At 37.4% G+C, this 72,089-nt stretch overlaps 3 protein-coding genes and 1 pseudogene across 14 annotated transcripts; 1 reads left to right on the top strand and 3 right to left on the bottom strand.

Moving 5' to 3' along the window:
* Positions 1 to 8,779: 8,779 nt before the first annotated feature.
* Positions 8,780 to 10,276, bottom strand: LOC137818981 (cytochrome P450 94B3). The gene has a single exon (XM_068622661.2). The coding sequence runs from the start codon at positions 10,274 to 10,276 to the stop codon at positions 8,780 to 8,782; it is 1,497 nt and encodes a 498-aa protein (XP_068478762.1).
* Positions 10,277 to 14,448: 4,172 nt separating this feature from the next.
* Positions 14,449 to 58,035, top strand: LOC150024664 (uncharacterized; annotated as a pseudogene).
* LOC137819067 (putative serine/threonine-protein kinase PBL10) lies at positions 49,409 to 52,862 on the bottom strand. 12 transcript variants are annotated; one of them, XR_011082228.2, is made up of 6 exons: positions 52,513 to 52,856; positions 51,361 to 51,419; positions 51,177 to 51,257; positions 50,531 to 50,676; positions 50,310 to 50,433; positions 49,409 to 49,891 (listed from the first exon to the last, which is right to left on the bottom strand). XR_011082228.2 is itself a non-coding variant. In XM_090296779.1 (6 exons), the coding sequence occupies exons 3-6, from the start codon at positions 51,224 to 51,226 to the stop codon at positions 49,848 to 49,850; spliced, it is 360 nt and encodes a 119-aa protein (XP_090152905.1). In that variant the 5' UTR covers positions 51,227 to 51,257; positions 51,361 to 51,419; positions 51,556 to 52,862; the 3' UTR covers positions 49,409 to 49,847. The 12 variants fall into 12 exon arrangements, 8 of the variants coding, with proteins under 8 accessions (XP_090152905.1, XP_068478901.1, XP_068478899.1 ...); XR_011082227.2 differs by having other exon boundaries at positions 50,506 to 50,676; positions 52,513 to 52,848; XR_011082229.2 differs by having other exon boundaries at positions 50,506 to 50,676; positions 51,177 to 51,252; positions 52,513 to 52,848.
* A 10,777-nt stretch (positions 58,036 to 68,812) lies between the features above and the next one.
* Positions 68,813 to 70,332, bottom strand: LOC137819288 (putative glutathione S-transferase). The gene is made up of 2 exons (XM_068623092.1): positions 69,822 to 70,332; positions 68,813 to 69,451 (listed from the first exon to the last, which is right to left on the bottom strand). Exons 1-2 carry the CDS (start codon positions 70,140 to 70,142, stop codon positions 69,098 to 69,100), a joined length of 675 nt encoding a protein of 224 aa, XP_068479193.1. The 5' UTR covers positions 70,143 to 70,332; the 3' UTR covers positions 68,813 to 69,097.
* Positions 70,333 to 72,089: the final 1,757 nt, after the last annotated feature.

Raw genomic sequence — 72,089 nt, 5'->3', positions numbered from 1 at the left:
CGCCACCCAACTTAGGGTTATTCCGTCGTGTGGGCCATCTTCTTAGCGAAATGCTTCTGTCACGCGGGTTGACTCCTCGGGCGATGTCTTACTTGGGCGACGCCTCGCTTGGGCGACGTCTTGCTTAGGCGATGTCCTTTTCTTGGGCGATGACTCATCTTGGCGGTGACACATCTCGGCGATAACCGATTATGTATACTGAAGAACGCCGCTTTCTACATACGGCGACTATGTTGACTTCTTGACCACCTACCTTTCTCTTGTCCACGTCATCACACCCGATGACCTGGTCGGTACAGTTTGAAAAACATTTTACTTTGATAAAGATTGAGATGCTAATTGCTTGAGATTTAATACAAGGGTGGATTACAACATATAAACTACCCCAGAACAAAGCTTAAACCAGCACAGCAACATCAAGCAAAGCTGAGGCTTCAACATCCTTCAAAGGATTTGGATTCTTCAAAACATTGAACACCACTTGGTTCAACAATCTCCCCCTATTTGATGAAGACAAATTCCTGGTGCTTGTGTTGTACCTGATTAAATCTGAAGCAGTTCCTGCGGAAAAAGCATTTATACTATCCAAAGCTTCTTACAGCAGCTAGTGAGATTTTAACTCATTTAAAGAATAAAACATGATAAACAATCGGTTGTTTACACGAAACAATCGGTTGTTTCTATCAGCAGCAGCAGAAAACACTTTTATATCACAGTTTTTAACATTTTGTGCAATATCAGACAAAGATATACAAGAACCAATAATACTCCCCCTATTTGTCTTCACAAATAGACTTTAACATGTACCACAAACAGATTTAAGAGAGATTATTAAGATCAAGAATATCTAACTCATTTCTTAAGAAGAAAAACCTCTCTTTTGGTAATGGTTTTATGAAGATGTCAGCTAGCTGCAGTTTGGTCTCCACAAACTTCACTTCACAATTCCCATTTTGCACATGATCTCTGATGAAATGATTTCTTATTTCAATATGTTTGGTCCTTGAGTGTTGAATCTGATTTTTGGTAAGATTGATTGCACTTGTGTTATCGCACATCAAGGGAACTTTGCTGATTTGTAAACCAAAATCTGCAAGTGGTTGCTTGAGCCATAGAATCTGTGCACAGCAGCTACCAGCTGCTATATATTCAGCCTCTGCAGTAGAGAGAGCAACACATGCTTGCTTCTTGCTATGCCATGAGATTAGGCTTGAGCCAAGAAGGTGACAAGTGCCACTAGTGCTCTTTCTATCTAGCTTGCAACCTGCAAAGTCAGAATCTGAATAACCAATTAAATGTATTGAAGAGTGAGAAGGATACCATAGTCCTACAGATGATGTTCCTTTGAGATATTTCAAAATTCTTTTTGCAGCTTTGAAGTGTGACTCTTTAGGATTGGCTTGATATCTTGCACATAGACACACCGCAAACATGATGTCCGGCCTACTAGCTGTTAGATAAAGCACAGATCCAATCAAACCTCTGTATTTTGTTTGATCTATACTCTTTCCAGCAGCATTCGCATCCATGTAGCAGCTTGATGGCATTGGAGTGCTTGCTTCTTTGCAATTCTCCATTTCAAAATTCTTGAGAATCTCCTTGCAATACTTTGATTGACTTAAGAAAATCCCATCCTTTGTTTGTTTAACTTGCAATCCAAGAAAGAAAGATAGTTCTCCCATCATAGATATTTCAAACTCACCTTTCATTGCAGCCACAAATTCTTCACACAATCTATCTTGTGTAGCACCAAAGATGATGTCATCAACATAGATTTGCACAAGAATTATTTCTGCATTTGACTTCTTGATGAAGAGTGTCTTGTCTACCATTCCTCTTTCATAACCATGAGATAGCAGAAAGTTGCTAAGCCTCTCATACCACTGCCTTGGAGCTTGTTTCAGTCCATACAAAGCTTTCTTCAACTTGAAGACATGGTTAGGATACTTGTGATCTTCAAAACCCGGTGGTTAATCTACATAGACTTCCTCATTGATGTAGCCATTCAAGAAGACACTATTTACATCCATTTGGAAGAGTTTAAAACCACTCATACAAGCAAAGGCCAGCAGCAGCCTCACAGCCTCCAATCTAGCCACAGGAGCAAAGGTTTCACCATAGTCTATGCCCTCTTCTTGATTGTAGCCTTTAGCAACTAGTCTTGCTTTGTTCCTAGTGATCACTCCATTCGCATCTAGCTTGTTCCTGAAAACCCATTTCGAACCAATAATATTCATTTCATTAGTTTTAGGGACAAGAAACCATACCTCATTCCTTTCAAACTGATTTAGCTCTTCATGCATAGCTTCAACCCACTTCTCATCCTTGAGAGCTTCCTCAATTGACTTTGGTTCAATTTGAGATACAAAAGTTGTGTGCCTGCAGTAGTTTGAGATGGAGCTACGTGTGGAGACACCTTCCTTTATCTGCCCTATGATGTTGTCCACTGACAGATCTCTAGGAATCCTCCATTCTTTGGGCAGCTCACTCTGTTGCAGAATTTCAATCGGTTGTTTCTGCGAATCAACCGGTTGTTTTTCTGCACAGATTTCCAGCTTCTCCAAACTGATGCTTTGTTCATCTTCCTCAGCCCTGATCTTTGGGATCTGACTGATTCTGCGATCTACCTCATCAAAGACAACGTGAACTGATTCTTCTACAGTCATCAACCTTTTGTTGTAGACTCTATATGCATGGCTTGTGAGTGAATAACCAATGAAAATACCAAGATCAGCTTTTTCATCAAACTTTCCCAAGCTTTCCTTTCCATTGTTGAGAACAAAACAGCTACAACCAAAGACTTAGAGGTGACTAATGTTGGGCTTCCTTCCATTGAAAAGTTCATATGGAGTTTTCTTCAAAATGGGCCTTATAAGTACCCTATTCATCACATAACAAGAGGTACTCACTGCATTTGCCCAAAAATACTTAGGAAGTGATGATTCACTAAGCATTGTTCTTGCAAGCTCTTCAAGAGACCTGTTCTTCCTCTCTACAACTCCATTTTGCTGTGATGTTCTTGGTGCAGAGAAATTGTGCAAAATCCCCAACTTCTCACAGAACTTGACAAACTTCTCATTCTGAAATTCTCCTCCATGGTCACTCCTTATAAAACCTATGTTGCTGTTCTTTGTGTTTTGTAGTCTTCTTGCTAGCTTTTTGAATGCAGCAAAGGCATCACTCTTTGATTCCAAGAACAAGGTCCAAGTGTACCTAGAGAAATCATCAACAATAACAAGAGCATAATAATTTCCACCAAGACTCATAGTTCTAGAGGGTCCAAAGAGATCCATGTGAAGGAGTTCAAGAGGTCTCAAAGAAAAGACAACATTTTTGGTTTTAAAAGAACTTTTCACTTGTTTCCCTTTTTGGCATGCTTCACAAATGTGATCCCTCTCAAACTTGAGTTTTGGCAGCCTAATCACAAGATCTTTTGATATTAGCTTGTTCAAATGATTCATGTGAATATGAGCAATTCTTCTATGCCAAAGCCAAAATTCATCTTGCTTGGATAAAAGACATCCAATTGAACATGGTGAAGAGATATCTAGAAGATACACATTATTAACTCTCTTACCTACCAACATTACCTCTTTGGTGTTGGGTAGACAGATTTCACATGTGTTTGTCTTGAACATCACTTGATATCCCTTGTCACAAAGTTGGCTAATGCTCAGAAGATTATGTTTTAGGCCTTCAACAAAGAGCACATCATGGATTACCAAGTTGTCCTCATCTCCTATGGATCCTCTTCCAAGAATTCTTCCTTTGTTGTTATCTCCATAGGTGACATGAACCTCTTCCTTGAAGAATATTCTCAGGAACTTTGATTTGTCCCTTGTCATATGCTTGGAGCATCCACTGTCCAAGTACCAAAGTTGCTTGCTCTCCTCCAAGATTTCCTACAAAAGAGATTTTCAAGTACAAAGGTTTGGTCCCCTTATGAATGTGGGTCCATCTGGTTTATACTCATCAATAAAAGCTTTATTTCCCTTGGGAATCCACTTCATAAGCCCTTTAGGAACAACACGTTTTCTGATTTTACAGAATCGCACAGAATGGCCTCTTTTCATGCAATAGAAGCATGTAACAATCGGTTGTTTCGATGGTCCAATCGATTGTTTTTCTGGCATTTTTTAAAATGATTTTGAAAATCTATCTTGTTTGTTTTGTGGATTAAAACCCAATCCAGATTTTCCAAAAACATAATTTTGAGATGCTAGCACACTCTCAAAGTTGGATTGGCCTTTAGAAAGCTTATCCACTGTTTTGACAAGATAATGGACCTTCTTTTCAAGATTTTCGCAATTTTCACAAACTAGAGTATCACACTTGCAAGAGGAATTTTTGTAAATGATTTCCAGATTTTCAAAATCTGTTTTTGAATGTTCTAAATCCTCTTCCAGTGCCTTTACTCTATTTTCAAGCCAGCTGTTCTTTTCTTTTAACCGATTGTTCAAGAGAGCCAATCGGTTGGCTTCTTCATGCGTTTCTTGAAAGGCTTGAAGTAATTGACCATAATTTTCAAAGTTTGAGGAGTTTGATGAACTTACACTACTTGAGTCATCCTCCCTTCTGACCATTAAGCACAGATTGAGGCTTTTCTTATTTTGCCTTCTCTTCCTTCTTGCTTGACTCTTTGTCATTGCTTCCTTTGGTTCATGAGCAACCTTGAGTGTCTCCCACATTTCCTTAGCAGTTTTGCACTTTGATATCCTGAAAAATTCATTAGTATCTAGTGCAGAAGCTATAATGTTTTGAGCAGACCTATCAAGCTGAGCCATCTTACATTCATCATTTGTCCATTTGGACAAAGGTTTTGCAATGAAAGAGTTATCCTTTTTGAACTTTGGAATGTAAGGACCATTCTCAATTGAGTCCAAAATTGTTTGATCAATAGATTCAATAAAGATTTTCATTCTTGCTTCCCAAAACTTATAATTCAATCCACAGAAAAAAGGTGGTTTGTAGATTGAAGCACCCTCCTCAAAAGATAGTTTTCCAGCCATAGAAATTTTTTTTAGATCAACTTGAATAACTTTCAAGAACCAAGCTTTGATACCAATTGTTAGAATATATGGCCTTAAACGAGAGGGGGGTGAATTGTTTAAGAAAGATTTTTGTAAACTTTTAACCTTAGAATGAAAATTCTTCAAAAGAACCTTGATTAAGGATTCAGTTTTTCAAAACAAACAGCAAAAGCACAAAGCTGGAAAAACAATCGGTTGTTTTAGCGAAACATCGGTTGTTTATACCAGTTACAAAATGACAAAACTGAATTTAAAGAGATAGGGATAGAGAAATTGTACACAGTTGTTTATACTGGTTCACTCCAAATCCAGAGCTACATCCAATCTTCTCAAAACCCTGAGGAAATACACTAAGTAATCACACCTTGATCACTTACACAGCAACCAAGAGAATGACCTTGAACACCTCAAGAAACACACTCTCCTTGGCCAACACTAAGATTGCTGATCTTGAACACCTCAAGAACACACAGCCAATCTCAGCAAACACAGAAACGAATTGTTCAACAGATTACAAATATTACACTTGTTACAGATGAATATCTGAAATCAATACACGTAGAATCCTATTCCAGCACCTTGATCAATCACAAACTCTTAAGCAATCTCAGCACTTTGAAAAACTCTTTAGAAAAACTTTGTCAAAAGATTCTTAATTCTCAAATCTGTTTTTCTTAATATATTCAAATATGTAGTTTGTTATCAAATCTTAACAAACTCTTAAATTGCATTAAAAGATTGGTCAAAGCATTTAATGACTGGAGCGTGTTCAATTAAAGCATTTAAAGCTCAGTCAAACACAAAACAGTTGTTCTGTTATGATTCCAAAACAAACAATCGGTTGTTTCCTCAAATCAATCGGTTGTTTTGGTACTTAACAGTTTCAACCTTTCAAAAACAGTTTTCAATCTTTCTCAAAACACCTAAGTATAAACAATTGGTTGTTTCGACAAAACAATCGGTTCATAACAGAACTTTCTGGGTGCCCTGGGAGCGTACCTACCCTCCTCTCGTACTACGCACATGGTTCGACCCCCGGGCGTGGCCCTCTCATGGGTCGTATCTATCCCGGGGGTCTCCCAGAGGTGGCGTGGGTACTTCACGAGTCAGGCTACTCCCTACTGGTACTAAACTATGGCCTTGAAGCCACCTTTCTCTTACTGCTCTGAGGTACTGAGGCCCCTCGTGGTGTCGCCCCCTCCACGGTCTTTCCTACCCGTGGGTATCGGGGGGTGACACCGTCGATGCCTTAACTTGGCGACGCCTCACCCTAGGACACCTCAACCTAGCGACGCCTTAACCTGGCGACGCCTTAAACGGTCAACCTATTGACTTTCCTCCATGGCCCCCTGATAGGTCCCACCATATGTTTGACTTTGGCTTTGACTTTGACTTTGATTTTGACTTTGGTCAACGCCCGGGGACGGGATGGTACAGTTATGTAAATAAATTGGGCCCACTTTAGGTGTCCAAATAGCAAAGATATGCTAGAATAAGGTGCCTTTAGCATAATAGGGGTGTAGATATCATTTTAGCTTGTTCCTTGCCCTTTAGGAAGACATTTTGACCTAGTTTCTAGAAAGACAAGCCTGGGATGCGGGATTGACTTAATAAAACCCTAGGGCAGCCCCTTTTTTCCCTTTTCTCATCCTACCCCTCTTGCTTGTTATCCAAGGCTCCTTCTCCTATAAATATGAGGCCTACCCGTTGTATTTTACAAGTTGAAATTAATAGAAGATGAGTTACTCTGCACAAATTGTGTGAGGTGTTAGTGAGGTTTGAATTCCTCTTAACATTTAGGTCTTATCTTGTGAGTATTGAGAGCTCTCAAGTGGCGGCTATCTTCACTTATCTTGGAGGCCAATCACACTTCAAGTGGCGTGTTCCACTTCTCAAATCGATCACATAATCTTTCTCCTTCCTTCATCTATTCTTCCATTGTCATTCCATTTTTACTATTTGTATCATGTTCTTGTTTGGTTTTCCTTGTTTCCATTCAACAATTCTATTTTGGTTTCTTTTCTTGTTCTTTAATTCCACTCCTTTGTTGAATCTAAAGCTAATGTGTTTTAAATCCTTTTTGAAATAAAGTGTTTTTTTCCAACTAAGTGAAAAACAACCTGTTGTTTTGTCGAATCAACCAGTTGTTTTACTCTTAGGAGTTTTTGAAAAGTTGAAAATTGTTTAAGTTTGGTTGACTTAACTGCCAAACCAAACAATCGGTTGTTTCGTGGTTTCAACCGATTTTTTCTTTGAAAATTCTAACAGAATTATGTTTTGGTGGTTCAATGTGCTTTAAATGATTTTCAACTGAATACGCTCCTTCATTTAATGCTTTGACCAATCTTTGGAAAATATAAATAGTTTGTTTATGTTTTCAAACAAGTAAGAAAAACAGATTTGAGTTTTTAAGTTGTGAAAGAGTTGATTCAAGTTTTGAACATTCACATCAAAGCTTTGGGTTTTCTAAGAGAGTGAAATAGGATTGCATTTGTATTGATTTCAGATTGTTCTGTAAACAAGTGTAATCTCTTCTCAACCTTCTGTATTTCTGGTGTTGTGTTGCCAAAGAGCGTTGTGTGCTCTTGAGGTGGTCAAGATCAATACTCTTGGTGTGTGAGTTGCCAAAGTGAGTGTGTTTCTTGAAGGGTTCAAGGTTACTGCTTTGGTGGATTGTGTGTTGTAATCTGGTTTGATTACTTAGTGGATTACCCAGTGGTGTTTTGGGGATTGGATCGATGTAGCTCTTGGTTTAAGAGTGAACCAGTATAAACTGTTGGTGTATCTTTCTCTTACCCTTAAACTCATTTAAATTCTGTTTTTAGTTTTACTGGTATAAACAACCGATTGTTTCGCAGAAACAACCGATTATTTTTCTGCTGCTTTGCTGTTTTATTGTTCTTGTTCTTGGCTAACCTGACTTCTGTTCTGGATTCATAAAAAGAATTTTGTTAAACTTCAAAAAAACCATTTCAAAAACCTCTCTTAAACAATTCACCCCTCTCGTTTAAGGTAATATATTCAAACAATTATAAGTATGAATTTTATTTATCCAAGTAAACTTGTGTGATACTGATATGTTGTATATTCAAAAGTTCATTCTTTATTCCACGTGAAGCGAATTAAAGAAGATATAATGTTAGTTTTCAAATGCAAGAGCAAAGTAATTGAAATATCAAATGTAACACTTTTTAGATTAAACTTAATTTTTCAATTTTTACGTATTTTCTTTATCATCTTTATATATCAAATTTCATCTTTACATATTTATATTAATTACTTAAGTCCTATCCTTATATATTCAACTTATTAAATTATTCAATCCAAAATAAAAACATAGAAATACTTTCTAGTGAAACTCCATATTCAACAATCAAACTATGATTGAAAATATTAAACACATAATTTGAATCACTAATACAAATTAGAGAAAACTAAATATGTTTAGATAATTCAATCTTTGGAATTGAAGTCGTTCTTTTAAAAACTACTTTTCTATTTTAAAATTATGGTGAGAGACACGATTCGTTCACTTATATAATTTCTTGAAAATAATTTTCTAGAAAATTGCTTTAATGAGGAAAAAACGACATTTTTTACTTTATTCATATAAGATATAATAAAGTATTTTTTTAATTTTTGATAAAATTGAAATGCTTAAATACATATAAAGATTGGTAGCCCGGTAAGGAGATGAGCTTAACCACTTAATTTCTTCTCTCGTTTGTAGCAGTACTCAAGGTTCAGTCTCACTTCTCACTTCTCAATTTGATCCTGACATTGAATCCTCCAGCCATGTGAGCTGTTAAAAGAGGAACAAAACGCGGGTGTTCATGAGAGACGGGTGAAATAACAAAATGATTAAGGATGGAAGCCACCACATACTCCATCTGAATAAAAGCCATTTCTCTCCCAAGACAAACTCTTGGACCCGCCTGAAAAACCGGAAACTTATAAGGATTCACACACTTCAGAACCCCCTTATCAACATTCTCTTCATCAAACCAACGTTGTGGTTTAAACTCACAGCAATCCTCCCCCCACAGACCCTCCATTCTCCCCATCCCGTATGGAAAATAAGTCACTCTATCCCCTTTCCTAACGTGGGTCCCATCAGGTAACACGTCAGCAAAACCCGCATGCTTCGAATCCCATGCCACCGGCGGATACAGCCTCATCGACTCACACAAACACGCCTTCAACAATTTCATCTCTTTCAAACACTCATAATCCAAACCCTCACTTCGCTCTTTTGCACAATAAACCTCTTTCACAAGCAACGCTTCTTCCACTCCATGCTTCGATAACAACCAGAACAGCCACGTCATCGCCGCGGATGTGGTGTCTCTCCCAGCCATTATCATACTTATAACCATATCCCTCACCACCGTCTCCTCTTGCCCTGCCTCCAACAACCGTACCAGCAAATCGGTGCCACCTTTTCCTCCATTAGATGTGATTTCATCTTTCTTTGCTTTTACGATCTTCATCACTGACTCATGCACCAGCTTCACGGCTTCCTTCAGAGCCTTCTCTGACCCCACGTTTAGCATTCTCTTCACCTTCCACACCAGAAACACTGGCGACGCGCCGCGTGCGGCGCTCACCTCCGACGCGGTGTCGAACGCCGTGAGAAGAGGCGGAAGCGGCTTGTTCAGGTCCAGGCAGCACGGGTCGTAGCCCAGCGACACCTTGCACACTGTGTCGAACGTAAGTCTCCGCAGCACGTCCTGCAGGTCGATCACGTGGTTCTCCCGTGATGCCTGCTCAAGTAGTGGAATAAGCCTGTGTTGGACCTCTTCCTTGAGCGTTTTCACGATGAAGTCCTTAAGGGAGCGCGTGCTGAACTCGTGGCTCGCTAGCTTGCGCTGCGCTTGCCAGAGCTCGCCGTCAACGTTGAAAATCCCGCACCCGAGAAGGTCGCCAAGGATTTCAGTGAAGGGTTTGCCTTTGGGGAAGTTACCGAAGTTGGCCTTCAGAATGTACTCTACGTTGTAGGGGTTCGCCGTCACCACTGTGCGACGGGCGCCAAGGCGTTGAACGACTATGGTGTGGGTTGGGGATTGGGCTATGTGTTCAGTGTACCAGTCGAGGAGACGGTGGCGGTTCTGGTAAAAAGAAACAAGGCATCCAATGATTGGGTGTGAAGGAGGTGCATGGTTATGGTGATAACAACCTTGTTTTCCGTTGAAGAAACGAAAGAGAAACCCTAAGGACAGTAGAAGAGTTAAGTAGAAAATAAACATGGCTTGAGGCTGGGAGTGTTTATTACACAAACTGTACTGTGATGATGATTCTTACGGTTGGAATGCAAGGTGACTGCTTAGATATATATATAGTCTCATCACCATCGTCCACAGTTGTATAAAATCTGGACTTCCTAAAACATTGTTTCTAGATTGCCGATATGCTACTTTGAAAAATAAATAAAAATAAACAGGTTTTTTTCGAAAACTAGTGTAATTTTTATTTTGATTTTCTCAAAATGGATAAAAAAATTAGTTTCAGAATAAATAAATCGCCAATAATTAAAAAAAATATGTCAATCGTACTCACGATTTAACAAAAATAAAAAATCATATATGTAAAATATGATTTCAAATAGAAATCGTTAAAAAAATTCACCAGTTTTTGGAAAAAACCAAATAAATAACATCTACTAATAATATTTTAAATTATAAAATAAATGAAATATAATTAAAATATTAATTTAAACCTATTATAATAATATAATGATATTCTAAATTAAAAAATAAATTAAATAGGATTAAAATATTAATTTATTGAGATATTAAGTACATATTTTTATTGAATCTATCACCACCCATGTTCAAAATGCTTGAAATAATTACTTCTAGTTTACAATTTAATATATTATTATTTTAATTATATTCCTTTTATATTTTGATAAATATTAATATATATTATTATATTCCTAGAATAGGTTGTAAAATGAGAGTATTTTCTCAGTGGAAAACTATAATTTTTCTTTCTTATAATCATAGAAAAATATTTCTTCGTCACTTTTCAAAAAAGTAACATACGGCCCACTTTAATAATATAATAATGTATATTAAAAAATTTAATTAAAAAATAAAAAAAATATTAAATATTATTATTTAGGGATGTCGAGTGAATATTTTTTATTTGGTAAATATAAAAGTATTATCACCCCTATAAATATAATATATACCCTTTTAATTAAATGAAGTAAAGGATGATCCGACCTTGTACGAAAAAAAAAGACTATGTGGCTCCAGTCCATACCAAAAAAACCAACAACATATCCCCCCCCCCAAAAAAAAACTATATAAATTATCACCACCGTGCCCAAGTAAAACTGAACGAAAGCTTTATAATCTCCAAACAATCCTTATTACCTACACCTTAAAAAAAGAAAAACTGCTGATGCAAATAATTAATATATACCATAATATGCATACTATGGAACTACAGGACGGTGAGGTCCTATTTTGAACTGCAGCTGATCCTAACTCATGGTGTAGTGTCTTAGAGTTACGGAGGGCACAAAAGAAATGCGCCGCAAATTAGTAAATGGTTGAGAAAGAGACAATAAAAGGTTGAGCACGTGATTTATATGTCAATATTGGAGATAGCAGTGACATGTTCTACTAGAAAGCTAAACAATTTAAAATGATTGATATTTTATATTTGGTTAACTAGAGTGAAGAGAATTAGATGAAACATATGAACATGACGTGTCGGTGTTAGATACTTGTATCGGATACCGACACTTATATAACACTGGTAGGACACGTTATGGTTCTAACACAATTATAATATGGTTCTAACTAAATTTTAAAAAAATATATATATATTAATTGTATAAATTTTTATTATGATTATAAAAATAAGAAACAAATCTTTTTGAACCAGTTATGAAAAATATCTTTCTGTTCAAAAAACAAACCTGAAACATACTTATGCACATAAATCTTTATTGTCAATTTATATAATTTATAATTATAATATATATATATATATATATTTTATCCTCGTATTCTATATTTTAAAAATTATACATATCCGTTTCTGTGTTGTATCAGTATCTATTCATAAGATAAAACACTTTTATAAACTTTTGAAATTGTATGAGTAATGATAGAGAAAAGAAAAATAAATTCAATTATTACCCTCTCTTCGCTACTGAATTGATAAGTATTTGAGTATCACATTCCGATCTTGAGTTCAAAATTGAACGGATAAGACCGTTAGAAATTGGACAATTTGATTTAAGTTGAACTTCATTAAATATATACTCTGGATCTAAATATTTAAGAACAGGAAATGTAATAAAATTACATAAAAATTAATTTTTGTTAAGGTATTTAGATTGTTTTAAATAAATAATTTAATTATATCACGAAGATAATGAGATGAAATTATTATTATTATTATTATTATTTTGGACATAATATGTTTTGATAAAATTTAACGATTTTTATTAAATATTTCTAAAAAAAAGATTTTTTTTATTTAATTTATATTTTAATTTGAAGTTTTAGGCATATTTTTTTTATTAGAATAAAATTGAATATTTATACGTATGATTTGTTATTAAAATTAAAGGAGAGAAAAAATTTCAGTAAAAGCAATATGTGATGTTAGCTGACAAACATTAATTATTAACAAAAGATGTGGAATATCTCCATCAATTAGAAAAAAGTATGAGAAAAAAATATATTAAAATAAACACGAGGATAATAGAGCTATGTTTTAAGCACATGTAGCATACCGACCACTTTTTCCATTTTGTTTTCGTCTCATGTGTATGATGGTGTATCCATAGCTTCTTCTTATAGCTTCTTAATTAGTTGTCAAGCGATTATGCTTGATTGAACATTGCATCTTTCTTAGTCCGTGGACTTTTTACACCACTATATTACGAACTTCGTTTTCGCAAAAAGAAAATATTGTGGACGGTCCTCCAATAATTAAATACATACATATTTTTTTCGTTATTCTTTTTATTTTAATCTTTTATTGCATCAACCGTGACGTCCATTATTCTCTCTCTACCTTTTCTTTCTTCCCCTATTTCGCCATAAAATAGAGGCAAGTTTTTCATTCTAAAAACATTTGTAGTTTTCCGTCAACGCCACATACGTCTACTTAGTGTTTCCAGTGGGTATATTATTTATTAATTCTCTGAAGTTTCGAAAAATTATTACTGTCGGCTAATAGCTGCAAAACTTTTAAAAAAATCTATTGTTAATTAGAAAATAATATCGGCTTTGTGTTTCAGAAGAGAATCACTATAAAGACACTAGTTAATACATTACATGTCTTTGACCCTACATAATTTTCATTTTGAATATTGATTAGTCTTAATGTGAACTTAGTTGACATTACAGTTAAAATATTATTTATATTTAATGTCGATTTAACTGACTTAAGGAAAATTAAATTTAATATTAATGTATGTGGATTTAGGTGAGGCTAACAAAGTTTTAAATATTTTTTAACATTTATTTTATTTGATTAAACATTAATTTGACTGTTTTTAACAAACATTAGCTAATTATTTTAAATTATTGTTGAATTATAAAATGTCATTTATTTTGTTTTTTTAATAATGAGGTAGTTCTCGCCGGTTGACTCAGCCGTCGTTGACTTCAAAGGTTGGTGGTGACTCCTATTTTTCGGTGGTTTCTGCTCTCTCCTTGGGTGGTCAAGAGTGGCTCCGCTGAAACAAAGGGGGCCCTACCTGTTGATGGCACTCCGATGATCAAGTCAGTACTGAGCTAAGAAACAGTAAGTATGTAAAGCAGTTTCAGTCTTAGAAACGACGTACCTTTGTAGGGTTCTTACCACCCTTTACATAGGTTGTATCTAGGTCAACTCCCTGTCCCACGAGGATCTTCCCATAAGTGAAATTAGGGTTACTGGTGAGGCATCTTGTGACGCGTTGTACAAGCTTAGCGCAGCCGCAACACAGGACTTGCCTCTTCTAGAGTGCATAATCTTAACAGTATGGCCGCCAGGGTACCAACTCATGCACCAGCGTTGTGGGGCCATCTGTTCTATGGGTGTCCTAATTATTCACGTGCCATGCATGCAGTCTATCATTGGAAACCCTAACCCTTATGGGCCTTAGCGCTTCTAAGGGATACTTACTTGTGCGAGACCTGAACGTACTATACACACCACATGCATGATCTCCCTCGTGACTTAGGTTATTCTTTCGTCTGGGTGATAACTCATTATTATTTCTGGGGCCCATTTACGTGGCATAATAATGCGACCGGACCACCGAGGTTTGATGTCAAAGTCTGACGCCGATGTCTGACGTCGATGTCCGAGGTCTAGCTAGTACAAAGGTAATTCAAAAATATGATGGTGTTGCTTTCATTATTTATTGGAATCCTTGGATTGTTGAGATGATTGGTGGAAGCTAATGGATGAAATAGACAAGGATGGCTCCAATGGAACTATGATTTTCTTAAAGGTGCATGAGAGGTAGGAGGAGTGATTCGTTGGGCCATATCACTTGGGGAGGTGAAGAAGAAGATCAAGGTATCTATTCTAGAGAGGTCTAGACAAGGGAGTGAGAATGCTTGCAAACTTGGCAGCAATTCACTTATATATTGATCTTAGAAAATGAGAGCCAAGCACCTAAATTTATAGGACAGAGGGCTGGACATTTTGGAGCCAAAATTTGAAAATTCAAAATAAAACTCTCCAATGAGAAAGTGTCATATGGAGTTATGCTTTCCATGTCTAGCTCACACCTTCCATGTTAAATCATTTCCACTCCTGGGCTACCATGTGGATGTCCATGTGCTCCATGCCAAGGTAATTTTCGTCCTCTAACATACCCTAGACGTCTTAGGGTTACATTGGGTCCAAAGAAACCTAATCGTTATCCTAACTAGTCACTTTTAGACCTATTTTTTTATTGGTCCAAATACAAGCCCAAAAACCTATGCTACTTGGCCCAAATATTTGGTCCATTTATTTTATGCTACTGGGCCCAATACATGGCCCATGAAATCCTAAAAAACTTTATACAATTTATTTTAGCTAAAGCTTGGCCCAAAATAATGTTGCCTAGTTAAACAAAACTCAGTCTTCTTGTATTCTTCTGACGAAAGCTCTAGTTTATGTTTTGATGAGTTGGAGGTATTCTTGGATATGTTTGTACATTCCTTCATCCTAGAGTTTTCCTCTTGATTGGGCCTACAAAAATAAACAAAATCCCAATTAGACCCATATTTGCGTATAAATCCATAAACAACCTCTAGGTATTCATCCTCCTTATATGTTGTTGTGTGTGGCAGGGCACTTTGCCATCATCCCCTCCTTCTTGAGAGGATTTGTCCTCAGATCTACAAGGTTGATCTCGAACAACAACCTTATTCTTGCTTTGAAAACTATGCTCTTCCTCGTGGATCAAATGACCATTTGTTGGAGTCGTCAAACAAATCAAATGAGTTAGTTTCAGCAGTTGTATAAAACTCAGTCTTATTAAGTTGCCATTCCTCTTGTTTTTGGTAACTTTTCACAAGATATCATTAGAGGGGAGTACATAATTTTATTTTCTATGTTTTTCCTCCATTGTTCTAGAATTTTATTACTAGACTCTTTAGACACTACCTTTTGTTCGAGAAGAGCTAGTGATTTTTTCAGTTTTTATTTTTTGTTTTAATCTTATTTGATCATCTAACACTTGAGAAGTTGTTAAAGCATAATTTTTTTTTCATGTGTGAAGGTAATCTCGTTGGTATGACCATTATGCATGGAGTTTTTAACAAATTTCCATGGTCGTCTCAATAAGACATGACAAGTTTCCATAGGCCCTACATCACATAAAATTTTATCTTTATAGATGCCTACAGATAACTCAACCTTCACCTGTTGGTTAACTATCAATTCCATTGTTAGCCACTGAAGCTTATAAAGTTTGGAATGGGGAATGACACGAAGATTTAACTTTTCAACCAGTCCAACACTTACAGCACGATCCGCTATCCACAATGAGATAACAAATATTTCTAAAATTTTACGTGTATGAAATACATTCTCTCTTTGTGAATCAGATAGAGGACTAGACTGATTGTTAGGGTTACACTAAATTATGAGCAATCCACCCTCACAAGGATAGGTTGTCTTACTTATTTTATCATCTGTACTTGGTCTTTTACCACTTGTGAAGGTGTTAAAGGACAGAGTACAAACTTTTTTTCCTTGTGGGTAAAAGTTATCTCGTTGGTAAGACCATCATGGGTAGTTTTCTTGTCAAATTGGCATGGTCTTCCCAATAAGATATTGTTAGAATGGATGGCTTTAAACTAGAGGGGGGGGTGAATTGTTTAAAGAGGGTTTTCGCAAACTTTTAAGCCAAGAATGAAATTACTTCGAGAAACAAATGATAAGAAATTCAGTTTGCCAAAACACAAAGCAAAAACAACAGCACCAGAAAAACAATCGGTTGTTTCGCAGAAACAATCGTTTGTTTATACCAGTTTGCAAAAATTAAAACTGAATTTAAAGAGATTAAGGATAGAGAGAATGCACAAAGATGTTTATACTGGTTCACTCTAAACCCAGAGCTACATCCAGTCTTCTCAGAAACCACTGAGGAATTCCACTAAACAATCAAACCTAGATCACTTACACCACAACCAAAGAAGTGACCTTGATCCCCCTCAAGACATACACTCCTCTTGGTCAACACACCAACACTAAGAAAGTTGATCTTGATCCCCTCAAGAACACACAACACTTCTCAGCAAACACACAAGGTTTCTTTCAACAGATACAAGGATTACACTTGTTACAAAACAAATCTGAAATCAATACAAGAGAAAATCCAATCTCACAAACTTTGATCAAACTCAATCTCTAAGCAATCTCAACTCTTTCAAAATCTGTTCAAATCTGAAAAACCCAAATATGCTTTTCTATTTGTAAAACAAAGTTGTTGTTTGTTATCAAATCTGAACAAAATATTAATTGCATTTAAAGATTGGTCAAAGCATTAAAAACTGGAAAGTAAACAGTTGGAAAATCATTTAATGCTCAGTCAAAGCACAAAACAGTTTTCTGTTATGGTACCAAACCAAACAATCGGTTGTTTCCACGAATCAATCGGTTGTTTTGGTTTTGACAGCAAGTCAACCATAAAAATAGTTTTCAACCTTTTCTAAAAACACCTAAGTATAAAACAATCGGCTGTTTCGACAAAACAACAGGTTGTTTTTCACTTAGCTTGAAAAACACTTTTTTTTAAAAGGATTGAGAGTGCTTATGCTTTGGATTCAATCAAGAGTGGATTACACATTAAATCTACCCCAGATCCTATCTAAAAGGACAACTCAGCAACAGCAAGCACAACCAACCTTCATCATCCTTCAAAGGGTTTGGATTCTTCAAAGCTTGAACACCACTTGGTTCAACAACTATGACAAGCTTACATGGGTACTACATCACATAAAACATCATCTTTGTAATTCGCCATAGGAAGGCTGACTTTTACCTGCTTATCTAAAGTTAAGTTCCCATCTTCATTAAGCCATCGAAGTTTATAAGGTTTTGGGTGGGGTAAAACTTGTAGATCAAGTTTTTCAACCAACCTAGTGCTACAACAGTTGCAGCAAGATCCATTATCCACAATGAGAGAACAAGTGTTTTCTAAAATTTTACATCTTGTATGAAATATGTTCTCTCTTTGTGTTTCATCTTTCATGTTAGGTTGATTGTTGAGGGTTCCTTTGATCATAAATAATTCTCCCTCACAAGGATATGCCCTCTCACTCTTTTCTTTTTCTTCTCCCCTACTAGACTCATCTTCTTGGCTATTATATTCATCTTTGCCCCTTAGGATCAGGGTTCTCCTATTTGGACATTGGGATTCTATATGACCTCTACGAAGACATTTGAAACATTGTATGTCTCTAGTGCGAGTTGTGGGGTAGACACATCCTTTCCTAGGCTCTTGGGAGTTTCTACTTTGGATTTATCTTTTGAAAAACTATCCTCCCTTTCCTTTTTGTATTCCTTCTTGGGATAAGAGTTAGAATAAGAACTTTCCTTGTGACTTGACCACTCTTATCTTTTATGCGTTTCAATCTGACATTTCTACTAAAAGTTATTATTATGTTATTCATTGCCTTATTTTGAACAACTTTCAGTTTTCATGCATTTCAATCCTACTTCTCTATCAAAAGTTAGGATTGTTTGCTTTTGCACTGGACAGAGCGCTCAGTGCTTGGTGCGCGGGTGTGGGTAGCTCGCCTCGGTGGTGGGACCATGGTATGGGCATGAGTTTTTGATGGAAGAGGCCTCAACACCAATCCATTGAAAGGCCACCAAAATGTCAAATTGAGGCAACCACTAGTGTTATCGTCAAAGAGGGGTTAAGAGGACGCATTCTTTAATTCTTTTGTCATAAACTCTAGTGTAGAATAGTTTTTACATTTTTTGTCAAAAGTAGCATAGTTTAATTCTTTTGTATTTTTTGTTGAAACATGAAAAGTGGTACCTAAAATGCTAACTTAAGTTTAATTAGAGTTTCCTACTCCTAATTAAACTTAGGTCCAGCCCACATTTAGCCTAAGCGTAAGGTTCTAGAACTCCTAGCACATGGAAGAATTCTAGAACCTACCTCACATGTGTTGAATTTAGGAGCCACCTTCCCATGTGCCAACATTTGAATTTCCCTCCAATTCTCTTTTCATATTCAGCCCACTCTTGCTATATATAGAGGAGTTTGGATCATGTAAATTGAAGATTAATACATGAGTGAAATTGCTGCCAAAATTGTGCCAATATCACTCTTTGCCCAAAACCTCTAGGTTATCCTTTTGATCTTCCTATACCATCACCTTCCAAGTAGAGTTGGCCTCACCACTCTCAAATCCTACCTATCATGCACCTTCAAGGTCACCAGCACTCCTAGGAGGACCTTATTCCATCTCCAATTCATGAAGCTTCCTTAAATCACCTTCAAAACCGAAAAAGGAGGACACAAATTCATCATTTGGTATCATGAGCTACGGTTCTACAAGAGCTAAGTGTCTTCTTGCATTTTAATTTTTGTGTTCTTCATTTTTCCGTGTTGTTCTTCAATTCTCCATGTTGTATTGCTGTTTTTTGCATTTTAATTTGATTTAGATGTTGTTTGAAGAAATGCAATCAGTGCATTGTGTTCAAATTGTTCTTAAGCTTCTAATTTTCACATTTGTGTAGGAATCCATATAGAATTGTGTTGGTGTTCTATTTTTAGTTTGTTTGAGTCTTGTTTGCAATTCTATTCAGTTCGTTATGTGTCTTTAGTCATTTTAATTTCTGAATCCAATTGTGTTTTGTCTAAGCCATGTTTCTCCTAATTTGTCATCAAATCCATGTAGTGCTGATTTTGTTGATAATTTTGGTTTCTTGATTTGATTTGAGTCCAAATCTATAATTCTGTGTTTGTTGATCCTTTGGTGCATTTTTTCTTTTAGTTTGAGTTCATATTTGTATGTTAGATCCATACAAATTCATATACATTCATTGCATTGTGATTTTGAAGTTCTTCATTCTGTTTTTAAATTCCAAAATTAGGATTACTCTATTTTTCAAATTTTGTGCTGGCTGTTTTTTGTTATGAAATTCAAATACGTTGAAGAAAAATTATGAAAATCTGGATCTATACAGTTTGATGTATTAGAAAATCAAGAAAAAAAATCAAAATACAAAATAGAAAAAAAATGATAAATAAAACAAAAAAGTGTGCATCCTGGCGCCAAAATATATGGTAGTTGGACAAGAATTTTGAAAAGTTTATCACAATTATTTGGTGCATAGTTTTGGTGTGATTCCAGCGCCAAAAGTTTTCTAAGACCTTGAATTGTTGTGGTTCAAATTTCAGAATCAAATTTCAAATAGCCAGCTCAGCATAAATTTTATAAGTCACGCTTTTTAGATCTAAAATTTCCAGTAGTGCTGTTTTGGTTTTTCTAGTAAATTCTAGTGCCATTCTCTAGGTTCAATTTCTGTGCTACCTTTTGTTGAGTGTCTATTTTTTATTGCTTGTCCAATATTATTCAATACTCCTTCTAGTTGTGTCATATAAATCAAATCCATTTGCTGTTGTCCTATTTTCTAAATTTGAATTGTTTCTTGCTTTCATTTCTTGACCTCTAAAATTGATTGGAGAACAAAATTCAAATTGGTGCTTGTTAAGTGGAATTAACCTTGTGGTGAGTCCATCCCTACTTAGTAGGTACTGTTTTGAAGATTTTAATTGGCTAACCATAAGAGGTTAAGGCAAGGAGCTGCAGCAAATACAAATACAAATACATACACTTTGTAGAACACATCAAGGAAGATCAACCACAAGCCAAGGAGTGCATAGTTTAGGAAATCTGATTTTTATTTTGTGTAATTCAATTTCTTTGTATTTCTTTGAGTTGTAATTACATTCAACCTTGATTAATTAGTGGATTAATTGTGTGTAGACGGTGAGTGTGTCTTAAATGGCTCCAAGTGTCTAGAAGCCTCACCTTAGGAATCGTCTAGTTTAAAGCTTTGTAGTTAGCAATCTTTAATTTGTGCTTAGCTAATTGCTTTACTTTAATTACTTGTTTTTTATTGTCAAACTTGATTTGCATTGTTTAATTGCTTTGCATAAAAATTGACTTTTCATTCCTAATTGTGATCTAAGTAAATTACTTAGAAAAAGAATTGTGTGAAGTCTTGAGGGATAGGTTTTGGCAAGGAAAGACTTGGTACTTAAGAGATCCTAGTGATCCACCTCTCTTTCCTGGAAAGCTACCTTCATTACTTTCCTTTTCTTTTTTGAGGTAAAATACTTATAAACACAAAGTTTTAGTCATGTCAACCCACTCTTCTAAATCTAGTGAAAGTGATATAAAGTCCATTAAAACTCTTTTAAAACAATTAGCCAAGGACTTTCAATCATTCTCATATAGACAATTGGAACATGAGGTACAAATCAAAGAGTTGAAAATGGCTAAAGAAAAGGATGAAAGCTCTAAAAAATCTAAAAAAATATATTCACATGCATCTAGTTCTCACAATCATGAATCTTTTGGGGAAGGAAGTCTTAGGATAAATGAATATTATCAACCACCCCCTAGGAGAACAAGAAGAGAAAGAAAAGAACAAGAGAGCCCAAGAGAGGTTAGGGTAGATCTACCTCATTTTCATGGAAAAGAAAACGTAGAAGTCTATTTAGATTGGGAAATGAAGGTAAAACAATTATTTGCTTGCCATAGAGTAAGTGAAGAGAGGAAAGTACCCTTAGCCACTCTAAGTTTCCAAGGCAACGCTATGTATTGGTGGATGACCCTTGAAAGAGAGAGACGCCTTCATAAGGACCCTCCCATAGAATATTGGAATGATCTTAGGGGAGCTTTAAGACGCCACCATATTCCCTCCTACCACAATAGGAAGTCAATGGACAAACTCCAAGGACTTCATCAAAAAAATCTAAGTGTAGAAGAATATTGGCGAAAGATGATGTTATATATAATAAGGGCAAGGGTTAATGAGGACAACCATACCACCATATCTAGGTTTTTAAGTGGTCTCAAACTTGAGATAAGAAACAAAGTTGAACTTTTACCCTATAAAGATTTAAATGACTTGATTCAACTTAGCATTAAAGTTGAAAAACAAATTTTGAGAAAACAATCAAGTCAAAAACAAAGTTCATACTGTGTATCTTATGACAAGGATGAGTTCCAAAGAGGGGAAGAACATATAAAAGAAACATCTCTAAAACTTTCCCAAAACCTAGCCGAGCATATCTCACACACTCAAGCTAAAGAAATTCAATGTTTAAAATGTCTTGGTAAGGGTCATTTAGCATCTAATTGTTCCAATGAAAGATCTATGATCTTAAGGAACAAAGATGAATATAGTAGCCAAGAAAAAGAAACTAGTGAGAGTGAAGAAAATGAGAAAAAGAATAAGAAAGAAATAGAAAAGCCAAGTGAGGGGTTGTGTGAATCTATAAAGAATGAGGAATATCTTACAACATCCCTTACAAGCATAGTAAAAATAGAATCTTTAAAGAGGGATTGCATAAGTAAATATATAGTAGTTTATGATTACCTAAACCACCTTAGGGAAGTTTTCTTAGTGTTTAGGGCTAATAGTTTGTTTACTAATAGTGATAAATGTATTTACTAATAGTGTTTAGGGCTAAATGTATTTGCAAAAACTTTGGATGTGTTACATGAACATTTCTTTTGGCCTCATATGCATAAACATGTTCATAGTTTGTGTGAAAAATGCATAGCTTGTCGTAAAGCTAAATCTAGATTGCATCCCCATGGTTTATATACTCCTCTTCCTATGCCTTCAATGCCTTGGGTTGACATTTCTATGGATTTCATCTTAGGATTACCCAAGACATCAAAGGGAAAGGATTCCATTTTTGTGGTAGTGGATCGTTTTTCAAAGATGGCTCACTTTATTCCTTGCCACAAAGTGGATGATGCATGTCATATTGCAAACCTCTTCTTTCAAGAAGTGGTTCGTTTACATGGTATTCCTAGAACTATTGTGTCCGATAGAGATTCCAAGTTCTTGAGTCACTTTTGGAAGACCTTGTGGGTTAAGCTTGGTACTAAACTTTTATTTTCTACCACTTGTCACCCACAAACCGATGGTCAAACCGAAGTGGTAAATAGAACTTTGGGACAAATGTTGCGATGCTTTATTTCCGGGAATACTAGAGTTTGGGAGAATTTACTACAACATGTTGAATTTTCTTATAATCGTGTAGTAAATTCTACCACCTCACATTCTCCCTTTGAGGTTGTCTATGGGTTTAATCCCTTAACACCTCTTGACCTTCTTCCTATTCCCATACTTGATGATGTCTTGTGCAAAGATGGGGATGAAAAAGCTTCTTTTGTGAAAAATTTGCATAAAGACATCAAGTTGAGAATTGAGAATAAGGTTGGCAAGTATGCTGAAATTGCCATCAAAAGGAGAAAAGCATTGTTATTTGATGAAGGTGATTGGGTTTGGCTTCATTTGAGGAAAGATCGTTTTCCTACTCAAAGGAAGTCCAAACTAATGCCTCGTGGAGATGGACCTTTCCAAGTCCTAAAGAGGATTAATGATAATGCTTATGAGTTAGATATGCCTGATACATACCTTGGTAGTCATACATTTAATATCAGTGATCTAACTCCTTTTTCTGTAGGTCTCCAGAATTCTTGGTCGAATTCTCTCCAACTCGGGGAGTATGATGGAGATCAAGATCAAGAAGAGGTAGAGGCCGAAGATCAAGATCAAGAGGAGGTAGAGGCCGAAGTTGAAGAGGCTCAAGAAGACATTAGCCTACCTCAAAGGCTTACAAGGAGCAAGTTTAAAGAATTAGGAAGTAGTGGTAGAATGTTTTCTCTTTTTATAGTGTCTTTTGTAGAATGTTTAAATATATAGTTTTTAGGAAGGTGCTTAGAGGTAAACATTAGATACCTCTTTTGTAAAGCATCTTTAGGCTTTAGTTTATAATTTTTTAGAAGGTGACTCTTCATGAATCACTATAGGCGTTAGGAGTGAGTGAAAGGGGACTTTTGGTTAGCTTGTAGTGCAAGCTTTGTAGCCTCATGACCGGCCCTTGCTCCTATAAAAGGAGGGCTTAGGTCCTTCAAATAATAGAATTGATTTTTTGAAGTAATGAAACTCTCCCAAATTGGTGATTGAGTGAGTGAGAACTTGCCTTCTCCTCTTCCTAGCCTCATCTTGAGTGCCTTGGTTCCTCAAGTGGCGGAAATTCACACTTATCTTGGAGCATTCACACTTCAAGTGGCGTGTTCATCAACCAAGTTCTTCAACCACATAAGTCTTCTCTCTTTTCCATCTATTTCTTTCATCTCCAAGTCCATATGAACTTCTAAAACATGTCTTAGGTCCTTTCTATTCGGTGTTTTAGCTTACTTTTATGTTTTGTTCGGTTCATCTTCTTCTTTGCTGAATATAATCGGTTCATCTTCCTTCTTCCTTGCTTTTGTTCGGTGCATTTCATTTGTGAAGCATTTTAATCGGTTCATTTGAATTCTTAAGCATTTTAATCGGTTCAATTGGCAAGAAATGGACTTCCATATGAGTTTTGGAGTGTTGGCTCAAGTTTTGGTGAGTTCTTGAAACATAGAACATTGATCCAATTCTAGAAAAGTGCCTATTACCTTTCCAACTCAAGTTGATTCCATAAAATGTCAAAGAATCATCTATATCTTGTTATTGGAATCATATCATGTGGTATCTAGTGTTTAGGTTTCTTCTTGTTTGTGTTTTGAGTTGTTTGTAGGCTCTTTAATTCAAGAACTCTATATTCTTGTTGTTTCCTTTCTGTTTTTAGGTTATTTTTGAGTTTTCTTGCTGTTTTCTTTTTGATATTACATTGTGTTTGTGTCATTTTAATTTTTGAATCCTTATAAGTTTTGTCATAGTCATGTTTTTCCAAGAATGTCATCAATTCTTTGTAGTCATTTTGTTGTAATTTTTGTTTCTTGATTTTGTGTTAAGAACAGTTTTATGTGTTTGTTTCTTGATCCTTTGGTGCATTTTATTTTTAGTATTGAGTTCATACTTGTATTTTAGATCTATACAAGTTCTTACACATCATTTCTATTATGTCTTTGCTAGTTCTTAATTCTGTTTTTCATTTCTGTTAGGATTCCTCTGTTTTCCTGCAAATGTGCTGACTGTTTCGCCTTATTGCAATTGATTTACTCACTGGAAATTTCTGAAATTCTGGATTTGTGTTCGTCAAAGTGTTATAGAAAATTAGAAAAAAGAAGTACTTCAAAATTCAAAGTACAAAAAAATTGATAAATAAAATACAAACAGTGTGTAATTCTGCCGAAAAAAAATACGGTAATCTGGCAGTGCTTTTAGAAAATTTATCACAATTAATTGGCTTACTGTTTTAGAGTAATTCCAGTGCCATTGTTGAGCTAAGATCTTGAACTTTCTGTGGTTACAATTTCATATTCCAGTTCGCTTTATATCTTTCCAGATAAATCTGTAAACATTACGCACAGTTTGCATAAAAATATTTTCCAGTAGTTCTGTTTTTGTTTTCTTCATCTACTCTAGTACTTTTCTCTAGGTCTCTTTTGTGTGCCTTCTTTTTCATTGAGTACCTTATTTTCTTGCTTGTCTTTTATTCACTAATCTTTGAGTTTGTCATATATCTTGTGTTCCTTTTGTTCTAGCCTTTTCTTGTTTATACCTTTTCTTGTTTGTCTTTCATTGATTCTTTGGTTTTGTGGTGTTTAGCTTTGAGATTGTGTGCTATTGCTTTGACATCTTTCATTTGAGGTTACTAAAGGCCTCAAGATCAGATTGGTAAAAGGAAGTATTCTTTCTTTGGAGTGATTTGAGAGACTCTTCCCTTCGGCATTTTGCTCTAATTGATTGTTGCTAACTTTGTTTTCTTAACATTGTTTGTTCTTGTGTTTGCTGTTTTTCTTTTCTAATGGATACCTATTCAAGTGTTGAATCTTCAAAGCCACGCTCTACTCATAGAGCTTATGTTCTTAATGAATTGAAAGAAGCCAGGAAGGCTCTTGCTCAAAAGGATGAAGAATTGCAAAGATTAGAAGCACGTTTGCCTAAGATTGAATTGCAACAAGGAGTTGTCCATTCTTTGCATGAGAGGCAACCTTCTCCTAGACATTCTTCAAAAGCTTCTGCATCTGCTCACGGCTCTAGAGATGATCATAGACGAAGGAGGCATCATCCTCATTCCAATGAAAGAAACCAACACCGTGACCAAAGACCTCATCAAGAGTCCAAGTCTCAAGTTCCTTTTGTCAAAGTTCCTAGTTTTAATGGGGATAGTTTTAATGGTGAGTTCTTGAAACATAGAACATTGATCCAATTCTAGAAAAGTGCCTATTACCTTTCCAACTCAAGTTGATTTAATAAAATGTCAAAGAATCATCTATATCTTGTTATTGGAATCATATCACATGTTGACCCCGAGAAAATCAAAGCCATCCAAGAATGGCCAACACAACAAAATGTAGGAGATGTTAGGAGTTTCATGGTCTAGCAAGTTATAAAAGGAAAATTGATCCTAACTTCTCAAGTCTAGCTTCACCACTCAATGAGTTAGTGAAGAAAGACAATCCATTTTGTTGGATGGAGAAGCATGAGCAAGCCTTTCAAAGGTTGAAAGCTCAACTCACCAATACACCCATTCTAGCTTTACCAAACTTTGTAAAAACTTTTGAGCTAGAGTGTGATGCATTGGGAGTAGGAATAGGTGTTGGGTTGTTGCAAGGTGGGCACCCAATTGCATATTTTATTGAAAAACTTCATGGTGCAACCCTTAACTACCCCATCTATAACAAAGAGCTCTATACACTTGTGAGGGCCCTGCATGAGTCTTTAAAATCTTTAAAGAGTTAACACAAGTTAAAAATACATGCAACATGGATGAGATTTATTGAGCAAATTCCATATGTTATCAAATACAAGAAGGAAAATACAAATATTGTGGTGGATGCTCTATCAAGGAAACATGCCCTATTTTTAAAACTTGGAGCCCAAATTCTTGGATTTGATAACATACCTAAACTTTATCAAGATTTTGAAACCACTTTTGCTAAGTATCAACATAGAGCACATGGAGGGTTTTATGTTTATGAGGGGTACTTATTTAAAGAAGAAAAACTTTGCATACCCCAAATAACACATAGAAAACTCCCTGTAAATGAGTCACATGAAGGAGGATTCATAAGTCATTTTGGAGTTGATCAAACTCTTGAGCTTTTGAAAGAAAAGAAAATTATGAACTCCTCCCTAAAGAAATATTGTAAAACGTTGCCAAAAACAATAGAAAAACAAAAAGAATGGCTACTTCATAAAATTGATTTTTATACAACTGCTCAAACTAACACATTTGCTTTGTTTGATGATTCCCATAGATGGACGTTTGATCCGGGAGGACGAGCATAGTTGTCAAAGCAAGAGGCTGCTATCCGAGATCGACCCTGTGAATCTGAGGATAGATTTTCTCAAGAAGGAGATGATGTACACCATCCAGCCACATACATCCCCCTACTAATGACGAGGACGAAGCCTTGGATTTGAGGACAAATTCTTGAAAGAGGGGATGATGGAAGAGGCCCCGACACCAATCAATTGAAAGGCCACCAAAATGTCAAATTGAGGCACCCACTAGATTTATGGTCAAAGACGGGTCAAGAGGACGCATTCTACATGTCATAAACTCTAGTGTAGAATAGTTTTTACATTTTTCGTCAAAATTAGCATAGTCTAATTCTTTTGTATTTTAGTTGAAACGTGCAAAGTGGTACCTAAAATGCTAACCTAAGTTTAATTAGAGTTTCCTACTCCTAATTAAACTTAGGTCCAACCCACATTTAGCCTAAGTGGAGCGTAAGGTTCTAAAACTCCTAGCACATGGAAGATTTTTAGAACCTACCTCACATGTGCTGAATTTAGGAGCCACCTTCCCATGTGCCAACATTTGAATTTCCCACCAATTCTCTTTTCATATTCAGCCCACTCTTGTTATATATAGAGGAGTTTGGGTCATGTAAATTGAAGATTAATACATGAGTGAAATTGCTGCCAAAATTGTGCCAATATCACTCTTTGCCCAAAACCTCTAGGTTAGGCTTTTGATGTTCCTAAACCGTCACCTTCCAAGTAGAGTTGGCCTCACCACTCTCAAATCCTACCTATCATGCACCTTCAAGGTCACCACCACTCCTAGGAGGACCTTGTTCCTGTTGAATCAAGTGTGTTCAAGCTTTGAAGAATCCAAACCCTTTGAAGGTTGATGAAAGGTTGGATGTGCTTGTTATTGTTGAGCTATCTTTAGATAGGATCTGGGGTAGAATTTATATGTAAATCCACTCTTGATTGAATCCAAAGCATAAGCACTCTCAAAACTTTTAATTGAAATGTGTTTTTCAAACTAAGTGAAAAAAACCTGTTGTTTTGTCGAAATAACCGATTGTTTTATACTTAGATGTTATGAGAAAGGTTGAAAACTGTTTTTGATGGTTGACTTGCTGTCAAACCAAAACAACCGATTGATTCGTGAAAACAACCGATTGTTTGTTTTGGGACCATAACAAAAAACTGTTTTGTGCTTTGAGTGAGCATTAAATGATTTTATAACTGAATACGCTCCAGTTTTATATGCTTTGACCAGTCTTTGAAAGCAATAAATAGTTTCTTAAGATTGTGTAACAAACAACTAAGTTTTAATCACAGAAAAACAGATTTGAGTTTTTCACTGATTTTGCTTTTGAAAGAGTTAGAGATTGCTGGATCAAAGAGAGTGTGATATAGGATTTTCATTTTGTATTGATTTCAGATCGGTTCTGTAACAAGTGTAATCCTATGTACTTTGAAAGAAACTCTGTGTGTATAGCTGAAAAGTGTTGTGTGTTCTTGAGGTTGTCAAGATCATCATTCTTAGTGGTGTTGTGCTGAAGCCAAAGGAAGTGTGTGTCTTGAGGGGATCAAGGTCACTTCTTTGGTGGTGTTATAAGTAATCTAGGGTTGATTGCTTAGTGGATTCCCTAGTGGTTTATGGGAAGACTGGATGTAGCTCTGGGTTAAGAGTGAACCAGTATAAACCTCTGTGTGCATTCTCTCTATCCTTAAACTCTTTAAATTCAGTTTTATATTTTGTGAACTGGTATAAACAACCATTGTTTTTCTGGTGCTGTGCTTATTTGCTTTGTGATTTTGGCAAACTGAATTCTGATTCAAGCTTTTCTCGAAGTGATTTCATTCTAGACTTAAAAGTTTGCGAAAACCCTCTTTAAACCATTCACCCCCCGTCTAGTTTAAAGCCATACATTCTAACAATTGGCATCAAGAGCTTGGTTCTTGAAATTTATTCAAGTGTGATCCTAAAATCTTTTTATGGCTAAAAAGTTTTCTTTTGGGGAAGGTGCATTTTTAAACAAACCACCTTTGTTTTGTGATATAAACTATGATCTGTGGTGCATAAGAATGAAATTCTTTGTTGAATCTATAGATAGAAAAATCTGGAATGCTATTACAAATAGCTATTTCATGCCTATATTTGAAAATGTTTCTTCTGAAAGAGAACATCTTGATTGTATAGCTATGAACATCATTGTATCTGCACTTGATTCTAATGAATTGCTCAAGGTTTCAGAATGTGAATCTGCTAAAGAGATGTGGGATACACTCAAAGAAACTCATGAAAGCACTACTAAATTAAAGAAATCGAAGACAAGAAGAAGAAGGAGGAAGAATAAAAAAGGTCTTGATCTCTACTTCATGGCCAAAAAGGAAGATGAAAAAGCAAACATATGCTTGGTTGCAGAAGGAGATGATGAGTCAAGTAGCTCAAGTGAAGTAAGTTCATGTGCTTCTTTAAATGAACAAAACTATAGTGAATTGCTTGAAGCCTTACAAGAAACACATGATGAAACTAATTAATTGGTTCTTTCAAACAACCGATTGAAAGATCTTAACAGCTGGCTTGAAAAGAGAGTGAAGACACTTGAAGAAGAGCTGGAAAAATCTAAAAGGGATTTTAAAAATCTTGAAACACATTTCAAAAACTTTTCTTGTAAGTGTACCACTCTCATTTGTGAAAATTGTGAAAACCTTGAAAAGAAAGTGCATTATCTTGTAAGTTGTGGATAAACTTTCTAAAGGAAAATCCAACTTTGAGAATGTCTTGGCATCTCAAAACTGTGTTTTTGGAAGAGCTGGATTAGGTTTTAATCCACAAAACAAGCAAGATAAGTTTTCAAAAAGTTTTTCAAGAAAGCTAGTAAAACAACCGATTGTTAAGTCAAAACAACCGGTTGTTACATGCTTTTATTGCATGATAAAAGGCCATTCTGTTAGATTATGCAAAATAAGAAAAATTTTGGTTCCCAAAGGCTTTATGAAATGGATTCCTAAAGGTTGTGAGGTTTCAAATGAAAACAGTAAACCATGTGGACCCAAATTTGTTAGGGGACCAAACCTTGTTGCTTGAATTCATGTTTATGCAGGGAATCTAGAGAAATATGTGGAACTGAGTCATTTGATCAGGTTCTTGGAAGAAAAAGACTAACATTGAAGCTAAATCAATTTTGTGTATCAGTCCAAGGCTCTAAATAGTCAAAAGAGGCTTCTTTATCAAAAGGCATATGACTCATTGAAGGAACATAAAAAAGAATAAGAACTTTCTTATCTCTATCTTTAATTCCTTTTTTAAATTCATATTCATGCTTAATTTCTCTCTTAGAATGATCAAATACATATGTTTTGAATTCTTTCTGCTCATGATTAAAATTTCAAAATTTGTTTTACTGCTGCAGAAAAACAACTGATTGTTTCCACGAAACAACCGATTGTTTTATGTCTGACAACACTGTGAAGAAATGGATTTAATTTCTTTTTGAATTCTGGCTGTTACAGATCACAATTATGAAAGAATCCTTGTTCAAAGAAGCAGTGTTGAAAGCTGATCACGCTCTGAAAGAAGTTACAACATGTCATAAAGGAATATATTCCAAAATCTTGAAAATGAAAGAGCTTTTATGACTAGTCAAAGATCACATGTGATGACCATGTGGTTTTCTGCTTTTTCTGACGTTTTCTGTGCAAGTCTTGGTCAAGTCTTTTCTCTCTGAAAATTTGTAACCCACTCACGTCACTGAATGCAGTATGGTTTTGTTTCTCCTTTAAAATCTGTTGCAGTTGTTCTCTCTCACAAGAACAACCAATTGAGCCATCTCTTGCAACATCTCTTGTTTTCCTTGTGTGAGTTCTCTTTGCCCCTTTTTTCTACTATTATGGAATCAACACCTCGTACATTAAAGAGGGTCAAAACCAGAGCAGTGAGGTTTGGAGGGAGATTAAAGGGCTAGTTTTCTGGAGACAATGAGCTCATTGAAAGGTATAGGTTTAAAACTAGCACAAAAGTGATAAACAACCCCAAAGTTGTTTCTTTTGATTGGATGAAAAGCCAAAAGCTAGATAATGTGAGGAAGCTGCTCAAAGATCAATCTCTAAGAAGGTTCTTGGAGATGAAGGGGAACATCTACCCTGATTTGATTAGAGTATTCTACACCAACCTCAAGTTTGAGGGAAACAACCTTGTTTCTCATGTAGAAGGGGTTGACATGGAGATCACCTATGATGTGTGGACTGTTGTTGCTGGTCTGAAGTATGCTGGCCTAAGAATCAACAAGGGAAATCTGGGAGTAGTGGAGGATTTCAACAAAGTCCAATACTACAAGAGTTGCTTGAAGAATCAAAATGCCCAAGTAAAAACTTGTTCAGTGGGAGGCCTAAAGCTAGATGAGAGATTGCTTGCTCTTATTGTGACTTGGATTCTTACTCCAAGGGGGAGCAATCATTCTATTCTTACAGAAGAGGACCTAGTGTACATCTACTGCATAATGAAGAAGATCATAATCAATTGGATCCACATCATCAAAGAGCACATGCAAAAAGCCATGAGGTTATGTGATTATCACTATCCCTAAGCTGTTTTGATCTCTAAATTTCTACTTTATTTTGAAGTGAATCTGGAAGATGAGACATCAGAGTTGGTTAAGTCAACTCAAGAGATGAACAATGGCTCTCTTAGCAAGATGGGATTCACCAAAATAGGTGGCAAATGGGTGAGCAAAGATGGTGATCATGGTGCCTCTTCAAGTGTTGTTGTTGCTGAGTTTGATGAAAAAGATCAAGCTGCTGACATGGATTTCCATCAAGAAGAGCAACCTGAAACCAATCTAGGTGTTGGAACCAGTGTAGGGAATCAAGGAGATGAAATGCCATCCATGTCTTCTTTTGAAAGATACATGGTCAATACGCTTGATGGATTTGTCGAGAATCAAAGAAATCTCAATGATTTGTGTGTAAGCAACTTCCAAAGCATAGATAACAGGTTCAACAGCATGGACACACGCCTTATGACCTTGGATGAACAGATAAAAGTTGTTCAGAATCAAATCTTTGAACTCCAGTATGGAAATGAAGATTATAAGAAAAACAACTGGTTGATTTCACGTAACTGTTGAACAAGGTGGTGTTCAAGCTTTGAAGAATCCAAACCCTTTGAATGATGTTGAAGCCTTAGCTGTGATTGTTGTTGCTGTGCTGTTTTAGTTAGGATCTGGGGTAGATTGTGTATGTAATCCACCTCTTGATTGAATCCAAAGCATAGGCGTTCTCAATCTTTTTAAAAGAATTTTTTTTTTTCAAACTAAGTTAAAAACAACCGATTGTTTATACTTAGATATTTTTAGAAAAGATTGAAAACTGTTTTTCAAATGGTTGAGTTGTTAAAACCAAAACAACCGATTGATTCGAGGAAACAACCGATTGTTTGTTTTGGTACCATAACAGAAAAACTGTTTTATCTTTGACTTTAAATGATTTAACTGCTTACGCTCCAGTCTTTAAATGCTTTGACCAATCTTTAAATGCAATTTAAGAGTTTGTTAAGATTTGATAACAAATAACATCTTTGAATAAATTCAGAAAAACAGAATTGAGTAACAAGTTTTTGAATACAGATTTTGAGTTTTTCAAAGAGCTGAGATTGCTTAGAGTTTGTGATTGATCAAAGTGTGTGGAATAGGATTCTGCTTGTATTGATTTTAGATTATCTTCTGTAACAAGTTTAATCCTTGTACTCTATTAAACAAGTTTCGTTTGTGTGTTTGCTGAGATTTGTTGTGTGTTCTTGAGGGGATCAAGATCAGCAATCTTAGTGTTGGTGTGTTGGCCAAGAGAAGTGTGTGTCTTGAGGGGATCAAGGTCACTTTCTTGGTTGTGGTGTAAGTGATCAAGGTGTGGTTGCTTAATGGATTTTCTCAGTGGTTTCTTGGAAGACTGGATGTAGCTTTGGGTTTAGAGTGAACCAGTATAAACATATGTGTGCAATCTCTCTATCCTTAATCTCTTTAAATTCAGTTTTGATATTTGTTTGCTGGTATAAACAACCGATTGTTTTTCTGGTACTACTATTTTTGCTTGCTGTTTTGGCAAACTAGATTCCTTATCAATTGTTTCTTGAGAGAATTTCATTCTTGACTTAAAATTTTGCGAAAACTCTCTTTAAACAATTCACCACCCCCCCCTCTAGTTTAAAGCCATCCATTCTAACAGTAACAACCTATTGTTTTTGGTCTTGTATCAGTTTTAATTGTTTCTGTTTTAAATTTCTGTATAATCTGGAACAATTATCTCTTTATCTCTTCTTTTTGTCTATTTGTGAAGACAAATAGGGGGAGATTTATGTTGTGTTCCTTTTATTATCTTTTAATTTCTGCAAAACTCTATGTGGTTTATGATTGTTTAAGTAAGCCTTATATTTCTGCTGGTTTTAATTCTACTCTGATATACTGTTTCTGTTTTCTGCTCTAACCCTATATCAGAAGTACTGTGCTTTGCTTAAACTTTGTCTTGCAGGAACTGCTTCAGATTCAATCAGATCCAACACAAGCAATCAGGGATTTGTCTTCATCAAATAGGGGGAGATTGTTGAATCAAGTGTGTTCAAGCTTTGAAGAATCCAAACCCTTTGAAGGTTGATGAAAGGTTGGATGTGCTTGCTGTTGCTGAGCTGTCTTTAGATAGGATCTGGGGTAGAATTTATATGTAAATCCACTCTTGATTGAATCCAAAGCATAAGCACTCTCAAACCTTTTAATTGAAATGTGTTTTTCAAACTAAGTGAAAAACAACCTGTTGATTTGTCAAAACAACCGATTGTTTTATACTTAGGTGTTTTGAGAAAGGTTGAAAACTGTTTTTGATGGTTGACTTGCTGTCAAACCAAAACAACCGATTGATTCGTGAAAACAACTGATTGTTTGTTTTGGGACCATAACAAAAAACTGTTTTGTGCTTTGAGTGAGCATTAAATGATTTTCTAACTGATTACACTCCAGTTTTAAATGCTTTGACCAGTCTTTGAAAGCAATAAATAGTTTCTTAAGATTGTGTAACAAATAACTAAGTTTTAATCACAGAAAAACAGATTTGAGTTTTTCACTGATTTTGCTTTTGAAAGAGTTAGAGATTGCTTTGAGATTGCTGGATCAAAGAGAGTGTGATATAGGATTTTCATCTTGTATTGATTTCAAACCAATTCTGTAACAAGAGTAATCCTCTATACTTTGAAAGAAACTATGTGTGTATAGTTGAGAAGTGTTGTGTGTTCTTGAGGTTGTCAAGATCAACATTCTTAGTGGTGTTGTGATGAAGCCAAAGGAAGTGTGTGCCTTGAGGGGATCAAGGTCACTTCTTTGGTGGTGTTGTAAGTAATCTATGGTTGATTGCTTAGTGGATTCCCCAGTGGTTTCTAGGAAGACTAGATGTAGCTCTGGGTTAAGAGTGAACCAGTATAAACCTCTATGTGCATTCTCTCTATCCTTAAACTCTTTAAATTCAGTTTTATATTTTGTGAACTGGTATAAACAACCGATTGTTTCTACGAAACAACCGATTGGTGTTGTGCTAAATTGCTTTGTGTTTTTGGCAAACTTAATTCTGAATCAAGTTTTCTCGAAGTAATTTCATTCTAGACTTAAAAGTTTGCGAAAACCCTCTTTAAACCATTCACCCCCCTCTAGATTAAAGCCATACTTTCTTACATTTTGGCATCAAGAGCTTGGTTCTTGAAATTTATTCAAGTGTGATCCTAAAACTATTTTTATATGGCTGATAGATTACCTTTTGGGGATGGTGCTTCAATCAACAGACCACCTCTGTTTTGTGGTTTGAACTACCAATTTTGGAAAGTCAGAATGAAAATCTTTGTGGAATCACTTGACAAAGGTATTTGGAATGCAATTGAAAATGGCCCCTTTGTTCCAAAATTTGAAAAAGATGGATCTTCCATTGAAAAACCTTTCTCTCAATGGATTGATTCTGAAAGCAAGAAGGCCAAATTTGATTGCATTGCTAAAAACATAATAACTTCTGCCTTGAATTCAGATGAATTTTTTAGGGTCTCTCAATGCAAATCAGCAAAGGAAATATGGGACACCTTGGAGGTAACTCATGAAGGTACCAATGAGGTGAAAAGAGCCAGAAAGCATACTCTAATCCAAGAGTATGAAATGTTCAGAATGCTCAAGGGTGAGACTATTGCTGAAGTTCAGAAAAGGTTCACTTACATCATCAAACACCTCATGAGCCTTGAGAAAACCTTTGAAAAAGAAGAGCTAAACATCAAGATCCTCAAATGTCTTGATAGGTCTTAAGTTAACTGCTATATCTGAACCAAAAGATCTAACATCATTGAGTATGGCTTCTTTGTTTGGCAAGCTTAGGGAACATGAGTTAGAAATGAATAGACTCAATGTTCAAGAAAGTGAAGATAAGCATGTGAGAAGCATTGCCTTAAAAGCTGTCAAACACAAAAGCAAGCAAGAATCCAATGATGAAAGTGATGAAGAGAACCTTAGTTTGCTATCTAGAAAGTTTAGCAAATTCTTGAAAAGGAACCGCAACAAAGACACCAACAAAGAAAGGTATGGAAACAAAACATCCAATGATTTTAATTCCAATAACTATACTTGTTTTGGTTGTGGTGAGCAAGGGCACATAAAGGCAGATTGCCCAAATAAAGAAAGCAAGGAGAAGAAGTCAAGCTACAAAGAAAAGAAGGGAAAGTAAAAAAGGGCCTACATAGCTTGGGATGAGAATGAAGTCTCCTCATCAAGCTCATCATCAAGTGAAGAAAAAAAGGCAAACATATGCTTGATTGTTGAAGGAGATGATGATTCATGTAGCTCAAGTGATGTAAGTTATTGTGCTTCTGTAAATTCTGAAAATTATAGTGAATTGCTTGAAGCTTTTCAAGAAACACATGATGAAGCTAATCGATTGGTTCTTTCAAACAACTGATTGAAAGAGCTTAATAGCTGGCTTGAAAAGAGAGTGAAGGCACTTGAAGAAGAGCTGGAAAAATCAAAAAAGTGATTTTGAAAATCTGAAAACTCATTACAAAAACTCCTCTTGCAAGTGTGACACTCTCATTTGTGAAAATTGTGAAAATCTTGAAAAGAAAGTGCATTATCTTGTGAGAACTGTGGATAAGCTTTCAAAAGGAAAATCCAACTTTGAGAATGTCTTGGCATCTCAAAACTGTGTTTTTGGAAGAGCTGGATTAGGTTTTAATCCTCAAAACAAGCAAGATAAGATTTCAAAGAATTTTTCAAAACAGCCAGTAAAACAACCGATTGTTAAGTCGAAACAACCGGTTGTTACATGCTTTTATTGCATGAAGAAAGGCCATTCTGTTAGATTCTGCAAAATAAGGAATTTTTCTTTTTCCCAGAGACTTTATGAAATGGATTCCCAAAGGTTGTGAGGTTTCAAATGATAAAAGTAAACCAAATGGACCCACATTTGTAAGGGGACCAAACCTTGTTGCTTGAATTCATGTCTATACAGGGAATCTAGAGGAACATGAGGCACTGAGTCATCTGATCAGGTTCTTGGAAGGAAAAGATTAACATTGAAGCTGAATCAATGTTGTGTATCAGTCTAAGGTTCTCAATAGTCAAAAGAAGCTTCTTGATCAAAGACATATGACTCATTATCTGCTCATTCTTAAAAATTCAAAATCTGTTTTGCTGCTGCAGAAAAACAACCGATTGTTTCCTCGAAACAACCGATTGTTTCCTCTCTGACAGCACTGTGATAGAATGGATTTAATTCTTTTTTGAATTATGTTTATTGCAGATCTCAATTATGAAAGAATCCTTAGTCAATAAAGCAGCGTTGAAAGCTGATCATGTTCATGAGGAAGTTACAACATGTCATAAAGGAATATATTCCAAAATCTTGAAAATTTAAGAGCTTTTATGACTAGTCAAAGATCACATGTGATGACCATGTGATTTTCTGCTTTTTCTGACGTTTTCTGTGCAGGTCTTGGTCAAGTCTTTTCTCTCTGAAAACTGAAACCCACTCACATCATTGAATGCAAAAAGCCATGAGGTTAAGTGATTATCACTATCCCTATGTTGTTTTAATCTCTAAATTCTTGCTCTATTTTGAAGTGAATCTTGAAGATGAGTCATCTGAGTTGGTTAAGTCAAACACAAGAGATGAAAAATGGCTCTCTTAGCAAGATGGGATTCACCAAAATAAATGGAAAATGGGTGAGCAAAGATGGTGATCATGGTGCTTCATCAAGTGCTGCAGCTGCTGATTCTGTTGAAGAAGATCAAGCTGCTGACATGGATTTTCACCATGAAGAACAACCTGAAACCAATCTAGGTGCTGGAACTAGTGCAAGGAATCAAGGAGATGAAATGCCATCCATGTCTTCTTTTGAAAAATACATGGTGAATAAGCTTGATGGCTTTGCCGAGAATCAAAGAAATCTTCATGATTTATGTCTGAGCAACTTCCAGAGTATAGACAACAGATTCAACAGCATGGATACACAGATTATGACCTTGGATGTATTGAAGATGGATGAAGCTCATCTTTATCTAGTCTTAGTGTGTTTGATGTATATGTTAGCTAGGTTGCTTTGTAGGTTGCTGTTTGTCTTAGATGATCTCGTCCTTTAAGGTTGTGTGTATTCAAGGTTGCCTTTTGTTGCATGACCCATCCTAGATGCCAAATCAAGGTAGTAAGATCAAGCTCATGATGTGGTTAAACGGTTTTGAAAAAGCTTATGAAAGTTTTCTTAAATGGTTTAATTCAGTACAAAAATAAATCTGTTTTATTGAAAAGCAATCGGTTTATTTCTTCTCTGTTAAAGGCTTTTCGAAATTCTGTTAGGGAACCAAAGGTACAGCACAGTCTGTTATTTCAGTTAAGCTGAGCTGGCAGCTTTATCATCGTTTAACCTATTGTTTTCCAAAATCAATCTGTTGTTTTGCTAACTGCTCTGTAACTGTTTTTTAAAAGTGGTTAGAAACTGCTCTCTATAAAATAAAATGCCCTTCTCACGTAAAGGGATGCTGAACAATCACAGTTTTAACAAAGATACAACATTTTGTGTGAGAGAAAGTGAGTTGGAAAGGTTTTGCAAAGGTTTTTCAAAAGTGAAATACATGTGAGCTTGTTCTTGAAGAACCTTGTGTTGGATGAAGGTGTTGGTACTGTCTTGGAGCAAATAGAACAACTGGTTTATGTTCTTGCAACATTGTTTCAGGTGTAATCTTTTCCTTATTCCTTCTTGTATTGGTTTTGAGCGTTAGTCACTCTAGATAGGGTTTCTTGGAGTGCAAGGTATGCTGGAATAGTGTTTTTCAGCCTTGATAGTTGAGGTTCTTGAAGGGTTCAAGAATTGTTGTGTGTTTGTAATTGATTGTATCAGTTTTTAGTGGATTACACCTTGGAGTGAGGTGAACTGGACGTAGCTCTTGATGAGTGAACCAGTATAAAGAGTCTTGTGTGGTTCTTCTCTCATCCCTGCACTTAATTCTGTAATTTCACATAATCTGTCAAGAAAGGAATCTGTTATATTGAAACTAAATCTGTTAATTCTGGACCTGGTTAGATCTGCTGTTCTAACTTGTTAATCGATCCTCCAATCATAAATCAAGCTGCTGTGTGAATCTGTAATAAGATAAGAAGAGTAAACTGGTTTCTTTAACTAAGCTGTGACATTTGGTTCATTACTCTAGATGGCTTATGTTAAGTAAAAATTGATTAATTTTGTACCTTAAACTACAACTTTATAAACAGTGAAGGGTAATCAATTTGGTTCTGATATTGCTGCTGGTTGATCTAAACTGTGCTGATCTTGTTTTAATTGTGCCAGATTCATCTGTAAAAACAATTTGTTCCTTTTAATATCAATCTGTTCTTTTCACCTCTGTTACATAGTAAATTAGATTGTTTGCGAAAATTTGATAAGCTCAATTCACCCCTCCCCTCTTGATCTTAGACACTGCTTAACTCTAACAGGATGAACATATAGAAGTTGTTCAAAATCAGATTTTTGAACTCCAGTATGGCAAGAATGATTAAAGGAAAAACAACTGGTTGAATTCAGGAAACAACCGATTGTTTTTGGCCTTGTATCAATTTAAGTGCTTCTGTTTTATATTTCTGTATAATCTGGAACAATTATCTTTTTTATCTCTTCTTTTTGTCTATTTGTGAAGACAAATAGGGGGAGCTTTTTATCCTGTGTTGTCTTTCATTATCTTTTATTATTTATGCAAAACTCTATGTTGTGTATGAGTGTTTAAGTAAGCCTTATTTCTGCTGGTTTTAATGCTGCTGATAAACTGTTTCTGTTTTTTTGCTCTAACCTTTTATCAGAGATATTGTGCTTTGCTTAAACTTTATGTTGCAGGAACTGCTTCAGATTCAATCAAATCCAACACAAGTAACCAGGGATTTGTCTTCATCAAATAGGGGGAGATTGTTGAAACAAGTGTGTTCAAGCTTTGAAGAATCCAAGTCCTTTGAAGTTTGATGGAAGGCTGGATGTGCTTGTTGTTGCTGAGTTGTTTTAGAATAGGATCTGGGGTAGATTATCTGTGTTAATCCACTCTTGATTAAATCCAAAGCATAAGCATTCTCAAACCTTTTAATCGAAAACCCTCTTTAAACCATTCACCCCCCCTCTAGTTTAAAGCCATACATTCTAACAAGAGAAACAAACTGGCTAAACTCGTTACCCTTCGCAATGCGGGCACCTCAGCCCCTGCCAGCCCTGCTTTTTTTGTTGTTGTTGCTCCAGTTTCATCTGAACCAACCCCCATTGACAATAGGCAGAAGGGGGTGGTGGTGGTGACCGCTGGCTCAAAAGACAAGGACACCTGCACGGGCCTCGTCTTTAAGAGATCGAGGGTGGGCAATGTTGAGGCACCGTCGCACTCCGCTTCTGATGGCCATGCGGCATCCTTCAAGGACAACCCATCTAGCGCCTCCTCCCCTCGCAACCTTAACATGCATAAAGGTGGGGGGTTGATGGAAACCAAGTAGAGGATGCTCAAGCCCATGAAGCACAAGCCCAACAAGGGGCCCAAGCCCAACAAGGGGTCCAAGCCCAACAAGGGGTCCAAGCCCAACGAATCACTAGGAGCATGGCAAGAGCTTTGGGACAAGAGTATAATAAGATGGCTCTTCTTATTTCTTTTATAGAATAGGGGTGCGGATGTAATAAATAGGTGTAAGTAGTAAGGGAGGCTAGGGGGGAGTGTAGATAGGAGTTAGGAGGTGCCAAACTAGGAAGGAAAGTCACACTTCCTTCATGCACTAGTTGGCACCGAATTTGACTCTCATTTGAGGCACATTTGGCTTTGCATTTCAGCACCTTATAGGCTATAAATAAAGGTGTTGCCCTTGTACAATTCAGATTCGGATTTTGAAGTAGAGAGACTATACTCAAATTTAGAGAGAAATTGTGAGTTTTGAGTCTTCTTCTTCCTTTGCCTTATCTTGTGAGCAATGGTGAGCTTCAAGTGGCGGCACTCCTTCACTTATCTTGGAACAAGGCTCCAAGTGGCGTGAATAGCTTCTCGAAGTCTCAAAATCCAGCAAGCTCCATTTCTATAAGTGTTCTTCTTTCATTTCTTCAATTTTCATTCGGTAGCTTTTTAGTTTCTAGTGTTTCCTTTCATTTATACCCTTTGAAATTGTGTTTCCAGCTTTGTTTCTTTTGTTAGGTTCATTCAGTAGCTTATCCTTACATTTCTGTTCGGTTTTCCTTTCTTGTTCTTCATCATTGTTGTTTGATTCCATTTGACAATATATGGACTTTCATATGAGCTTTGGTTTGGTGCAAAGTCTTGGTGAGTTCTTGAATTAGAACATTGATCCAATTCTAAGTAAAGTGTCATTTCATGACCAATTCAAGTTGCTCCTAAGAATGTCAAAGAATCATGTATTCTTGTTGTTGCATTCACATCATGTGGTATCTAGAGTCTAGGCTTGTTTCTTGCTTAAATTTTGAGTTTTATTGCACTTTACTTTCAAGAGCTCTTTAATTCAAGTTGTTTACCATTCTGTTTTAGGATTTATTTTGAGTTTTCTTGCTGTTTTCTTTTGTTACACTAAGTGTTTGTGAAAAGGATTATGGCACTCATTGTTCATATGAGTATGGCTGCTCTTTTGGAATGGCTTTCTCTTTCCTAGAGCTGACCTTAAGCTTCCTTTCACTTGTTGCTATATCTTGTTATATGTCTTTTAATTTTGTAATCATGTCAAGTTTTGTCTTAGTCATGTTATTCCATAATTGTCATTACTTCTTGTAGTACTTTTATTGCTTTGATTGTTTCTTGCTTTGGTTTACTTTCTGTTTTTGAGTTTATTGCTTGATCCTTTGTGCATTTTCATTTTTTAGATTTGAGTTCATGCTTGTATTCTCATTCTATACAAGTTCCTTTACATACTTTCCATTATGTCTTTGTTAGTTCATCATACTGTTTTTCATTCCTAAATAGGCTCCTCTGTTTTCTTACAAACGTGCTACTATTTTCAATTTACTGCAATTAATTGGCTCATAGGAAATTTGTGAAAATTTGGATTTACATTCTTCAAAGTGTTAAAAAAGCATAGAAAAAAGAATTACTCAAAAATTCCAAGTACACAAAAAATGATAAAAAAAATACGAAGGGTGTACAATACTGCCGAAAAGAATACGGTAATTGGGCAGCAATTTTAAAAAATTTATTTCTCTCAATTGGCTTACTGTTTTTACCTCATTCCAGTGCCATTTTTGAGTTAAGACATTGAAGTTTCTGTGGTTAAATTTTCACATGCCAGTTCGCTTTCAATCATTCCAGTTAAATCTGTAAACATAGAACAGTTTGCATTTAAAAAAAAAATTCCAGTAGCTGTTTTCCGTTTTCTTCAATCTACTCTAGCACTTTTCTTTGGGACTCTTTTTGTGTGTCTTCTTTATTCATTGAGTTCCTTATTTTCTTGCTTGTCTTTCATTCATATTCTTTCTAGTTTGTCATACATTGCTCTCTATTTTTGGTTTAGCTTTTCTTGTTTATACCTTTTCTTGTTTGTCTTTTTTGTTCTTCTTAAAGTTGTGTGGAGACTTGTTCTTAAGTAAGTTGGTTTGTTGTGACATTATTTCATTTGAAGCTCCTCCATTCTACAAGAAAGGCTTGGTTGAGGACAGCATACTTTCTTGGAGTGGCTTGAGTACTTTCTTGGGCATTTTCCAGCAACCTATATCTCACTTTTATTTGTCTAACAAGTTTCTTTCACTGTTAGTTTTCTGTTTTTTTGTATTTTCTGCTCATGGCTCATTTTTCTAGTGGAGAGTCTTCCAAACCGTGCTCACCCCAAAAGGCAGCCCTTTAAGAAGACTTAAAGAATGCCAAGCAATCCAATGCTCACTATCTTGAGGTGATACGGCAAATGGAGGCAAGGCTCCAAAGTTTGGAGTTAAATCGTGAAGAACTACATCAAAACCGTGAGACAAGACCTCCTCCTCTTCGGCATTCTTCAAGGCACTCTCATTCTTCTCATGATTATTATGAAGACAATGCAAGGCCAAGACATCATCACCATGAAGAGAGGCGCCAACATGTGGCTGGCCCTTGTTCTCCTAATGTAAAACTTCCTAGTTTTAGTGGTGAAAGTGATCCCAATGTATACTTAGGATGGGAGGCTAAGGTTGACCAAATTTTTGATGTAAATGGGGTTAGGGATGAGCATAGGGTTAGATTAGCTTCTTTAGAATTTTTGGACTATGCCATGCAATGGTGGCATCAATACCTCATGGGCATTGACCTACACAAGAGGCCGCCCGTGGTCTCTTGGAACGATTTGAGAGCATGTTTACGCGCTAGATTCGTACCCCCACACTTTAGGAAAGACCTTATGTTGAAACTCCAACGGTTTCATCAAGGCACGCTAAGTGTGGATGATTACTTTAAACAACTAGACACGCTTTTAATTCGAGTTAATATGGATGAGAGTGGAAAGCTAAGATAGCTAGGTTTGTGAGTGGCCTTCGAAGGGACATTCAAGACGTGGTAGAGTTACAAGAATATTCTTCTTTGGAAAATGTGGTGCACCTTTCTAGTAAAATTGAAAATCAACTTGCAAGGAAAAATGCTTTCAAAAATTCTTCTAAGGATAACTACTACCACTCTTCTTGGAAAAATAAAAATAACTCTTTTTCAAATATTCCTTCTAAGGACTCTACTTTCAAACCTAGAGAGTCTAAGCCTTCCACTTCCAATTCTAGGCCTAAGTCACCACAAAAATCGTCTAGTAAGAAATGTTTTAAATGCTTAAGCTATGGACATATTGCTTCTAATTGCCCTTCTAAATGAACTATGTATATGCATGATGGGGTAGATAGTAGTGAGCATGGGTCCGAATCTTCTAGACATTCCTCACCTTCTAGATCCCCAAGTGAGAGTGAGAGTGAAAGCCCACATGAGAGTGACCTATTAGTAATAAGACGCATGCTTGGACAAGTTTTAAAACCTTTTGATGAAACTCAAAGAGAAAATATTTTTCATTCAAGGTGTCTTATTAATGATAGGGTATGCTCTTTGATTGTGGATGGGGGGAGTTGTGCTAATGTGGCAAGCACAAGAGTGGTAGACAAACTTGGATTGCCTACCATCTCTCATGCCAAGCCCTACAAGTTACAATGGTTGAGTGAGGTGGGTGAGTTAGTGGTGAACAAGCAAGTCCTCATTACTTTTTCCATTGGTAAATATAAAGATGAGGTCTTGTGTGATGTTGTTCCAATGGAAGCTACTCGTATACTTTTAGGTAGGCCATGGCAATTTGATCAAAAAGTTTTTCATGATGGCTTTACCAACAAAATTTCTTTTAACTTCCATGGGCACAAAGTCATTCTTAAGTCTCTCTTTCCAAAGGAAGTCCATGAGGACCAAGTCAAAATGAGAGAAAAGAGAGAGAAAGAAAAAGATATAAAAAATTCCAAGAGAAGCCTTCTCATATCTTCCCAACAAGTTAAAAAGGTAATAGTTACTCACAAGCCTATTTTTTTAGCTATTCCTAGACCTATTGAATATGAGTCGGCTAAGGATAGTCCCACATGTTTGGACCATTTGGTAAAGGAATATGAAGATGTGTTTCAAGATCCTCCTAAAGGCTTACCACCTCTAAGAGGGATTGAACACCAAATAGACTTCATGCCCGGGGTTTCTTTACCAAATCGCCCTGCATATAGGACCAATCCCCAAGAGACCAAAGAAATTCAAAGACAAGTTGAGGATTTATTAGCTAAGGGGTGGGTACAAGATAGCATGAGCCCATGTGCTATGCCTGTCATACTTGTCCCAAAAAAGGATGGGACATGGAGGATGTGTACGGATTGTCGCGCTATAAATAACATTACCATCAAATATAGGCATCCCATTCCTAGGTTAGATGACTTGTTGGATGAATTACATGGGTCTAAAATATTTTCCAAAATTGATCTTAAGAGTGGTTACAATCAAATTCGAATTAAACATGGTGATGAATGGAAAACCGCTTTTAAGACCAAATTTGGTTTATATGAGTGGTTGGTCATGCCTTTTGGCTTGACTAATGCTCCTAGTACCTTCATGCAACTCATGCATCATGTTTTAATAGCATTCATTGGCAAGTTTGTTGTGGTTTACTTTGATGATATTCTTATATATAGCTTGTCTTTAGAAGATCATGAGTCACATGTTAGACAAGTTTTAGAAAATCTTAGGAAGGCAAAATTGTATGCTAATCATGCTAAATGTTTTTTTGCATTATATCATATAGACTTCCTAGGGTTTGTGGTTAGTCATAAAGGGGTGCATGTCGATAAAACAAAAGTTGCAGCAATTCAACATTGGCCTACACCCACCAATGTCAATGAAGTACGAAGTTTTCATGGACTTGCTAGTTTTTATAGGCGGCTTGTGAAAGACTTTAGTACAATTGTCGCACCTTTAAATGCCATAGTAAAGAAGGATGTGGTTTTTAAGTGGGGACAAGAGCAAGAAAACGCTTTTCAAACTTTGAAGGATAAATTAACTAAAGCCCCCATTTTAGCTCTTCCTAACTTTGCTAAGACATTTGAAATAGAGTGTGATGCCTCTAATATAGGCATTGGGGTCGTCCTCCTTCAAGAAGGACACCCCATAGCTTATTTTAGTGAGAAACTCAAAGGAAGTCATCTCAATTACTCCACTTATGATAAAGAACTTTATGCTCTTGTTAGAGCTTTGCAAAATTGGCAACATTATCTTTTTCCAAAGGAATTTGTGATCCATAGTTATCATTAGTCCCTTAAATATTTGAAAAGCCAAAGCAAGCTTAATAAGAGACATGCTAAGTGGGTGGAGTTTATTGAGCAATTTCCTTATGTGATCAAACATAAACAAGGTAAAATAAATGTGGTTGCCGATGCTCTTTCAAGAAGATATACCTTGTTAAATGTTTTGAATGTTCAATATTTAGGATTTGATCACATAAAGGAACTTTATCATGATGACTTAGATTTCTCTCTAATCTATCAAGAGTGTTCCAAGGGCGGTCACAAAGACTTTTTCTTACATAATGGTTTTCTTTTCAAAGGCAAAAGACTTTGTGTTCCCCAAGGATCCATAAGACAATCTCTTATTAGAGAGGCTCATGAGGGTGGGCTTATGGGACATTTTGGGGTAGCTAAAACCTTAGAAACATTGCATGAACATTTCTTTTGGCCTCACATGTGCAAATCCGCACATACCTTCTGTGATCGATGTATAGCATGTAGGAAGGCTAAATCTAAGGTCCAACCCCATGGTTTATATACCCCTCTTCCTATCCCTACAATGCCTTGGGTTGATATTTCTATGGATTTTATCTTAGGACTGCCCAAGACATCGAAGTGTAAGGATTCCATCTTTGTGGTAGTGGACCGTTTTTCTAAAATGACTCATTTTATTCCATGCCACAAAGTGGATGATGCGTGCCATATTGCAAATCTCTTATTCAAGGAAGTTGTTCGTTTACATGGACTTCCTAGAAGTATAGTATCCGATAGGGATTCTAAGTTCTTAAGTCACTTTTGGAGGACCTTATGGGGGAAACTTGGCACAAAACTTCTGTTTTCTACTACTTGCCACCCCCAAACTAATGGTCAAACCGAAGTGGTTAATAGAACTTTGGGTCAATTATTGAGATGCTTTATTTCCGGGAATCCAAGGGCTTGGGAGGATTTACTACCTCATGTTGAATTTGCTTATAATAGGGTAGTAAATTCCACCACTAACCATTCTCCTTTTGAGGTTGTTTATGGGTTTAATCCCCTCACACCTCTAGATCTTCTTCCCATTCCTGTACTTGATGAGGTTCTATGCAAAGACGGTTTTGAAAAGGCTTCTTTTGTTAAGGATTTGCATAACCGCATCAAGTTACAAATTCAGAAGAAAGTTGGTCAGTATGCTGACACTGCCAACCAAAGGAGAAAGGCATTAATCTTTGAGCCCGGTGATTGGGTTTGGCTTCATTTGAGAAAGGATAGATTTCCTTCTCTAAGGAAGTCCAAACTTATGCCTCGTGGTGATGGGCCTTTCCAAGTCATCAAGAGGATTAATGATAATGCCTATGAGTTAGATATGCCCACTACTTATCTTGGTAGTAATTCTTTCAATATTACTGATCTCACTCCTTTTGCTGCAGGTTTCCCAAATTCGTGGACGAATTCTCTCCAACCCGGGGAGTATGATGTAAACCAAGTAGAGGATGCTCAAGCCCATGAAGCTCAAGCCCAACAAGGGGCCCAAGCCCAACGAATCACTAGGAGCATGGCAAGAGCTTTGGGACAAGAGTATAATAAGATGGCTCTTCTTATTTCTTTTATAGAATAGGGGTGCGGATGTAATAAATAGGTGTAAGTAGTAAGGGAGGCTAGGGGGGAGTGTAGATAGGAGTTAGGAGGTGCCAAACTAGGAAGGAAAGTCACACTTCCTTCATGCACTAGTTGGCGCCGAATTTGACTCTCATTTGAGGCACATTTGGCTTTGCATTTCAGCACCTTATAGGCTATAAATAAAGGTGCTGCCCTTGTACAATTCAGATTTGGATTTTGGAGTAGAGAGACTATACTCAAATTTAGAGAGAAATTGTGAGTTTTGAGTCTTCTTCTTCCTTTGCCTTATCTTGTGAGCAATGGTGAGCTTCAAGTGGCGGCACTCCTTCACTTATCTTGGAACAAGGCTCCAAGTGGCGTGAATAGCTTCTCGAAGTCTCAAAATCCAGCAAGCTCCATTTCTATAAGTGTTCTTCTTTCATTTCTTCAATTTTCATTCGGTAGCTTCTTAGTTTCTAGTGTTTCCTTTCATTTGTACCGTTTGAAATTGTGTTTCCAGCTTTGTTTCTTTTGTTAGGTTCATTCAGTAGCTTATCCTTACATTTCTGTTCGGTTTTCCTTTCTTGTTCTTCATCATTGTTGTTTGATTCCATTTGACAATATATGGACTTCCATATGAGCTTTGGTTTGGTGCAAAGTCTTGGTGAGTTCTTGAATTAGAACATTGATCCAATTCTAAGTAAAGTGTCATTTCATGACCAATTCAAGTTGCTCCTAAGAATGTCAAAGAATCATGTATTCTTGTTGTTGCATTCACATCAGGGGGAAAATGCTCCTGAAGGCCACCAGGCGCCTCCTGCTGCTGAGCTCCCAACCATCCTCCAACAAGCTCTCAAATGCTTCCAGAATAAAGAGGTGGTGGATAGCCTGAGCGAGGACCCCGCCCAAAGTCGCGTGGCTCAAAGCCTCGGGGAGTATCTCATCGCATCCAGCCTCTCCCTGTCCAAGGTGAAAGACTTGCAGGCCGGGATGGCGAAGCTGAGGGGAGAGTTAGCTCTCCAGGCCAGGGTATCCTCCACACGCGAAGCCGCCTTGAACAAGGAGCTGATGAGCCTTCGACAATCTGAGAAGGAAACCAAGAGGCTTCTCTTTGAGAAGTCTCGGGAGGCCCTTCAGTCTGCGTCAAAGATCCTACCTCTCTGCAACAAAGTGATTGATTTGGAGGAGAAGGTAGAAGAGGCGCAGGCCAGGATGGCCAAGTTGGAGGAGAGGGCCACTCAACGTGAGGTCCAACTGGGTCAGGTGGAGGGGGAGCTTGCCTAGAAAATCGAGCTCTTCAAGCAAACAAAAGAGGAACTCACCAACGATGTTGTCGATGCCTATGGTGCAGATGCCATGGCTCAGGTTGCCTGTGTGCATCCTAAGATGGATCTTTCCCCATTCATGGAGTCGAAACAGGTCGTTGATGGGCAGCTCGTGCCCAAGGAGTAGCCTTTATGTGTTGTAACTTAACCCTTTGATGAACGATTTGTAATTTTGCACATATTTATTGATGGAAGAGGCCCCGACACCAATCCTTTCAAAGGCCACCAAAATATCAAATTAAGGCAATCACTAGAGTTATGGTCAAAGAGGGGTAAGAGGACACATTCTACATGTCATAAACTCTAGTGTAGAATAGTTTTTACATTTTTTTGTCAAAAGTAGCATAGTTTATTTCTTTTGTATTTTTGTTGAAACATGCAAAGTGGTATCTAAAATGCTAACCTAAGTTTAATTAGAGTTTCCTACTCCTAATTGAACTTAGGTCCAGCCCACATTTAGCCTAAGTGGAGCGTAAGGTTCTAGAACTCCTAGCACATGGAAGAATTCTAAAACCTACCTCTTGTGTGCTGAATTTAGGAGCCACCTTCCCATGTACCAACATTTGAATTTCCCTCCAATTCACTTTTCATTTTCAGCCACTCTTGCTATATATAGAGGAGTTTGGTTCATGTAAATTCAAGATTAATTGAATAATGAAATGCTGCTAAAATTGTGTCATTCTCACTCCTTGCCTAAACACTCACTACAAAAAAAATGTTTATTAGAGTGGGCCAAAAATGGACCCTAACTATGAAAAACCTACACAAAATGGTATTTATCGTGAGCATAGCGTTTATGAAAATTTCGAAGCTAATATACTCGACGTAAAGATATTGACGGGTGCGGGCGACACATGACAGGTGTTTTTTTGCGTAGGTCAAGCGTGGGCTTAACCTTCAAAATATATTTATATTATTTATTTGAAGAAGTATAGGCTTAGCCTACAAGTTTGGCACACAGAGAAGACGTGAAATTTTTTTATTAAAAAATATTTTTTATTGAAATAAATCAATTTTAAAATTAACTAATGTTAAATCAATTTTAGAATTATTCTTTTTCTCTCTTTCTTATTGCATTTATCCTATTTTTTACCTGTTTCATTTTTTTCAATATTATTACTAAAGATACAATTATTTTAAGGAGCAATCTGATGAAGATATATTTTTCTTACTAAAAAAGTTGTTTATAACTTTTTCTTTATACTTCTTGTTTTTTTTTCTATGAGCAAGAAAAAATATTTTTTTTATAGGAACAAGGAAAAGCATATATTAATTAGGATAAGTGAGTTGTCCCAACCAATAGATAGTTTGTCTCCAAGTTAAATAGACTCTCTTACTAAATCATGATAACATATGACTTTAGTTTTCACTTTGCTAGTATTATACATTCATATGAAGTGGTCTCTTGTTAAACTTCCTCCCCACATTGAATTCATTCTACTGCAGATTTTTATCCCTATTGCCTTCCTTTGGTTTTCCTTATTGATAGAACCTGCAAAATGTTCACAGCCAAGTTCCACACACCAGTTCAAATTCATGATTTCCCAGTCCCTTATTACTTGACGCTATTACTCAGCCTTACAAGAAAATCTGTGACGAAAATAGAATTGCAACACTTATGCAACTGAATAATATGCCCATATACCAATCTCTAAGGCCATATAAGTGTTGTCATTCTTACTTCTAATTCCCCTGTTTACTTCCATCTTTACATAGTGTCACCCTGTTGTCGCTCCATGAACGTTATTTTATCCTCCAACATTGCACACTTTTGGGAGTAAGGTGACCTAGTAAACAATGTAAAAGGGTTAGTTAGATATCAAGATTTGGTATGCATCATCATCTCCTTGTTTGTATATTATGTCAAACACTTTGTATGACTAAGATATTGTCATTTCACAAATTTATAAACAAAGACCAACATAATAGTTTTGTGCACAAAGTGTATTGGTTACATCTCAAGAAAAGTGGCCTTCGGATAAAGCTTGAAAGAATGTACATGTAATGTTAGAGTGTTTGTAACCATTCCTATGCAAGCAATAATGTGTAGAGGCCACTCCAAAGAGTAGTAATGAACAGAGAAAATGACCTGAATTTGATCTATATGGTCCATCAACAACGAAAGTGTAATATTTTTATGGAAAATTGTGGCATGGAAAGCTAAAAGCAAGTAGGGAACTCAATTTGAGAAACCAGATATTGTACCTGTTGCTAGATACTCAAGTGTTGCATATCCATGTGTTCCCATGACCCTTGTAGAAACATGGCTCTTATCACCAGTTGGTCCATCTCTGGCAAGCCCAAAATCAGAAAGTTTGGCATTGTAGTTCTGCAAAACATACGTGAATTAACTAGCTTATTCATTGAATCCTAAATCCATCATATACATATTCAACTATACCAAGACATTCCCAAGTTTTCAGTACATGCCGTATCAAGCAGGATATTAGAAGTCTTGAAGTCTCGGTATATGACTTTAGTTTCTGTGTTATGGAGAAAAGCAAGAACCCTAGTAGCCCCAAGGGATATTTTCAATCTTAATGTCCAAGAAAGCTGCTGAAAATGAGACCCCCTACATTGATGATGATATCTTTAACGTTAGTATTGAAACTTTGGGAGATTAAGCAAAAATTACAATCTCTTCTGAAGGAGGAATAGCATAGCATTGCTACTACAAAGCCTAAGCCTATAAGGAAAGAAATAAGGTAATGTAGCAAACAATTCCTAAGATTGTTTCGCAATTACACAATTAATTGATTCAACTATATATTGAGATATTCTAGGATACCCTAAGTGTATTGGTATAAACTACATGGTACTGACTCCTGAATAGATGATTCTCCACACTTGATAAGTTGATACCCAGTGCAGATTTACAGTTAAACATGGAGTCCTTTGATTCAGATGTAAATAACTAATTATAGAACAAGTAACGTAGAAATAAAACCTACTTGTTAAGTGGGGTATGATATGTTATGTGAGTTGTGAACAAGTAATACAATGAACTTCCAAATGTAGTAAAAGGCTAAGTGACTACAAACATAATGGATAACTGGTATAAAGGCCACTCACCCAAAGTGCTGGTAATGCACACAACCTTCTCCAAGGCCCTCCATCAGCATCTCTCATCTTCAAATACCTCTTCAGCCTGACCTGGAAAGAAAAATGGTTTGTAATAACACAACTAGGAAAATGAAGAAAATCAATTGAAAAGAAATATTTTACCAACTAAAATGTCAAATCAACAGAAACTAACCTCAGGAAATATAGTTGTCAAGTGATCATGTCTGCTTCTGAACTAAAGTCCAGATTGACCTATAAAATTAAAAGCAAAAATATATTACTATCCAGTATCAGAGAAGCTTATATTGTGTCAAAAGATACTGTTTTCACCACATTTAAATTAGGATGGCTTTGTTAAAAGCCAGCTTGCAAATCATCGCATCTATACCTGTACAGTGCATGTCCTAAACATCATGTAAGGCACCAGAGAACCAACTTTAGGCAACACATGGTCAGAAAGCAAGTAATTGAACCATAAAGGTCAAGAATGAACTGTCTCGTTTTCAGTTACTACAAAGAATAGGAACTGCTGACAAAACAACCCATATAATAAAGAAATTATAAAAGAAAAACACCATCAGAGACATGATCTTTGGTATAGAAATATTTCTGGTGTAGAAGTACTAATGATTACAGTAGTAAATCTACAAAGTAACTATAAGTACATTAATAAAAATAGAAAAAACAGAAATTTGTAATTTTCAGTCGAAAGCAACTACGGATAAAGATAGCACATGTTAATGCGTTTCCAACATTGTGACTTAGCATAGAGGAAATATTTACTAGTATAGATTATCATTGTGTATTGTTCTGTGGACCAAGTATAAGCAGTATACACTAGTAATAACCAAATCCCATACGGTTGGGCTCGAGTCCAGCAAACAAATGTTTGCTGCAATAATCTTTAATCATAATAGTTAATAATGGTAAAAGAAAATCTGAAAAATGAGAAAAAAAAGGTGACAATAACTTACAAAAATAGAAGAAAAACAAGAATAAGAGATACGAAATTTAAAAAAAAAATGAAAAATGAGGTAAAGAATAAGAGATACGAAATTTTAAAAAAAAATGAAAGATGAGGTGCCATAGCAGATGGTACAGGGAGAATAGCTACAATCGGCCAAGGACAGAGTAGGAGAAGATAAAATATAATATTCACAAAACAATGAAGAAAGGTTTTAAAAACCTTATTTGAAACTATTCAAAAAAACAATTTGACCACAATGAAGATAAAATTATCCGTGGAGATATCAATGTGGAGATAGATACCGGAAATTCAAGGATCATAAGTTATCACAGAATCGAGAGATATCTAAGGTGAAAAGCGAAGGTGGGAGAGTGAAACCTGGTCGTGCAACATCTTCTTCACCAAGAACTGTGAAGCCTCCGCCTCCTCACCAAGACGACGAAGCCTCCGCCTCCTCACCAAGAACGGCGAAGCCTCCACCTCCTCATCAATAACGGCGAAGCCTCCGCCTCCTCACCAAGGGCGTCTTACTTTCACCTTCGAACCCTCACCGATTCAAACATGCAAGGTTTATGTTAGGGTTTCCAAAATTTGAGATAAATTGGGAAGAGAAGAAGGAAGATGCGAATTAGGGATTGTGGAAAGCAATGTTAGGGTTTCAGAGGGATTCAGAGGAGAATAAGGAAAGGAAGATGAGCCTTAGATTGTGGATGTGAGAAAAAAACATTGAAAAACCCAACTAATATAAATAAAATATAACTTCTTTGTGTAACAGTTAATTAAGCCTACATAAATTTATTTATTTTTTATACTAATTTTTATTATTATTATGTTATTTTTATTTATAATTTTATAAAAATGGTAGTGTGGGTTGGACCTATGTTTAATATTTATTTTTATAATTATTATTGTTGGTATATTGTTTCTTTGACCGACATTATATTTAGAATTTATTTTTGTTCTTTCTTTGTGTGGGTTAAGCCTACGATAATAACATCTATTATGAGTCTGTCACTTTTTTTTTGCAGCTAAATATCCTTTTTTTTTTCGTAGTGTCTCTTAGGAATAGACTTTTAATCTTCAAATCTTCACCTACAAAGGGAGTTGGTCGAACCAGTCCTACTCTTCCTACTTCTCATGCACCTCCAAGGCTATCACAACTCTTAGGAGAGCCTTGTTCCACCATCAATCCATGGAGCTTCCGCATTCATCAACAAAAACCGCAAGAAAGGAGACACAAATCCATCACTTGGTATCAGAGCTATGGTCTTCAAGAGATAAATGTCTCTTTTCATTTTTTATGTTTGAGTTCTTCTTATTTTCGTGTTGTTCATCACTTGTTCATGTTGTCTTGCTGTTTTTACATTTTTAATTTGATTTAGATGTTGTTATAAGCATTTCAATCGGTACAAATTGTTCAAATTGTTCTTGAGCTTCTTATTTTCATTTTTTGTGTAGGAATCTATGTTGAATTGAGTTGCTGTTTTGTTTTAGGTTTATTTGAGTTCTTATTGCAATTCTGTTCGGTTCATATGATGTATTTTGTGTTCTTTTATTTTATGAATCCTATTATGTTTTGTCTAAGTCATGTTTTTCCTAATTTGTCATCAAATCCTTGTAGTGCTGAATTTGTTGATAATTTTGGTTTCTTGATTTGATTTGAGTCCAGATTTATATTTCTGTGTTTAATTGATCCTTTGGTGTATTTTTCTTTTAGTTTGAGTTCATATTTGTATGCTAGTTCCATACAAATTCATATACATCTACTCCATTGTGTTTTTGAAGTTTCTTATTCTGTTTTTAAATTCCAAAATTAGGACTCCTCTGTTTTTCAAATTCTGCACTGGCTGTTTTTTGTTATGAAATTTAAATACGTTGAAGAAAAATTCTGAAAAACTAGATTAATACAGTTTGATGTGTTAGAAAATCAAGAAAAAGAAATCAGATGAAAAGACAAAATAGAAAAAAAAATGATAAATAAAATAAGAAAAGAGTGCATTCTGGCACCAAAATATATGGTAGTTGGACAGTGATTTTGAAAAATTTATCACAATTATTTGGTGCATATTTTTGGTGTGATTCCAGCGCCAAAAGCTTGCTAAGACATTGAATCGTTTGTGGTTAAATTTTCAGAAGCAAATTTAAAATAGCCAGCTCAGCATAAATATTTTAAGTCACGCTTTTTGAACCTAAATTTTTCCAGTAGTGCTGTTTTGGATTTTTAAATCAATTCTAACGCCTTTCTTTAGGTTCCTTTTGTGTGCCATCCTTTATTGAGTGCCTATTTTTATTTGCTTGTCCAGTATCATTCTAAACTCTTTCTAAGTTGTGTCACATAATTCAAATCCATTTGTTGTGGTACTGTTCTAAAATTTAATTTGTTTCTTGCTTTCTTTTCTTGACCTCTAAATTGTTGGTGGATAAATTCAATTGGTGCTTGTTAAGTGGAATTGACTTTGTGGTGAGTCTAGCTCTACTTAGTAGGTACTGTTTTGGAGAATTTAATTTTCTATTCATAAGAGGTTAAGGCAAGGAGCAGCAACAAACACAAATACAAATACCAAACACATACACTTTGAAGGACACAACAAAGAAGAGCAATTACAAGCCAAGCAGTGCATAGTATAGAAATCTGAAATTTAATTTGTGTAATTCAATTTCTTTATATTTCTTTGAGTTGTAATTACATTCAACCTTGGTTTAATTAGTGGATTAATCACGTGTAGACGGTGAGTGTGTCTTCATAGGCTCAAAGTGTTTAGAAGCCTCACCTAGGAAACGTCTAGTTTAAAGCTTTGTAGTTAGCAATCTTTAATTGTGCTTAGCTAGTTTACTTTAAGGTAATTACTTGTTTAGCATTTTTTAATTGCTTTGTTTCTTAATGGCTTTGCATTGTTTTTCTTTGCATAAAATTTGACTTTTCATTCCTCATTATGGTTTAAGTAATTTACTTAGAAAAAGAATTGTGTGAAGTTTTTGAGGGATAGGTTTTGGCAAGGAAAGACTTGGTACTTAAGAAGTCCTAGTGACTCACCTCTCTTTCCTGGAAAGCTACCTTCACTATTTTCCTTTTCTTTCTTGAAGTAAAATACTTTTAAACACAAATCTTTAGTCATGTCAACTCACTCTTCTAAATCTAATAAAAGTGATATAAAGTCCATCAAATCTCTTTTAAAACAATTAGCCAAGGAATTTCAATCATTCTCATATAGACAATTGGAAAATGAGGTACAAATCAAAGAGTTGAAAATGACTAGAGAAAATGGTGAAAACTCTCAAAAATCTAAAAAAATATTTTCACATGCATCTAGTTCTCAAAACCATGATTCTTTTAGGGAAGAAAGCCTTAGGATAAATAATATTATCAACCACCCCCTAGGAGAACTGTTGAACCAAGTGGTGTTTAAGTTTTGAAGAATCCAAAACCTTTGAAGGATGTTGAAGCCTTGGTTGTGCTTGAAGTTGTTGTGCTGGTTTAGCTTAGTTCTGGGGTAGTTTATATGTTGTAATCCACCCTTTGATTAAATCTAAAGCATTAGCATTCTCAATCTTTGTGAAAGTAAAATGTTTTCAAACTAAGTTAAAACAACCGATTGTTTTGTCGAAACAACCGATTGTTTATACTTAGGTGTTTTGAGAAAAAGATTGAAAACTGTTTTTAAAATGGTTGAACTGTTAAGTACCAAAACAACCGATTGATTCGAGGAAACAACCGATTGTTTGTTTTGGGACCATAACAGAAAAACTGTTTTCTGTTTGACTGAGCTTTAAATGATTTAACTGCTTACGCTCCAGTCATTAAATGCTTTGACCAATCTTTTAATGCAATTTAAGAGTTTGTTAAGATTTGATAACAAACTACATCTTTGAATATATTCAGAAAAACAGATTTGAGAATTAAGAATCTTTGACAAGTTTTTCCTAAGAGTTTTGAGTTTTTCAAAGAACTGAGATTGCTAAGAGTTTGTGATTGATCAAAGTGTATGGAATAGGATTCTGCTTGTATTGATTTCAGATTATCTTCTGTAACAAGTGTAATCCTTGTACTCTGTTGAACAAGTATTCGTTTCTGTGTTTTGCTGAGATTGGTTGTGTGTTCTTGAGGGGATCAAGATCAACAATCTTAGTGTTGGTGTGTTGACCAAGGAGAGTGTGTTTCTTGAGGTGTTCAAGGTCATTCTCTTGGTTGTTGTGTAAGTGATCAAGGTGTGATTGCTTAGTGGATTTCCTTAGGGTTCTGAGAAGACTGGATGTAGCTCTGGGTTTGGAGTGAACCAGTATAAACAACTGTGTACATTTTCTCTATCACTATCTCTTTAAATTCAGTTTTGTCAATTGATAACTGGTATAAACAACCGATTGTTTCGGTAAAACAACCGATTGTTTTCCAATATTGTGCTTTTGCTTTATGTTTTGAAAAACTGAATTCTTAATCAAGGTTTTCTTGAAGTATTTTCATTCTAAGCTTAAAATTGTACGAAAATCTTCCTTAAACTATTCACCCCCCCTCTCGTTTAAGGCCATATATTCTAACAAGAACTAGAAGAGATAGAAGAGAACAAGAGAGCCCAAGAGAGGTTAGGGTAGACCTACCCCATTTCCATGGAAAAGAAAACGTAGAAGTCTATTTAGATTGGGAAATGAAGGTAGAACAATTATTTGCTTGCCATAGAGTGAGTGAAGAGAGAAACGTACCCCTAGCCACTCTTAGTTTCCAAAGGAACGCTATGTATTGGTGGACGACTTTAGAAAGAGATAGGCGTCTTCATAGGGAGCCTCCCATAGAGTATTGGAATGACCTTAGGGGAGCCCTAAGGCGCCACCATATTCCCTCCTATTATAATAGGGAGTTGATGGACAAGCTCCAAAGACTCCAACAAAGATCCATGAGTGTAGAGGAGTATAGGCAAAAGATGGAACTCTATATGATGAGAGCCTCCATTAGGGAGAATGAGTCCACCACCATAGCTAGATTCTTAAGTGGGCTAAATCTTGAGATAAGAGATAGAGTTGAACTTCTACCTTACCAAAACTTGAATGATTTGGTTCAACTATGTATCAAAGTTGAACAACAAAATTTAAGGGAAACTTCAAGTTGTAAGGAAGGTTCATACTCCAACTCTTATCCAAGAAGAGAATTTAAAGGGGAGGAGAGTACATTTAAGGAAACATCAAAAGAGACTCCCAAAAATATAAGTAAAGATATGCTCACTCCACCCATTCGCACTAGGGATGTTAAATGCTTTGGAAGAGGACATGTGCAAGCTCAATGCCCAAACCAAAGAACCTTGTTCTTAAAAGGTATAGATGAGTATACAAGTGGTGATGAAACACCTAGTGGGAAAGAAGAGGGGGAGGATAATGAGAGAGTATATCCTTTAGAGGGGGAGCTAATGATGATCCAAAGATTCCTCAACAACCAATCTAGTGTGAACCAAGAGACACAAAGAGAGAACATATTTTATACAAGATGCAAAGTTTTTGGAAATGTTTGTTCTCTCATTGTGGATAGTGGCTCTTGCTGCAATTGTTGTAGCACTAGAATGGTTGAAAAGCTAAATCTACAATTAATACCTCATCCTAAACCTTATAGACTTCGATGGATTAATGAAGATGGGAAATTAGTTGTACATAAGCAAGTGAAAGTCAAGTTGTCCATTGGAAACTATAAAGACAAAGTTTTATGTGATATAGTTTCCATGGAAGCTTGTCATATTTTGTTGGGTAGACCTTAGCAATTTGATAAAAAAAACTATGCACAATGGTCTTACCAACGAGATTACTTTCACTCACAAAGAAAAGAAGTTTATACTTCATCCTTTATCACCTTCACAAGTGGTAGAGGATCAAGTGCAAATGAAAAAAAAGAGAGGAAGAAAAAATAGTAGAAAAAGCCCTTAGGGAGAAAAAGGAGTGGGATAAGAGTGTTCTTTCCCACAAGGTTAGTCAACAAGAAGAAACAATTAAAAACACATTTGAAAATATGAGTCTTGTTGAACAACCTTCAAGTCTTATAAAAGGAACACATAGAAAAATTCTTAAAGAGGTTAACTTAGGACAAGGGAGGCAAAATTTAGAAAAGAAAATTATGAACTCCTCTCTAAAGAAACCATGTGATAAGTTGCCAAAAACAAAAGAAAAACAAGAAGGGCAACTTAAATTTGATTTTTATACAACTGCTCAAACTAACACATTTGCCTTGTTTGATAATTCCCATAGATGGTCGTTTGATCTGGGAGGACGAGCATAGTTGTCAAAGCAAGAGGCTGCTATTCGAGATCGACCCTGTGAATCTGAGGATAGATTTTCTCAAGAAAGAGGAGATGATGGACACCATCCAGCCATATACATCCCCCTTTTAATGACGAGGACGAAGCCTTGGATTTGAGGACAAATCCTTTTCAAGAGGGAGGGGATGATGGAAGAGGCCCCGACACCAATCCTTTCAAAGGCCACCAAAATATCAAATTAAGGCAATCACTAGAGTTATGGTCAAAGAGGGGTCAAGAGGACACATTCTACATGTCATAAACTCTAGTGTAGAATAGTTTTTACATTTTTTTGTCAAAAGTAACATAGTTTATTTCTTTTGTATTTTTGTTGAAACATGCAAAGTGGTATCTAAAATGCTAACCTAAGTTTAATTAGAGTTTCCTACTCCTAATTAAACTTAGGTCCAACCCACATTTAGCCTAAGTGAAGCGTAAGGTTCTAGAACTCCTAGCACATGGAAGAATTCTAGAACCTACCTCACATGTGCTGAATTTAGGAGCCACCTTCCCATGTGCCAACATTTGAATTTCCCTCCAATTCTCTTTTCATTTTCAGCCCACTCTTGCTATATATAGAGGAGTTTGAGTCATGTAAATTCAAGATTAATTGAATAGTGAAATGCTGCCAAAATCGTGCCATTCTCACTCCTTGCCTAAACTCTCTTAGGAATAGGCTTTTAATCTTCAAACCTTCACCTACAAAGGGAGTTGGCCGAACCACTCCTACTCTTCCTACTTCTCATGCACCTCCAAGGCTATCACAACTCTTAGGAGAGCCTTGTTCCACCATCAATCCATGGAGCTTCCTTATTCATCAACAAAAATCGTAAGAAAGGAGACACAAATCCATCATTTATGCTTTATTTATATAATTTCCTTTCTTCGCATTACTTCCACGTCTGAGTTGCTATCTGTATGTCTTGCCAAACTTGCTAACAACATCTTCGACATAGATTTACCCCTTAGGTAGCGCAATTCATTCCACCTGCTTTAACTTCTCACGGCCTTTATCGTCTTTAAGGTACTGGCAGTGTGTGCACGTACCCTTAACCGGCCTCACCTTTGTCGTACTAAGGACAATCCTCACTCGCTGTTTCCAATCTTCGTCTTGCAAGATAAGGGAAAGGTCTTCCTGACGATTCCACCCTTGCCTTTGAGGACGACAGAGATGTCTTAGTAGTGATACTGATGAACCGGGTTGTTCTCTACCTTGACTTACAAGCAAGGAGGAAGTTGGCTTTCTGACCTCGACCTTGCTTTAGGTGGGCAAGAGAGGATTTAACTGTTGAACCATGCTGTTCAACCTTGGTGTCCTTACTCATGAGGGAGGCATTCTCTGTGAACCATCCTCTCCCACCCTTGAGATCTCTAACTCGGGTGAACACTGACCTCGTCCTCACCCATGGGGCAAGGGAGGATTTAATGTCAAACCATATTGTTCGACCTTGGCGTTCCCACGCAAGAGGGATGCTCACTGAGGAACCATACTATTCCCAGTCTTGGTGTTTCTAACCCAAGTGAACGGTTCATAACTAACCTCGTCCTCGCCCATAGGGCAAGGGAGGATTTAACTGCCGAACCATACTGTTCGACCTCGGTGTTCCCACGCAAGAGGGAGGCTCACTGAGGAACCATACTATTCCCAGTCTTGGTGTTTCTAACCTAAGTGATCGGTTCGTAACTGACCTCATCCTTGTTGTATGAAGTCAACGGACATGTCTTAATAACTAACCGCAACCTTGTTGTATGAAGTCAAGGGACATGTTTTTAATAGCTAACTGCAACCTTGCTGTATGAAGTCAAGGGACAGGTTTTTAACGATTGAACCATACTATTCTCAGCCTTGGTGAACTCACACAAGAGGGAGGTTCACTAAGAACCATACTATTCCCAATCTTGGTGTATCAATCTAAGGGATAGGTTCATTAATTGCACTGCACAATATACTTCTTAACTGAATAACTGAAATTTTATTGGGTGACCTCGTTAAAAAACCCTTATAAGGGAAAAAAAGTGTCCCCTAAAACTATGTACAATGCAAACAACTTACCTGAAATAAAACTTAAGGTTGGTCGCGTTCCAAGTACGAGGGATCGCCCCACCTTCTAATGTTTCGAGCCTTTATGCTCCCAAGGGCCTCTGTCACTCTGAAAGGACCAGTCCACTTGGGGGACAACTTGTTCTCTAGCTGGTATGGGTGGGCCTTCCGCATCACCAGGTCGGCGACTTGAAACTGCCGAGGTCTCTGCTTGGAGTTGTATTTCTACTCCACCCTTCTTTTCAAGGCTTCAGCCTTAATCCTTGCTTCCTCCCTTACTTCGTTCAGCATGTCCAGGTTCACCTTTCTTTCTTTATTGGACTCTTCGGCCACGAAGTTCTAGAAACGTGGTGAGTTCTTCTGGATTTCTACTGGAATCATTGCATCGGAACCGTAAACCAGGCTAAAGGGTGTTTCTCTGGTTGTGGACTGGGGAGTAGTGTGGTAAGCCCACACAATTCTAGGAACTTCGTCTGCCCAGGCCCCTTTGGCTTTATTTAGCCTTCTCTTCAGACCTTTGAGCATAACTCGGTTGGCAGACTCGACCTGCCCGTTCGTTTGGGGGTGTTCGACCGATGCAAACACCTACTTTATTCCCAACTCCGTACATAGTTTTCCTAACTGTTGGCTTGCAAACAGGGTACCATTATTAGACACCAATCGTTTTAGGATTCCAAAGTGACATACTATGTTTTTTCACACAAAGTGTTAAATCTTGTGGGTTGTGATCTGCGCTACTGGCTCAACCTCTATCCACTTTGTGAAGTACTCTATGGCAACCACGAGGTACTTCATCTGTCGTAGTGCCAAAGGAAAAGACCCCAGAATGTCGATCCCCCAAGTTTGAAACGACCATGGGCTATAGATCGACCTAAGCTCTTCTAGAGGTGCCTCGTGCCAGTCAGCGTGTTGCTGGCACTGCTTGCACCGCTGTGCATACCCCGTGCAATCTTCCCTCATGGTTGGCCAGTAAAATCCTGCACGAATGGCCTTTTATGAGAGAGATCGGCCGCCGATGTGGCTAACGCATATCCCTTCATGCAGTTCTGCCATAATACGCGTGCATTGCTTACCAATTACACACACCAGGATAGGGTGGGTGAACCCATGCCTGAATAACTTTCCATCAATCAAGGTGTACTTGCTCAAATTTTTCTTGATTTTTCTAGCCCCTGTAGGCTCTAGCAGGAGTATCTCATAAGCCAAATAGCGTTGGTAGGGTGTCATCTAAGTTTCTACTGTTTCGACTTGGTAAACCTGCGACGACCTTTCCCCAACAACTGGGTACACGCTTATTTTGGGCATTTTTAACGTCTCATGCGTTAACGACCGATGACTCCTCCTCGCCCCTTCCGAGGTGCTGATCTGCTAGACTTCTGCCATATTGTCTGTGGTAGTTCGAGGTGTCCTCAGGGTCTCCTGAATGACGGTCCTCTGTATGCCTCTCTTGCCCGAACTGGCAAGCTTTGCTAGCAAGTCAGCTCGGACATTCTGTTCTCTGAGTACGTGGACTAACTCGTACCCCTCAAGCGTCTCCCTCAGAACCTGAACGTACTCTAGATATGCGACCATCTGAGGGTCTTTAGCCTGGTATTCCCCCGTGACCTGACCTGTGACTAATAAGGAGTCACTCTTCGCCAGCAAACCTTTCGCACCCATCTCCTTAGCTAACAACATTCCAGCGATCAGGGCCTCATACTCTGCCTGGTTGTTACTGGCCTTGAAAGTGAACCACAGGGCCTGCTCAATTAGCAACACATTTGGCCCTTCCAAGATGACACCGGCCCCACTACCCTATTGGTTGTAGGAACCATCCACAAAGAGTACCCATCTGAATCTGACTCCTTCTTGGTGTGTGGCTGCCGAGGAGAGCTCTACCACGAAGTCAGCATAAACCTGCCCTTTAATAGGGCCTCTGGGCTCATACTGCACATTAAACTCTGATAGGTCTACTACCCACCACACCATCATTCCTGCCACATCTGGTTTCTATAAGACCTTGCGAATAGGAAGGTTTGTCATCACTATTACAGTGAAGCTCTAGAAGTAGTGGCGAAGTCTTCACGCTGAGAACAGTACTGCCAGAGTCGCTTTCTCTATGGTTTGGTATCTTACCTCTGGCCCCTGCAACACTTTGCTCACAAAGTAAATTGGCTTTTGTACCTAGTCATGTTCTTGTACTAGGATTGAATTAATCGCCTTTTCTGTTACAACGAAGTACAGGCGAAGTGGAGTACCCAGTTGTGGCTTGCACAACACTGGTGGACTGGCCAGGTACTCATTCAGCTTTAAGAACGCCTCTTCGCACTCTCTGGTCCATATGAACCTGTTATTCCTCTTCAGGCACTAGAAATAAGGGTGCCCCTTATCTCCTCCTACCGATACGAATCTGGACAGAGCGGCCATGCGCCCTGTTAACTGTTGCACCTCCTTTACTGAGATTGGGCTCCTCATTGCTATTATCGCAGCGCACTTCTCGAGATTCGCCTTTATCCCATGTTCAGTGAGTAGGAACCCCAAGAACTTGCCTGCTTCTACTCCGAACATACGTTTCTCTAGGTTCAGCTTCAACTTGTACTTAACTATCATGGTGAATAACTCTTCTAGATCTGCTACATGTTGCTCCCTCTGCTGGGAGGTGACCAACATGTCATCTACACACGCTTGGACATTCCGCCCTAACATGGGCGCTAACACTCTGTCCATCAGCCTTTGGTACGTCACCCCTGCATTCTTAAGCCCAAAGGGCATCACCTTATAACAGTAACAAGACAACTCTGTCATGAATGTTGTCTTGCACTCATCCCTGGGGTGCATCATGATCTGGTTGTAACCAGAAAAAGCATCCAGGAAGCTGAGTAGTCTTTAACTGGACACATTGTCCACCAAAGCGTCAATGTTGGGCAGCGGGTAGAAGTCCTTTGGACAGGCCTTGAAGAGGTCTGTGAAGTCGACACACATCCTCCTGGCCTTCTTCACTAGCACCACATTCACCAGCCCTTAGTAGTTTCTCTATCTCTTCTTGAACGACCTGACGCCTCTCCTCATTGAATTTTCGTCTTCTCTGGCGAACAGGTCAGACCTGGGGGTCCATGGTGAGACGATGACACAGGAAGTCAGGATCTATGGCAGGCATGTCAGAGGCTGACCATGCAAAAGCGTCAAGGTGTCGTGCTATGACTTCGGCGATCTGATCCTATGTCTCTTGGCCTAAGGATTTCCAAGCTTGGACATCTTCCCTCCGATCTCCTTCTCTAACACGTCTTCGGCAGGTTCGGGCCGTCTCTCCCGGGCGATCTCTGCACGGGTGACCCCTTCTTCCCTTGCAGGCTGAGTGGTAACAGCGAACACTCCTTTCTTCGTCTTGAGGCTATTTTCCTAACACTTCTGAGCCTCTTTCTAATCAGACTTGATGGTGATCACCATACCCTCGAGGGAAGGAAGCTTCATCTTCATGTACCTTGTGGAGGCCACCTCTCTAATCATATTCAAAGCAGGTCTGCCCAAAAGTATATTATAGCCTGATGGAGCGTTAACAACAAGGTATCTGATGTTTGCAGTATGCGAGGTTGTGCCATTCGTGAAGGTCGTCCTCAGCTCTATGTGTCCATGCATCTCCATCTAGTCTCCAGCGAAGCCATACAAACAACCGGTATAAGGCCTCAACTGGTCTGGAGACAATTGTAACTTGTTGAAGGTCGACCAAAACATCACATCGGCCGAGCTTCCCTGGTCCACGAGGACGCAATGCACCCTTCTCTATGCCGTTACTACTGAAATCATCAGTGGGTCGTTGTCATGTGGGACGACGTCCTGGCGGTCGGCCTTGGTGAAGACGAGGTCGACATCGGGAGTGTTATCTGCCTCTTGCACTTCTACTGCCATCACCTCTCGTGCGTACTGCTTCCGCTGGGAGGTGGTGCATCCTCCTCCTGAGAATCCTCTAGAGTTGATGTTGATTTCACCATGAATGGGCACCTCGTGCCCCTGATCTATTCCTGTGGCCACTAACGCTTGATCCTCCTGCGACTCCTGGAGGTAGTCCTTCAAGAAGCCGCTTTTCACTTGCTCGTCCAATTGGTGTGCTAGGGCCAGGCAGTTGCGTATGGGGTGGCGATATGTTTGGTGGAATTCACACCAAGCGTTCTTGTTGGGCCCCAGCTTTTTGTCTGTCTTCGAGGGCATCTTCAATCTTGCCGCTATGTTAGGAATAGCGATCAACTCCTTGAGCTCAACACAAAAATTATTCTTGGGGGGCGACTCTCCGCGTGCGCGTTCCAGTCTGGGGCTTCTTATAAGGTTGCTGCTTCCAGTCTGTGGTCGCCTCGTGCACCCTCATGGGTTGAGGTCGACCTGCTGCTCAAGGTAGGACAGGACCGACGAAGCAACGTTCCTTTGTGACTCGATCGTCCGCAGCGCTGTGCGCCAAAGCCCGACGTCTGATCTCGCAAAAGGTCTTTGGGTAGAACCTGAGCAGTAATTCACAGAAGGGTCCTAGTAGCATTCCTGTACCGACTCGTCCTCGGGCGTTGACCGGCTTCGGATGTTGACCGGCCTCGGGCGTTGACTGGTTACGGACCAATAATGTGCACGTACTTGAGTGGTGCCACCCCCGATACCCACGAATAGGAACGATCATGGAGGAGGCGGCACAGTAGGAGGCGACATAGTAGGGGCATGGAGGCCTCGTGCCTCGGTACCCCAAACAGTGATAACAGGCGCGAAAGGTGGTTTCCAAGCCACACCCCCAGTTCCAGCAGGGAGAGACCCAACTCATGAAGGATCTGTGCATGAGGCGTGGGGACGCGACAGTACGCGCCACCGTTAGAGATCCAGTAGGACAGAAACGACCCATGAGAGGGCCACGTCCCAGAGGGTCATCTATATGCATGGTGCATGAGGAAGGCAAAAACACTCCTAGGGGGATGACGAGGAGCTTGGGCGCATGAGTTGGCGCTCAAGCAGTCATCCCCCGCACGGGGTGCACTTGGAGAGGGGAACCTTACACACTGGGATTTCCCTAAGTTTGGGTTACAGTGTCGTGAGGCGACACCCACAGATACGCTTAAGTCAGAGGAAGACACATGGCAGAAGCGCATGAAAAGGTATATAAGGTCTCGCTGCTAACAGAATAAGGTACGTTTTCACACTTTACACACAAGTGATCTGAGAACAAGAGAGAATTCAGTTATGCGCTTCCCTGAGCACGGTGTTAGTTGTGTTCTGTTACGGAGGTGCAACGATGTTTTCTGCCATAACTGACTAGAGTGTCGAAGTGCAAACGGCCGCAAAGGCGCCCATTTGTCTCTCTGTTTTAGGTATTCACGGCAACGAAGGGTGAAGATTGGAACGAAGGCAAAGGAGTCCTTAAAACGCAATTCATAGCTACGCACGAAGGTGGTCAAGTCTACCGGCGGGAACAATTCCCTTCGTGAAGGCGTGCACCGTCATGTTCTCATCTGTGGGTTTTAACCTCACCACCTGGACTCCAAACCTATTCAAAAACTCCTTTAAGAACTCTCCCTAGTACTGTTTGATATCAAAAACATTGTAGGAGATTCAACGGGGAGCCCTGTTGACGAGGTATTACTCTCTGAACAGCGTCACGAACTGGTCGAAGGTAGTGATGTGTTCGTCAGGGAGACTGACGAACCATTCCAACACCACGTTTGCCAACATGCTCATCAGCAGCTTGCAGTACATAGCGTTAGATTCCCCTGTGAGCATCATATGGGTGTGGAACGCTGTGAGGTGAGACTCTGGGTCTTCTACACATGTGAAGGTGACTTTCGTGCCGAGAGACGTGGTTGCCAATGCAGTATCCATTTATCGCCTGAGAGAACGACATGGGGTGTGCTCTAAGTGGGATCCTTGCCTCGTACTCCTCATATCATCGACAAAAACTCTTAACACAATTGCGAGTGGGATCTTATTTTATCGGGCCCCACTGTGGGCATCAAATGTTCTCGCCGGTTGACTCGCTCGTCGTTGACTTGAACGGAAATCTCTGTCCCTCTTATCTCCGCCTGAGAATCGAACTTCCTGGGTTGAAGAATCTCTCACCTGCAAAGACAAAGGGCGCCTTGACGGCCGTTTGCACTTTGACACTAAAGTCAGTATTAGGGCAAAGAAACACTGAGTGTATAAATTAGTTTTAGTCTTAGAAACTGTGTACCTTGCTAGGGTTCTTAGCACCCTTTATATAGGTTGAAACTAGGGTTTACCTCTGTTCTGTTACCCATGTCTAGGGTGTTCCTTGGAGAATGTCCTTGCGTCGCTACTACATAATCTTAGTGTAATCTGGCACATAGAACTTCCCTCAACTAGAGTGCAACGACTAACAAAGTGGCCTCCTGGGTACCAACTTGTGTCATGCATGCAGCTTCCTTCAGAAACTCTAACCCCAATGGGCCTTAGCACCCCCAAAGACTGTTTACTCGTGTCGTGCTTGTATGCGCTATACACACCACGTGCATGGATCCCTTATGTCTTAGGGTTTCCTCTAAATGTTCTGGTGCTTTAACTGGTAAGTAGTATAATTCTGGGACCCACCTTACATGTCCCAATATAACTGTTCAGGCCACCGACGTTCGATCTCTCTCCTCTATTGGCGAGGTTTGATGTCGGTCCCTGACGTCGATGTCCGAGGACTGGTCAGTACACGTATCAATTTGACATCTCTATCAAAAGTTATTAATTTTTTCTTTGTTGCCTAATTTTGAGGAACTTCCATGCTTTATGCATCTCAATCTGACTTCTCTATAAAAAAGTTATTTTTTTTTCTTTGTTGCTTAATTTTGAGCAAGTTTCATTTTTTATGCATCTCAATCCTACTTCTCTATCTAAAGTTATTATTGTTGTCTTTGTTGCCTAATTTAGACCATCTTTCAGCTTTTACACATTTCAATCTGACTTCCCTATCAAAAGTTATTACTATTTTCTTCATTTTCTAATTTCTAGCAACTTTCATTTTTTATGCATCAAAATACGTCTTCTCTATAAAAAGTTTTATTGTTTTCTTCATTGCTTAATTTCGAACAAGTGTCATTCTTTATGCGTCTCAATATGATTTCTCTTTCAAAACTTATGATTGTTTGCTTTGTTGCCTTATTTCAAGTCACTTTCAATTTTTATGCGTACGAGCAAAGTCAATTCTTATCGAATTCACATTTTCAAAAGTCCAGCTTCAATGGAGAAAGCCTAACTCACACGGACACAAGCTCTGCTTTTTTTTTTTTTCAAAAACATCTTTGTCCTTTATAACTACGCAAATCTTGATTTTCATTGTGAATGAAAATAAGTAAGAGCAAAGTGAATTCTTGTTAGATCCAAATAAAAATTCCAAAAATATTTTTTTTACATTCTAAAAAACCATATATTCATTTTCCACATTTAATTAAAGGTACATTCTTAGAATGAACGTTGTAGAGTGCTCACACTTTCCTACACGTATCTAACTCCCGAACACTAAATCTGATTTCATATACTTTTTTGGTTTTCCAAAATTTTAAGTTTTTTCATCGTCCCATCGTGATCGTGGTTGCGATAAATAATGGCTCCATTGGATGTCTTTTCTTTTGGTATATATGCATGCTTGTTTATTGTAATTTTTATTATTATTGGATCATAGGATAGAAAACATGTGCTATATCTATCTCGAAATCTACTGGATGTTTTGCAGATGAGGGGTTGGGTATGCATTTCATCCTCCCTTCATACACATATTTATGCATATAATGAGTGGGACTTATACCCGGGTTTGAGTAAGCTTAGAATTATAAGGAGTTAGTGTATCAGTGTCATTTGCATTTGGATGTACTTCCCTTTTGGCTTTTGTGAGAACCCTATCTAGAATTTGTTTCTTTCATTTGTATTCGTATATTAAGTTGATTCCCAAATGTTGTGGGAAATGTGGTGAAGCGAGCCATAACTCTAGTGGCCTTATACCTTAAGGGATTAGGAGCTACCATGTGTGAGTGTGCATCTATTTCATGGTATGTTGATGACTAAAAAATAATGAAAAATAAAAATAAAAACAAAATGAAAAATCATCACACACAAGATCATTTGTCTTCTTTGACACAAACATTTTGACAATTGAATTTTTAAACGATGAAAAGTAGATATTTTCTTTTGAAACAATCATATACATTATGTTTGAAGTCTCCAACTTGCATTCCAAAAAGAAAACTGAAAAGGATTGTGGTAGCAACTGCTATCACTAAAGAACGTCACATTGGGGCAGATTTGTTGAGTTTAAGGCAAATAAAAATAATTTTCAAAAATAAAGTTGCTGCTATCTTTTTCCCCAAGAGTCACAAAGCAGCCTAGTGTTTCGATACTTTAAATTTTTTTAGACAATTTAGAATTTAATGAAGCCAACAGAATACTTTGTAATAGAAGAAGCCAATACAAGAACTTAAATTTCAAAGGTAATACACCACACTACAATTTTACACGAAATTTCAGCATGAAGACCTTTAATGAAGCCACCCAAAGTAGAATGCTAACAACTTTTTATTTAAAACCTTTGGGTGAATTGAGGTTAAAGTAGACGCAAAAAGAAGTGTTGTAGAAGTAAAAAAAAAGTGTTGCTAGCTTCTTTTTATCCGTAAACCATGACTCATGAGTCTCAGTGAGACTTATAAATACCCTATTTGGAAGCAATGATGGATGCATATCGAGCTTTGAAAAAGCCCACAACTCTCTCTCTTTGGGGCAGGCTCTCTTTGACAACAGGATGGTTGGTGTATTCTTCACTCCATTTTGAAAGCTTTGGAAACTTCTGAGAGATCAGCAGTTTCAAACCCACAGCCTCTTCAATCGCAGGGAGCCAGAAAGCTATGAAGCCTGCGGCTATGTCCACTAGGCCAATACTCTCTCCTCCAAAGAACTTTTGTTTCAGTTCATCCTCGAGAATCTGAAGAGCATCAAGTGATTCCTCAGTGCCTTTCTGTCGTTCCTCCTCGTTTGCAGTAAATGCAGCTTTTAATATTGCAGGTAGACACTAGATTGAGAGAAAATTGAAGATTCATATTAAGTGATAAGCATTGACTAGTGATGGATGCTAGTAAGTTATTTTAAAACATCATATGAAACAAAATTATTTAATATAACTTTTTTAAAATTTGTTAATATTCATTAAATTTATGTAGAAAATAAAATTGTGAGGGAGCTTTAAGGATTTTTTTTAAACCATATCAAAATAAAATTGAAGGTAAGTCAATTAGTTACTGTAGACTATAAGGAGTATTTATTTCTAGAAACAAAACAACTTTTAATATTTTTTAACCTAATTACAATACTGAAAAGATAATTTAGAGAACAAAGAATGTCACTGCTTAGAAAAAAAAAACAGTTAGCATGAGTTACTTTACCTTGTCATCAATAAACCTTGACCAGAATCGAGCCAAGGCTCTATGATACGGTTGTTGCGGGAAGATGGGATGGTTCCCCCAAGTCTCATCAATGTATTCAAGGATCACAAGGGACTCAGCAAGAGGTCTTCCGTTGTGGACAAGCACAGGCACCTTCTTGTGAATAGGGTTGTATTTGAGAAGAAGATCACTCTTGTTTCTAAGATCTTCTTCAAAGTAGGTGTATTGGATTCCCTTCAGTTCGAGGGCTATCTGGACCCTTACAGCATATGGGCTTCCTCTCACACCAAACAACTCAACATCTCCGTAGTGATTGGCCATTGCAGGGTTAGAAATTCTACCTTCTGTGCAACTGCGATTTTAAATGGTTTTGAACAGTTAATGGATGGGAAGTGTATGACAGCAGCGCCCCTTAAAAAGTTGAAAATTTTCGGTAAGGCTAATTAACTGAGGTTGGTAGAATTGGTGATACACAGCGCCCCTTAAAAAGTTGAAAAATTTCGGTAAGGCTAATTAACTGAGGTTGGTAGAATTGGTGATACAGAGGTCACCACGTCCTTTCAATGCGATTTAAGCAAATAAAAAAAAATAAAAAAATAAAAAAAATAAAAAAATAAATATATATGTATAAAAGGACAACAAATTTAGCTTATATAGAATATATTTTTACGAGCAATAATACATTATTATTACATAAATGTGTTTATGTATCTCTATTTATATAGATAAAGTAAGTCTAGATAGTACATGAAATTTGGTTGCACAGTTGTTGAAGTGTCCGTTGTTCGGTCACTCTCTTGCTCTTCAACACTCTAAGTCTCATTCCTCAATTCAGTGTTGCTCGGTCAGGGTTGACCTGTAAAAGGTACTCCGATGATCAAGTAAGTACTTAGTATTCAGAGTATATATTAAGAACTAAATCAAAGCATAGCTTATTCTTCTGTAGAGGATTTATTTATAGTGTTTGGTCATGAGCCCTCTGTGATAAAGGGGCAAATCTATCATATATTAGTGTTAACTTATTTTTAGGTAGGTTCCCTGATTTCTCGAGGCGTTATCGGAATTTTGTGGGACGTGTCCCTATTCTTAGGGAGTCTTTACAACTATCTCAAATGCTATTTATTGTAACTGCTTTAATGTGTCTTTGACCAGTCAATCGATAATCGAGGCCGAGTGACATGGCTCATCCGGTTCAGACCGGTACACTTGCTCCCAAGGCTCGAGGAACATTTACTTCTGAAGAGTTGAGATGTGAGCGTTGGGTATCCCGAGGTGAGAAGTGACATGGACGCATTAAATGTTTGTCAGAGATGTGACGTGTATCTTTCCACTGTTTGATTATAGAGATCTAACTATGACGAAGTCATGTAGTTTCAAACGTCAAGCACTATGCGTCGTAGGATGAATGGGGATCTAGCAATGTCGATTGGAACGACGATTCTCTCTCTCATGTTTAAAAATCTATAAATATAAGTGTTTGTGAATTGTATCACGTTTGTTTATGCTTTCATTGCCTCCAAGCTATAAAGATTTGTCTGAGTGTCAAGTGCTTCAGTTTATTGTCCAACATCTTTTTTTGCATCTTTGCTTCGAGAGGTTAATAATGGCTTCCTTTACTTGGTCTTCTAGCATTCCGTTATGTTCTTCTTCACTTGAGCACACACATTCTGTGTCTAATGAGGTGAGGGATGTGGGTTGCTCAAATTAAGGGGTCGACCTTGTTAGACGACTGTTCTCGCTGGTTGACCTGGTCGCCGGTTGACTTCAATTCCAAGCTCTGGCTCCGTCTATCTCTAGTGGAATTTGTTCTTCCCTTTGGAATGTTGGAATGCGACTCTGTTGAGATAGAGGGTGCCCTGCCTGTTGATTGCACTCCGACGATTAAGTCAAGACAGGGCTTATAGAAACAAGAAGTAACTAGTTTCAGTCTTAGAAACAACGTACCTTCCCTTTTATAGCCTACCTCTTGTAACAACATTCTATCACGAGAGTCTCTTCTCAACTGAAATCCTATGCAATAGGAAGATATTCTATTCTAGGGCACATTCTCTTAGCGTCACTGCTGAACATAATCCTTCCTTCATTGGAATGCATCAAATCTTAAAAGAAAAACCGCTAGGGTACCAACTCATGTACCCGCATCAGAGGTCCAATCTGCTTCACATAGGCACCCTCGGCTAGTCGCTACGTATCATACATGCAACCTGCTCATTGTGCCCTAGCACACATGGGCTGCGGTTTGGAGGAAACATTTTGCTCGCATTAGAC

The sequence above is a fragment of the Phaseolus vulgaris genome, chromosome 10, assembly GCF_051622355.1.
Source record: "Phaseolus vulgaris cultivar YP4 chromosome 10, ASM5162235v1, whole genome shotgun sequence".
Lineage (NCBI taxonomy): Eukaryota > Viridiplantae > Streptophyta > Magnoliopsida > Fabales > Fabaceae > Phaseolus > Phaseolus vulgaris.
This window is presented reverse-complemented; position numbering and strand designations above follow the sequence as displayed.

Bases quoted from the DNA above. Each gene is read 5' to 3' on its own strand.
- LOC137818981 (XM_068622661.2), bottom strand. From the start codon at position 10,276: ATGTTTATTTTCTACTTAACTCTTCTACTGTCCTTAGGGTTTCTCTTT.
- LOC137819067 (XM_090296779.1), bottom strand. From the start codon at position 51,226: ATGCTGATGGAGGGCCTTGGAGAAGGTTGTGTGCATTACCAGCACTTT. The intron at 50,677-51,176 runs GTGAGTGGCCTT...TCATCAATGTAG, and splicing joins GTGCATTACCAGCACTTTGG to GGGGTCTCATTTTCAGCAGC. The intron at 49,892-50,309 runs GTACAATATCTG...ATTGTTTACTAG, and splicing joins ACTTGAGTATCTAGCAACAG to GTCACCTTACTCCCAAAAGT.
- LOC137819288 (XM_068623092.1), bottom strand. From the start codon at position 70,142: ATGGCCAATCACTACGGAGATGTTGAGTTGTTTGGTGTGAGAGGAAGC. The intron at 69,452-69,821 runs GTAAAGTAACTC...CTCTCAATCTAG, and splicing joins CAAGGTTTATTGATGACAAG to TGTCTACCTGCAATATTAAA.